Consider the following 58,613-nt stretch of genomic DNA (forward strand, 5'->3'; position numbering starts at 1 on the left):
AGGATCTAGTTCACTAAAGGATTACATACACTCTGCCATTGAACCTTAGTGTCATTGTATGGAACCCTAGGAACACAAAAGTGAGTAATGGCATTGAAGTCTCTGAGTCCAGTGCAAATCTTGTACTTGCTTTCCTAGCCATATGACAGAATCTTTTAGTGGCTGGACCTCACTTAGAATTTCCTGATCAATATGTACTTGAGTTTGCTGGGTTTCAGTAAAATTCAGAGGCGATTATCCCAGCCAAGATAACAATGCCAGCTATTAGCCACCAGATAAAATGTTTAGTATTTTCACAGGGAGCTAGGACAGAGTCCAGGACAAATTGTTATAAAGGCCAGTAGCCCCCTGGCTCCCTGTAAAAATCCTAAACATTTTATCTGGTGGCTAATAGCTGGCATGGTTATCTTGGCTGGGATAATCGCCTCTGAATTTTACTGAACTCTGAATTTTACAGAACTCTGTACAATTCTCATATTTAACATAATTCATGTTTCGTGGGGCATTACATTGTACTTGAATAGGTTCAGACAATAAAACATAGGGATTTAATACACATTCTGTGAAGAAGATTTCCTTAATCCTGGTGGCTATTTCTAGCCTTATTAGTAAGGGAATAAGTTGGGGGCTCTCCTAGTCTAGTGGCTGTTATTGGAATGGGTAGGCTTTGATTATGGGGTTAAGTGTCAGCTTCGGGAGTAAGGAAAACTAAGGTACAGAGGCTAGTTTAATTTTGGTAGGCAGGGATAAATATGAGCCTCACAAAGGAAAAACCTCAGAAGTTTGGGGTTGTGGGACTGACACAAGTGTACATCTTAAGTTTTATTTAAAAGAACTATTGTTTTCCTTCTAAATGCCAAAGTATGGCTGTATTTTGGTTATAACTGTTTTTGCTAGGTGTTTAAGATCAAGTTGGTCAAACTGAACTTGTTCATATCTGCTGTTAAGAGTCAGCTGAGTTCCCATAGGGGTCATTCTTGGGGAACTTAGGAGCAGCTTCTTAGCTCTTTTAGTGCCATCTGCTTGTTAGAATGGGTTAGGGTCTTCTTGATGAGGTTGCTTCCCTTGGAAGCATCAGGGATGTCTCCCTTCTCCAATGACCCTCCTCTTTGCAGCAGGTGCTCTGATTGACTTTTCATTCTCCAGTGGTCTCAATAATCTCCCTGATCGAGAGGTTATGTGGCCCAGAGTTACAAAGTTCCTGAGAAGAGTTCTCTAGTTCCCTGGGTTCAGACTGACTCAGAGAGCAAGAGCCAAATGCTGGTTATCTTGACCCTTTTATTTTAACCTCAGTTTTTAAGCCTTGGTGTTAAACATCTAACACACCAGTCTCACCAGTCTTAAAGTAAGCATCCTGGACTTTAATTTCAATGTCCATAACCTTACAGTCATTTACTCCTTGTATTTAATTGGGGTCTGTATTAGTTTTGGAAGTTAGCCTTATATCCTATCTATCTGTCTTGTAGGTGATGGCTTATTATCTCAAATTAGCCTAGGTTCTTGAAGTAGTACCTCTGCAAAACATTAACAAGCAACAGTTATAGAGTTCACAAGGAAATACAAAAAGAAATTAACAAGAGTAAAAACATGTTCAGTTTGTGTAACAGCTGTCTGGAGTTTGGGCAGTGTTATACATTACATCCGTGTGATCACAGTAATCTTTACAACAAACATCAATCTTCTGAACACAACTTTTAAATGAGTCAAAGTCCAGCCTATTTTGAAGCCATTTTAACATGCAGTAAGGTGGGAGGCAGAGCCTTATCTTAGGTAAGGCAGGACTTTTCATATATTTTAGGTAAAGTGTTCTAGTTCCTGAAGCTGATCTTTGCCTCTTTCTTAAATGTCATTTTACAAAGTTTGGATATATTGTTTTCAGAGTCTATATGAACATTAGTTAATATAATATAACATTACATTTAAAACATGAATCAAAGAAAGGCTGAGAGAACTTTTAACTTTGCTTTCAAGTGGAAAAGTGGCAAAATGCTTTCGTGTTTCATGATATTAACCTTTAAACAGATTAAGCTATTATTATCTTTTAGAAATACTTTTACATTTTTATCCCAGTGTAGAAAGTAACATAAGATTTAGGTGCAGTTACAGAACATTAAATGATATGAATAAATCCCCAATTAAATTTTTTAGTCTTATAAGTTTAAAATCACCATTCCAGACAACTTCAGTTTGGAGAACAGCAGCTTGGTAAAAAATGTTCTTTTAAATTTTCCTGCTTTCAGGACTTGTATTCCTGGAAGATATGAAAACATTCAATATAAAAAGAAGAGTGATAGTACTATGATTACATTGATGTTTTTAAATTAACCAAGTTTAACTTTCAGAGAAAAATTTAGACTCTGAAATGTAGAGTAATACTTGAAACAGTTACTGTTTAATTAGAGTTGTATAAAACCCTAATTTCTTCAAAACTAGTTGCTTTAAAGAATAAAAATTAGTAGACATAATGTTAAGAGGAAATTGTTTTAAGAAATTCTTGTCAGTTTAACATATAGATTAAAGATTGGTTTTATACCAGTACATCAGTAATTGTCCTTAGGGATAAACCTTAAAATGCTTTAACCGATTGTTTCACATACATATAACCAGCTTAGTTACACATAAACTTGTTGAAAGTTGCCCTTTACTTACATAGATTCTCATGTCATTTATTTTCTCACACAAGGACTCTCTTACCCAGAAACATTTTCCCTCCTATTAAACATGTTTATACCTAGAACCTTCAAATTTCTTTATTCCATTTTAATAAGAGAAAATACCTTACACTATTTACTGTATTCTAATTGAAAACGCAGTTGAAACTTTTGGACCCTTTGTATTTAGAATTACATCCATTTGTTTACCAGTTTATGAAAACACAAACAATGTTCGAGTATATCATCCCATGGAATTCAAGAAGTTAGGGGTACTTGATGTTATATTAACCATTAGCATTTTAACTTTGTAAATTAATCAAATGTCTCTAACAAACACATTCATGATTAATCCCATACATATCAAATTCAATATGCTTATTTTACAAGATGTCAGACAAATGTATTGAATAGTACTAGCCATTTGTCCCTTGTTGAAAAAAAGTCCTAGAAAAAATGAATATTAGACATTTTATAATAAACATCCTATTAGTTTGACCACATAGAGAAACTTGTAAATTTGTATTTTAAAGATGTCTTTACTTTTATTTGTTTACCCAATTTAAATTGAGCCTTTTAAATCACGTGTAATAAAGGTATTTGGATACATGTTTTTGAATTTTAATTCATGAGTGCTCATTATCTATATGCCAATTTTGACATCATGTACATGATATGTGGGTGCACACACATATATAGACAGATGACATGATAGACACATAACACAAACAAAGGCCTTGTAGTTTTTTTGTAGGTGAATCTCCATTGCAATGTTATAGATGTTTAAAAAATTCTAGAGTTGAATAAAAATAGGGCTGATCAGAAAAACATTAACATAGGTATGTAGGATCAAAATCATGAGCTCAAAAAATATGGGATTTAAAAAATAAGAGTCCTAGAAAAAAATGACATGGCCCTTAATTATTTCAGTAAAGCAATATGACAGAGAGAGGGGGAGAGAGAAAGAGAGAGATGGAGGGGGAGAGAAAGAAAGAGTGTCTTAAAACCATTTTTCTGGGCTGGGGATATAGCTCAGTTGGTAGAATGCTTGCCTTGCAAGCATAAGGCCCTGGGTTCAATCCCCAGCACCGCAAAAAAAAAAAAAAACAACAAAAAAAAAAACATTTTTCTGTGTTGCAGCCCATGAGAAGTTAAAATGGACACTTTTTTCTTTAGTCTCAGGCTGATCCCCCACAGGGTCTGCTGGCTTTTGCAGTTTACAGGCAGACTTCTGCTAAAAGTTGCTGCCTAGGACTTTTTAACCCTTTTTTCCCCAGTTGGTAATCAGGTCAGGTTAGCATACAGAAAATTATGAAACATTATTATGCTTCTTACTGAGACATGCCATTGGCTGTTGGGTTGATGGGGTTAAGGGAGGACATTTACCAGTTAGTTGTGCCCTTAAAATGTCTTCAGAAGGGGAACATTTGCCTGCTACTTGACTGTTTACCATCCCTGTAACCTAGGGTTCCTCAAATTTAGGGAACTTGGGAAGCTGACTACATTGAAGGGAGGGGTGTTTTTCCCTGGGGATATTTCACCTCCCACTGCCCACATTTGACACACCGCTTAGTGGGAGGGGGGGACTTGGATTTTGACAAGGCTTTGCCCAATGTCCACTTTGTCCACATTGGAAATAGGGCCCCAGAGATGCTTTAGAGAGTCTGGTGGGGCCGTGAGCAGCAGTGGCTTTTTGGGTCTATGGATGGTTGAGGCTGGGAGCTGATGCTTTTCTTTCTCCTGTTTGGCCTTCTCTTCCCTATTACTAAAGGTCTTAAAAGCAGTATTTAGAGATTGCTTCTGGAAAGCTTTGGCACCCTTCTCTAAGTGTCTGAGTTTCTTGCGAATGTCAGGTGCAGATCTGCTAATAAAGTTAAAGTGTATAAAGAGATTGCCCCAGGACTGTTGATGTCCAAATTTGTATATTTGGTGACTGCCTCAGTAAGTCAGGTAAAAAATAGGGCAGGATTTTCATTGGGCCCCTGAGTGATTTCCTTTATCTTTTCCTCGTTTACTTGGGTGCGAGAATTTTTTTGACATTCCCTCAAGGAGTCAAGTGACCATATGATGTAACCTGATAACCCCAGTTGGTATGTCCAATCAGATTCAACTGAGAGAATGGATAGATTGCAGGGTTTCAGCCTTCAAGAGATTTGCAAGATCTCTAGCAGCCTGTCACATGTGGGCATGATCATCATTGGTCAGGGTGGAAACTAATATGTAATATACATCTGCCCAAGTAAGATGATAAGCCTGAGTCAGATGGATAAATTCCTTCCTATATTTGGCAGGGTTTTCAGAAAATAAGCCTAATTTGTCCTTGTAACAGACATATCTGTTATGAGAAGAAGATATGAACTTGGATGGTCCCTTTAGTCCCTACCATTTGCTGGGGAGGAAGTGTTTTTGGCCCTGTATGGAGAGGGGATGGCAAAGGGAAGAGAGAGTGTGGAGTTTGTAAGGGGGAGTCTGATGGGGGAGCTATAGGGACTTTGGGGAGGAGGATCTGATGGTCAGACTCCAGGCCTCATCAGCTGAGGGAAGTAGGGAATATTACTTCACTAGCGATTCCCAATCAAGGAAACAAAATGTTAGCACAAAAAGACTGAACAGACACAAACCTCATGAATCATCTCAACTGTTTATTCAGGAAGGAAGTTTCACACAGGAGCAGGGGATGCAGGGATGAAATGGTATCGGTGGACCCACTTTCCTGGTGGAAAATGAGCCACTGAACACAGAAAGGAACTGGGTTTATATAGGTTATTTTGAGGGGTGGTCTAGTGAGCATATCAATTTGGGTACTCAGGAAACAGGTTTGTGAGAATTTGAAAAGTCGTGTTTACCGGGCAATACTTTTACTTGGAGAAAAATGGAGGGACTGGGTTCAGCATTCAGTGTTTATCTCCTTCCCCTCAGGGTTCTATTGTACTGTCACTGGGGAAGGATGTATTTGAGGAAGGATCAATGCTTTAATTTCCTTTCTAAGGATTGTACTGTCCTTGGGAAAGAATGCACTGAGAAAGCTAACAATGTATTCATACCCTTTTCTCAAGCATCACTGTTTGGGGTTTTTTTTTTTTTCCCCATATCTAATGACTTATACAGTTTGTTTGTTTGTTTGTGGTACAGATTAAACCCAGGGGAGCTTATCTACTGAACAACATCCCTAGCACCCCTCCCCTGGCTTTTTTTTTTTTTTTTTCCTGAAACAGGGCCTTACTAATTTGCTTAGAGCCTTGCTAAATTGCTGAGGCTGGCTTTGAACTTGCAATCTCCTGCATCAACCTCCTGAGCCACTGGGTTTACAAGCATGCACCACTGTGCCCCAGTTGAACATTTTACTTTATATAGTTTTTTGAGAGTTTTTGCCAACAACTGACTTTCTTAGAGACAGATGCAACCACCACTACCCCAGCTGTGCTTCCATTCCCCCACTTTTTTTTTAATGAGGGGAAGCAGCCCCCAACCATAAAAGCAGATCTCTCCATTCTTTAACAGGATTCTGGGGTAAAGACACTTTGTGGAAATTTAAGTTCATATAGAAAAGCATAATGATTATTATGTGAGAAAGAGCTCTCTCTGTGCTATTAACTTTTTTTGCAGCAAGATACTAATTCTTATAAAATGTCTAAACTAGTGAGAAACAGTTCATGTCAATAACTTTAAATCATTGCATCTCTTAAGTTTATAAATGGTTTGTTGACTTTTGACTCCTATGCCCTTTCTGACTGCTCTGGTTTGTATTGAGGTCTTATTACATGGCAGACAGGTCAGCCTTCCCTAAGGAACCCTTTCCTAGAATGTGAAGCCCTGGCACTGTCATAGGACAGCAGGAAGTCGAAGCTCTAAACCTCATTTCCTGTGTTCCCACAAAAGAAAATGGAAAGTCAGACACCAAAAGCTATGTGAGAGAACTTTATTACAAGTGAAAATAAAGTGAGGCTCAAACAGAGAGCACTGGAGAGAGACAGTAGGTTGTCCCTGGGCAGAAAGCCACCAAGGAAACAATGCTGCTTCTAAATTTATTAGTGTTTGTCTTGAGAACTACCTTTTTTTTTTCCAACCAGGTATTCAACTCCTCCTCCACATCCGTTGGTGGAGTCTTTGACCCTAATTGGTCCTCTTCAGAACTGTTATGGTGGCCATCCTGTTGGGGAGGGAGGTTTATCTACAAGTCAAACCCTTGTTAATGTGGGTCTTGGGGTCAGTGGTCGGTCTGAATTTATCTTGGTGCACCTCCCTTCCAAAATATATGGAGACACCAATAGCCATAACTCCTAGTTTGACCCTGACCTCAGTGGACCCTGAGGTCCCTTTAATGAGAATTAGTGCCATGAATCCTTCTTTCTTGATGCATTCCCCCAATTACCCACCACCCACTCTCCATTAGTGCCTTTCCTTTCTGTTTGCTTATTTTCAAGATCTGTGTACCGAGGTTTTTCTACAGATTACCTGCTGCAAGTTACTCAACTGTCATTTAAAAAAAAATTTGCTGTGCACAGTGGTGCACACCTGTAATCCCAATGGCTTAGGAGGCTGAGACAGGAGGATTGTGACTTCAAAGCCAGCCTCAGCAACTTAGGGAGGCCCTAAGCAACTCATCGAGACCTTGTCTCTAAATAAAAATATAAAAAAGGGCTGGGGATATGGCTCAGTGGTTAAGCCCCCTGGATTCAATCCCAAGTACCAAGGGTAAATAAAAAGCAAGAAAGAAAAGAAAACCTTAAGAGTAACTTAAAGTAAACCCATGACCTGGCCAGACATTCACCTGCTCATTACTAACTACTCCCTAAAGTGCCATCAGGGACCCACACACAGAAAGTTTTGAGAACTTACAATTCTCTTTGAGCAGATAGACTCTGGTTGTGACCAAAATCAGCCTCATGTTTTGTAGTAGGTTACTTCACTAACTGCTACAAGTGATCAAATCTTTGTACAATAGAAAAGTATCTAAAATTTATTTTTCTACTGACATTTCTGATTCTAGTGTAAATGTTTATCAAAAAAAGAATCACTTTTTTTTAAAAAAGGCTATACACCAAAATGTTTAAAGATTAAACTATGTGAGGGACTGGAGTTGTGGCTCAGTGGTAGGTAGAGCCCTCGCCTAACACGTGTGAGGCACTGGGTTTGATCCTCAGCACCACGTAAAAATAAAATAAAGATATTGTGTTCATCTACAACTAAAAACATTTTTAAAACAGCTCTGATGTCTGAGATTTACTACAGAATAACTGGGAGGGGCCACATTTTAGAAGGAGTGGAAATGGAAGAAGATTAGCCACGTTTTGATGATTGTTGAAGCTCAGTGGTGGGTACAACAGGTTTGTTGTACTAGTGTCTCTGTTTGCATGTTTGAAAATTTCCATAACCGAAACTTAAAAGGAACCAAAAAAAAACCAGATTTTCTAAAACACCCGGTTAGTGATAAATGAAAGGATGATGATGGAGTTGTTCCTGAAGAAATAAGGGCTGATGTTTATATTAAATTTCAAAGCGCAATCCCTTATCTATTGAAAGTCATTTTATAACTCTAATGGGCAGTGAAGAGCTGAGACTCCAGTGTATTATTTGTGAAGATGTGCTGGCTCACAGGGGAAGGAAGTTATCAAAATGTAAGTGGGATTTATTTATACAAACATCCTTAATGTAGCTTTCCTCTAATGTATTAGCAATGCCTATGGGGTGTTTATTTTTTAAGTCTTCAAAGTCTTCTGGGATCTAAAATTTAAATTTTCGGTTCAAAATTATTTTGATTTAAATAAATAATTTGAATATATAAACTAACTAAATTACTATTTTTAACTTAAAACCTAAAATAATTATTTGAAATAAAATAATTTAAGTAAACTAAATTTGTAACTACAAATTATTTCCATTCAAAATCGAAAATAATTATTTGAAATAAAAAGGGTAAACAGATAAAATGCCAACAGAAGCAGAATTCAATATTTCATATAAAAACATTAGTGCTGGGGCTGGGGTTGTATGTGGCTCAGTGGTAGAGCACTCACCTAGCAGGTGTGAGGCCCTGGGTTCGATCCTCAGTACCACATAAAATAAAGGTATCAGGTTCACCTACAACTAAAAAATACATATTAAAAAATAATGGGATCTTTTCCATTCTTCTTCTGTCTGTCCTCACTTTTCTCTATCCTCCCGACTTTCCACTTTCTCTAGCGTGCACCCTTTTTTTTCCTTTCTCTTTTCCTCTCATTTTCTCTCTTACCCAGCAGGGAGACACTCTGTTCGCTTAATAAACTCCCTTATGTGATTTCCCGTGTCTGGCGTGGTTCCGTGGAAATTCCCTTACAGTGGTGCCGTGACTCAGATCTGACTCCCCAGTGCCCCCGGACAAGCCTCCACCTTCCATTCTGCCTGGTCGCTCTGCTCTGCATTTATCACCGGACTTCAGGTTGGTGAGTAGGCCGGTTCCCCTAGGCTGATTTATACAGCAGGCCCCCTTAGTCAGTCTTATCTGCAGGGTGGATTCCTGATTTTATGATTTTATTCCTGATTTTATGATTCTCTCAGGGTTGAGGCTCATCTTGCGCTCGCGCACTCGCCCTCGAAAACCATGATATCAGGTCCTCAACTCTTCTCGGCTTTTGCCTGGCCCCACATGGATGTTTGTGTGATAACACCATCTATGTGCTGCCCCTCATCTCCAGCCCCGTACTCTGGCCTTGGGATGCCCTGACCACAGACTCAGGTGTATCAGTCCCCACCATGGAATCTGGGTCCTCCAATCTGGCAAATTCCACCCTGGGAACCCCAGGAACTTAAAGCCATCAAAATCCGTTTGTGTAATGGCACACAGCTTCCGTGAGTGAGCGGGCAGATGGAAAGGGATTCCTTATCAAGTCTCTTCTTTCTTGTTTCTTGGCTCTTCCTGCAGGCTCAAGTGCCTCCAGACCCTACTTATATCTCAGTCAAGGCTTACATTGAAATGTAAATGGAGGAAGGCGCAGTGGGAGACCAGTTTCAAACCCAAGGAAGAAAAAAGTGTCCATTTTAAATTTCTCCTGGGCTACATACTTTTCTCCCTTTCACCTTTTCTCTCCTTCTCATTTTGTCATGCTATAATTAATGACCATTATCATTTTTCTTCTAGGACTTTCGTTTTTCTTAAATGCTATATTTTTGAGCTCACAATTTTGATCCTACATACCTAGGTTAATAATTTTTGATCAGTTCTTTTTATCCAACTCTAGAGTTATTTTTGAGCATTTGTTGCATTGCAATGGAGATAAATACTACAAGGCCTTTACTTTTGTGTTAAATATAAGTGCGCATAAAAATTAAAATTTTAAAAATGGATCCAAATATTTTTAATTCACGTGATTTAAAGAGGTTCAATTTAAATTGGGTAAACTAATAGAAGTAAAATGTCTTTAAAATTAACTCACAAGTCTCTAGGTGGTCACACTAATAAAATAATGTCTAACATCAATTTTTCTAGGACTTTTCTTCAACGGGAAAGAGACGGCAAACAGTGTTTACACTTGTCTGACATCTTTTTTTTTTTTTACACTTGTCTGATATCTTGGTTTTTTTACAATAAGATGAATGAATTAAAATCGACATGTATGAGATTACTCAAATGTGTTTGTTAGAGACATCTAATTAATTTACAAAGTTATTCCATGGAGTAACATACTTAAAAACATTATTCTTTGTATATTAAATGTGTTCTTATTTTCCAGGTATACAAGTCTTTAAAGTAGAAAATTTATCAAGCTGCTATTCTCCAAATTAAACTTGTCTGTAATGGTAAACCTATCATTTAATGTTCTATTATAGGACCTGTCATCAATAGGGTGCATATAAAATTTTGTTAAATGTATTTCTAAAAGTTATTGAGAGGACAGTTAAAAGCTCTCTCAGCTTTTCTTTAATGCTTACATACATATATAAACATTGCTGACATAACTCTTTAGATCTGCATTTCCATCAGAGAACAGAGTTCCATCTGATCTCAGCTTAATCTTCAAAATTTGTGTTTATAGACCTTTATTTTCTAATATTCCTTTGCCCCTCACTGAATTTGAGAATTTGGTCATGCTGGTCATGGCAAAAGAGGAAAAAATTAGCTTTAGGAAAAGCCCCGCCTTACCTGAGTAAGGCTCTGCCTCACAACTCTGCTGCACGTCAGAATGGCTCCAAAGTAAACCAGACTTTAACTCATTTAAAGTTGCGTTCAAAAGTCTGACGTTTGTTGTAAAGATTACTGTGATCTCAAATGGGAACTCAGCCAAAATGCAAGATAGCTATTGCACAAACTTTTGTTTGTGATTCCATTTTGTATTTTCCTTGTAAACTCTAATTGTTGCCTGATCAATATTTTGCAGAAGTATTGCTTCAAGAGTGAACACTGTATAATGTAAACCCCAATTAGATAAAAGGGGGTAAATAACTGTAGAGTTATAGACATTGAAGCTAAAGCCCAGTACTCTTACTTTATGACTGGTGAGACTGACTTGCTTGATGGTTAAGATCAAACTTAGAGATTGAGTCAGAGGTCAAGAAAAGTCCATATTTAGGTCTTGCCCTCAAGGTCAGCCTGAACCCAGGGAACAAGAGGACTTCTCCAAGGAGCTTTGCAACTCTGGGTCACACAACCTCCTGAGCAAGGAGATTGATGAGGCCACTAGAGGAAAAGCCACTCAGTGCACCTGCTGCAGAGGAGGGTCATGGAAAAAGGGAGACACCCCTAATGCTTCCAAGGGGAGCCACCTCATTGAGAAGACCCTGCCTAACCAATGGCACTAATGGAGCTAAGAAGCTGCTCTTAAGTTCTCTATGAGTGACCCCTGTGGGAACTCAGCTGACTCTTTAACAGTCAGGAACAGGTCACTTTGACCAGCTTGATCTTAAACACCTAGCAAAACAGTTAAAACCAAAATATAGCCATTCTTGGGCATTTAAAAGCTACAAAAGAGAGATTCTTAGGCAAATGTGCCTAATAACTATCAAGAGAAACTGCCAGAGTCAGAAGTTTTTAGTCAGTTTAAGGCCTACAGACACAGGTAGGCTTAATCTATGTTTGCTAGTATCTCTACTAAATGTGTTTACATTCCTGATAACCTAGACAATGTTAAAGTTCCCAAATAATGGCCTTGTCCTTTCCAGCCTTTGCTAGGCCTTGTTATGGGAACAACTTCTCAGTTCTTCCACCCCCTGATGAGGAATTATTGACTTCCCTCATCTTTATGATATGCATTGGCGTGTTCCAGATTCTGCAACATTTATATTGTATCAATCTCAATTCAGTACTCATGTCTTTTTGTTCTTCTCTCCTAGAAGCACCCATCCCTAGATGCCTTTACAACCTGCTCTTCCCAACCAGACTTCTACCTTGGACCCCTCAATTGACCCGATTTCTAAAAAGGGAACTCCAAACTCCCACGCTGCCCACTTTCAGCTCGAAGAAGCCAGAGCGGTCATCGACCCCCTTTCCCTACAGCAAAGGAGTTCCTAGAATTAGAGGGGTAAATAAAGTCAGAATTGGGGATAGGCAGTTAGTGTAGAAATAGGGGAATCAGTCAAATTGAGGAAATGAAGTCCATGAAAACCATCTGCCTTTGGAAGTCTGGAAGGAGAATGGACTTTTTACATCTCACCTGCAAAACCAGCCCCAGTCACTTAGGCAGGAAGAAGAGAGAAGTCTTCGGAAAGAACTGGAGAGCAAAAGATTTTCTTATAAAAAAAAGAAATGGGGGAATGTAATGTATAAAGCTGCTCGCCCACCCATCAGGTGCAGTCTTTGTCCCCGCCTCCAAACCACTTGTCAATCTGTGAACATCCTAGCTAGCTATTGGTTCATCAGTCAGCTTGCAAGTATCCTTCTCCGATATTGGTCCCCTGTTAACCCGGCGGAATTCAACTGTTTTACTGTAGCTTCCCCGCCATCTTTTCCATTTTTCTTCTGTCTGTCCTTCTCACTTTTCTCTATCCTCCTGTCTTTCCACTCTCTCTAGCACACGCCCTTTCTTTTCCTTTCTCTCTTACTCTGCAGGGAGACACTCTGTTTTCTTAATAAACTCCCTTATGTGAAAAAAAAAAAAGGGGGGGGGAAGTAAATAACACAAAAGTGCTAAAAAAAAAATTAGTGCTTTGTGAGCCTCTCACAGTTTGGACTATGAAGACTGAAAAAAAAAAAAAAAGCAAAACGAACATGAGTAATTGCTGAGACATTAAGGAAAGACTACATTAAAGGTGCTTGCTTAAAAACATCAGTTAAATTTATAATAAATAAGGTTGTCACTTCTTAATGACACTGTGGAGAGCAGGCTGTGACCTGGCCATGATATACAGAACAGCAGTTTTCAGGCTGTGCCTGAACCTGAGTTACTCAGTTTGCCATAACCTACTCCATTTGAGTTAAGTGTCGAGGTGGAATGACTCTTTACCTTGTTTGTACAAGTAAACGGCCTCATCTGTTTGGCACAACCATAAGACATAAACTGATAAATAGATCATGCTAATAAAAATGAACTTCTATAGACTCGTCAAATTAATCAGAAGCATAAGGATGCATGGGCGTATCACACTCATTTCGGGAAAACCAGGTCCCTGATCTTACTGGACAAACCAGATGGCTGAATGAAGCAACCCCCTCACTCAAGGCCCGTAAAAGGAGGAGCACTCTGAGACTGGGACATGGTGGTACCCTGATCCCATCACCTGGTTACTCCTCATAAGCTTTGCCCAAGAAAATCTCCATAGTGACCAACCTCCAAATCTCTGTCCTCAGGCTTTAGAAGAATTTCTCCTGCCTGTGATGATCACACACAGCCCACTCCAATCTGACATCTCAAGCTGACACTCTGAAACTGCCCTTTTGTCCGGACAGTGGCCTAGAATGAGTTCCTACACTGAGACAGCTCTGTGCCCTGAACAAGTTCTTAGGCTGGTTCCTAATCTTTTTGTTTTGTGGGGTACCAGAGATTGAATTCAAGGACACTCAACCACTGAGTCACATCCACAGCCCTGTTCTGTATTTTATTTAGAGACAGGGTCTTACTGTGTTGCTTAGCACTTGCTGTTGTTGAGGCTGGTTTTGAACTGGAGATCCTCCTGTCTCAGCCTCCTGAGCTGCTGGGATTACAGGTGAGTGCCACCAATCTTCTCTGCTCATTTGCATTCATTCTTTGCATTCATATCTACTCTCTGCTGTTCAGCTTCCTGGACCCCCTATCTAAATATGTCTGTATATATAGTTGATAGATAAAAAGATATTCTGATACATATATTTTTCTGTAAAGTGTGAAGTATGACTTGAGTGTTATAGTTGTTAACAATTAAGATCGGAATAAAAGAATTTGTTTTTGCCCAGTTTATGACTACCAGGTGACCCACAAGTATTCAGTAAACTGCCACTGAAGAAAGAGATATAGTCTGTGAATTTGTTTTTCAATCAATTCTGACATCATGGAAAGATACAAACATATTTGGTCTACGTTAATGACATAGCTTGCCCAGGACAGATGCCATAGCTTAACATATTCAAAGTCAGTAACAAGGGCTGGGGTTGGGGTTCAATGGTAGAAGTGCTTGTCTGGCATGTGTGAGGCACTGGGTTCAATCCTCAGCACCACATGAAAATGAATAAATAAAATAAAGGTATTATGTTCATCTACAACAAAAATAATAAATAAGAAAATTTTAAAAAATTAAAAAACAAAGTAAACAACTGCCTCATAGAATACATAAACTTTTCACAAATTTTGGTGCTCTACCACTGAGCTACCTCCCCAGTCCTCAAAGTATTTTTCTTCGCAATTGTATGAACAGAGATATTGTTCACAGGGGAGTTCTTCTGGAATATGTGTCATAGAAGGAAGTTTTGTAGCTCATAAAACAACTAACTCTCACATGTAAAATGCATCAATCTAGGTAGGATTATATTGTCAAAAAGCACAATTTGGAGTTGTCACTTTGTGTAGGATTTGTTTGGACAGGCCACAAGAACAGGAAAATACTCTAGTTTTTATGTTGCTTGATTCTAATAACAAAATTAGGGCACCTATTTTATATGTCCTTTTTTCCCATTTCTTTTTTTCCTCTAAATTTATTTTGATTACATTTTACAAAAAGCATCAGTTCGTGATGCAACCTGGCCTTCAGCTGCAGGGTGTGCGTTTCCCATAGAAATCCTCACACCCTCCCACAAGCAGAGGAGTAAAAAGATGTGAGTCACAGCTTAGCTTCTAAAACTGAAAATCTGGAAACAACCAAAATACTTACAGACAAGAGAAAGGAGAAATAAATTTTGGAACATGCAAATACTGGGAAATGGTTCAGCATGTTAAGTGAATTAAACCAGAACTGCATATATCAACATGAATGAATCTCAAAAACATGTTGGGAAGAAAAGCAAGCTGCCAAAGGAGAGATACAACATGATACCACTTATTCATAGGTTGGATCAGACAATGACAATCTTACATATGTATTTTATGGGTATACTTTAGGGATGGTATAAATTCCTAAGGAAATCAGAAATATAATAGTCACTTGGGAAGGACTGGAGGAAAGCAGCTGAGGAGGTATTTTATTTCTTTGCACACATTTGAGATGTGAGTGGCAAATTGCTATGATTTGGTAGAGTTGGGTAGAGGTGACAGTAAGATTCAATTGTTATTTTTATTTGCTTCTTTGTTTGAAATTTTCACAAATATGACAACTGAATCTTCACTTTAAAAAAAAAAATTTTTTGTAGTTGTAGATGGACAAAATGCCTTTATTTGTTTATTTTTATGTGATGCTAAGAATTGAACCCAGTGCCTCACACATGCTAGGCAAGCACTTTGCCACTGAGCTATAGCCCAGTCCTGGAAAAATCCATTTTGACTCCAACGGATGCCCTTTCCCAACTTTGGGCATTTGTCTTGCTAAAGTCCTTTCATTGTAGAACCAATATATCAATAAAGCAACTACAATAAACATCAAATACATTCTAAGAAAATTTGTAAGCCAACAACAAACTGTAAATTCTCTCACCGTTGGCTTTTATACACAGTGAATTACCACCTATACCTGAGTCTTGTAAAAGCGGCGATTTTTCAGATGTTCAAGCCAGGCTTTGCCCAGAGACTTGGTGAGTGGTCTTTGGTACCCAGGAATGGAACCTGTCGTACAGGAAGCTGTGTGGGTTCCAAAAGTCAGAAGTGAGACTCTAGGATTCTGACAGAAAACCGGGACCTGGCAGTGTGGATTGTGAGAATCCTGGAGAGACACAAGGGCTAGAATAGAGACATAGTATTCCATAGAACATGTAGGTAATGCCAGGTGACAGTGTTTAAGGAAATTGGAAAGCCGCCACAGTACACTCACTCCCTTGTGATGGGAGTGTCTAAGTCTGTGCTTCTTTATGCTCCAACTGAATGCCCAATTCACCTTCACAACTCAAGAGTGTAGGCTGCGCGAATCCATTCATGGAACAATTCAAGGGCTACAGGATTCTGACTGTGGGGTTGCTGTTTCTGGTTTGGGTGAGTACATCCCTCGCTTCTGATGCCTCTCATTGCTGGCTCATTTCCTCCTTCCTTATGCAACCTCTGGTTTGGATTGGTTAAATGCAGGTGAGGGGATGGAGAGAAGAGCTCAAACTTTTTTCCTCAATCCCATGGGATTCTAGAAACAGTAAATGCAGGGTGGAATGTCAGTTTAAGGCAGAGGGTGAGCAGGTTGGATCTTCAGCTCTATCAGGGAATCTAAAACAAATTTGGATTTCAATGTCAAAAAACTGGTTCCAGTGCCACCTGAAGAAACAGAGTGGCGGATAAGAACCTTACTGGCAACGAGTCAGCAAGTTGGAAGAAGGGGACTTTTGTCCTTAAAAGCCATCTTGCTCAGGGACTCAGGCACAAAGCTTACATAGAGATTCAGGGGAGGTATACTTTTAGTCTCAGACAGGTAGGTGGGACACCAGAAGTGGTCATAAATTTCTAGGTAGTCTGCTTTTCAGACATGCATGCCTCTGCTATCTGAAGGTCACTGAATATTCTGGGTCTTTTAGAAACCCAGAAAAAACACTTGTGAGCAAGTACCCTTTCCCAGGAATTAATCCTTGCAATTCATCATTAAGACACAGAACGGGCCAAATACAGAATACAGAGCAAGAGGCAATTATTATTTTTTTTTTGCCAGAGAACAGTTTTAACTTATTAGATGGATTCAATCTGAGGTGGCATCGACAGCAAATAGGAAAGGAATAATAATATATCATCCAGTTGTGTGACCTCCAAAATGAGTCATCTTAAAAGTCAACTGAGGCAGGAGGATCACAATTTCAAAGCCAGTCTCAGCAACTTAGTGAGGTCCTAAGCAACTTAGCCAAACCCTGTCTCAAATTTGAAAAATAAAAAATAAAAAGGGCTGGGGATGTGGCTCAAGGGTTAAGCACCTCTAGGTTCAAACCCTGATACTGGAAAAAAAAAAAAAAAGCCAACTAAAAACAAGTGAAGCCAGAAGGTTTATTTAGATTTTCTCTCATATAAAGAGTTTTTATGGGGAAATCCCAAAGAGGGGGGGAAAAAAAAACAATTCACGGTATTCATAGTTTTCTCGCCTTTGAAAGGTTTTTTATTTTTCAGTGTCAAAGAAAGAGATGGAAGTTCAGTTCTGCTTTTCAGCAGAGAGAAAGAGGCAGGGAGAAAAAAAAAATCCTGATTAGAGAAAGAGTGAGTGAGCAATTGAGTAGGGGCATTTTATTGCTTCACTGAGGAACCTGGGTAAGGCCAGAAGCCAAGAACCCTTTAGGAGAATGCATTTCCCTGTCCATCAGTGAAAACTGTCACTGGATTATCGATAATTGTGTTATGGCGCTTAATAAACAGTAGGATATTTTGCATGGAAATAGATATTTCTGACTTTTCTTAGAAAGTGAATGATGTTCATTATGGGTTCACAAATCATCTTCGTCCTAAGAACAAGGCAAGAGTTTAATAGGAAAATCCTAGTATCTTAATAATCAGGTCCAGAGTAATCTTGTCATTGTGAAAGGGTAAGACTTCTTTGGGTGCCAGCCAGAACTTTCTACCTTCTAAAAGTAGTTAAGCTATAATGTAAATAAAAATACCATAAAATCTTTTTTTAAAAACATGTTTGTTAGTTGTTGATGGACCTTTATTTTATTTACTTATTTATATTTGGTGCTGAGAAGTGAACCCAGTGCCTCATACATGCTAGGCAAGTGCTCTACCACTGAGCCACAACCCCAGCCCATAAAATCTTAAATTCTCAGTAAAAGTCAAAGATACCACACCTATGTGATCATGACCAAAGATGAGCAATGGAAATTTCCACCACCCTCAGACGCCTCTCCTCTTGCTGGCTGTCACCCTACTATCACTTCTTTCCAAGGTAGCCAATACCTCAACTTATGACAATATAGTCAAATTTTGCCTGATTTTGAATTTCTTAGAAAAGTAATCACACCACATACTCATTTATATGCACCTTCTTTTGAGACATCATTTGCTTTTGGGGGGAGTTGGGGTAGTGTACAGGGGATTAAACCAGGGGCACTAAACCACTGAGTCAGATCCCAGCCCTTTTCAATTTTTTTATTTTAAGAAATGATCTTGCTAATTGTCTTAGGACCTCACCAAGTTACTGAGGCTGCCTTTGAACTTGCAATTCTCCTGCCTCAACCTCCTGAGCTGCTGGGATTACAGGCGTGCGCCACCATGCCTAGCAATCTGCTCAATTTTCAATTTGATTTTTTTCTTGCTGTTCTGAATAGCTTCTCTCATTCTCCAGGTGGTCTCTTCCCTCTGTTGATTGTTTCCTTTGCTGTGCAGAGATTTCCTAGTTCAATATAATCCCATGTGTCTATTTTTTTGCTTTGGTTGCCTTATTTGGGGATATTATTAAAAAAAAATTCACAGCCTACATCAATGTCTTAAGGTTTTTCTGCTATGTTTTCTTTTAGTAGTTTTATAGTTTCCAGTCTTACATATAGGTCTTTGATCCATTTTGAGTTTTTTTTTTTTTGTATATGGTGAGAGAGAGGGACTTCAGTTTCCTTCTTCTGCATATGGTTATCCAGTTTTCCCAGTACTGTTTATAGAGATTGTTCTTCCTTCAATGTATGTTTCTGGCACCTTCGTCAAAGATCAGTTGGCTGTAGATGAGTGGATCTGGGTTTTGCACTCTCTTTCTTTGGTCTGTGTGTCAGTTTTTATGCCCATATCATGCTTCATTGGTTACTCCAACATTGTAATATGCTTTGAAGTCAGGTATTGTGATGTCTCCGGCTTTGTTCTCTTTGCTCAAGATTATTTTGTCTATTTGGGGTCTTCTATAATTCCACATGGATTTTAGAACTTTTTTTTTCTATTTCTGTGAAGAATGCTATTGGTATTCTCATGGAGATTGCATTGCCTCTGTCCATCACTTCGAGTAGTACGAACATGTTTACAACATTAATTCTACCAATCCATGAACTTGGGATGTCTTTCCATTTTTATTTATTTATTGTGGTGCCTCTTTAATTTCTTTTATCAGCATCTTGTAATTTTCATTGTGAAGACCACTTACTTTCTTAGTTAAACTTATTCCTAGGTATTTTATTATTTTCTGTAACTATTATAAATGTGATTGCTTTCTTGATTTCTTTCTCTGCAAGTTTATTATTGGTGTTTAAAAGTGGTATTTTTTTTTTGTATGTTGATTTTGTGTGATGTTACTGAATGAGTTTCAATTCTGACAACTTGTTGGTGGAATCTTTAGGTTTTTCTACATATATTATGTCTTTCTTTGCCACATCTGCTGTGAAAATGAAGACCATTCTCAGCAACCAGATTATTCACATTCCAGAAAGTGTTGGTGTGACTCTGAAGGGCTGGGCCCCAGAGGAACTCAATGGGGAGGCTTCACATTGGTGTAGATTAGTCTTTCTGGAATGAAAAAGAAGAGGTGGGGCTGGGGATATAGCTTAGTTGGTAGAGCGCTTGCCTTGCAAGCACAAGGTTCTGGGTTCAATCCCCAGTACCACAAAAAAAAAAAAAAAAGGGACTCTGGTTGACAAATGGTAGGGAGGGAAATGGAAAGGAACTGGCCGTTGCTCACACTCTCTGTAGCCATGTTCAGAACACGATCAAGGGTGTTACACTGGACCTGTGTTACAGGATGAAGTCTGGGCCTGCACGTCCTTATCAAAATCATTATCATTATTTGGGAGAATGGGTCTCTTGTTGAAATCTGAAATTTCTTGGGTGAAAAATACATTTTCCATTATAATTGTATTGATTGTACTTCTCATTACGTTTAAACAGTTTCTTTCTTTTTCTGTTTTACTTAGAGTTTAACTAGGAATGAATGCTGACAAATCAAATGCCATTTCAGCATCTATTAGTAAACTCGCAAGGGCTAATTTTTTTTTCATCTTTAGATTTTGACATAGTACTTTGCATTGATAGATTTCTTGATTTTTTAAAATTAATTTTTTATTTAAATTTTTATTTTTATAGACTGCATTTTGATTCATTGTACACAAATGGAGTACAACTTTTCATTTCTATGGTTGTACACAATGTAGATTCACACCATTCATGTAATCATACATATATATAGGGTAATACTTTCTGTCTCAGTCTACTGTCTTTCCTTCCCCAACCCCCTCCCACCCCATTTTCCTCTACACCACCCAAAGTTCCTTCATTCTTCTCTCCACCACCCCTGCCACACCCCTCATTACATATTGTCATCCATTTATCAGAGAAAACATTCAGCCTTTGGTTTTATGGGTTTGACCTATTTCACTTAGCATGATATTCTCCAACTTCATCCATTTACCAGCAAATACCATAATTTTAATCTTCTTTATGGCTGAGTAATATTTCATTGTGCATATATACCACAGTTTCTTTATCCATTCATCAATTGAAGGGCATCTCGGTTGGTTCCACAATCTAGCTATTGTGAATTGAGCAGTTATGAACATTGATGTGGCTGTGTCACTGTAGTATGCTGATTTTAAGTCCTTTGGGTATAAACCGAGGAGTGGGATAGCTGTGTCAAATTGTGGGTCCATTCCAAGTTTTTTGAGAAATCTCCACACTGCTTTCTAGAGTGGCTGCACCAACTTGCAACTCCACCAGCAATGTATGAGTGTGCCTTTTTCCCCACATCCACATGAAATTAATTTTTATATATGTTTTTAGTTGTTGATGAACCTTTATTTTATTCATTTACTTATATGTAGCACCGAGAATCAAACCCAGTGCCTCAACATACCATTCAGGCATTCCACCAATGAGCCACAACCCCAGCCCAGATTTCTTGATATTTCTTGATAGAACACCTTTATGTCTCTGAAATAGAAGTTACTGGAGTAAACTATATCATCCATTTGTTTTACTACTGTATTTTATTTAGAATTTTCATATCTATAAATAAACATGAGATAAGGTTGCTGTTGGTATCAAGAGCAGGTTGTAACATAAAATGAGTCAGGGAGTTCCTATCTTTTTATGGTCTGCAGTTCAGGTTGTTTGGACTGATTTATACTCTGTAAGCAAACTCTGAGGCTTCCCAGGGATCTCCATCTCCATTAATACCACGTATGGTCACGTCTAGGTTAACTTTATGGATGTGTGAAAGCTTCTCATTGTGGTTTTCATTTGCAGTTACCAAATTATTCAGAATTTCTGGATGTTGTCTTTTTCAAAGGACCATTCAAGTTTTTGCTTGTTTTTCTGTTGAGTTGTCTGTTTTGCCTTTAATTCATAGGATTTCTTTATGTATCCTGGTTCTTGATGCTTTGTGGGTTGTATGTTGCAAATATCTTCTTCCTCTCAGTGATTTGTTTCTTTCGCTCATAACAGTATCTTTAATAAACCATTTAACAAATGGTATCTTTTCTTAACTTTAAGGATGTTGTATTTATCAGTCATCAACATGTTCTGTGGTGGTTAGTGCTCTTTTGTATCATGTTTAATTTTCCTCATAATTCACGGGAACACAGTCTCCTCTTTGTCCTCTAAAAATCCTCATAGGTTTTGTCTTTCATAGTTGTTCTTTCATCTGCTTAGAATTAATATTTGTGAATATTTTATTCTCTTATTCTATTTGTCTATTCATGTACCACTTATTAATTATTAATGCTTTAGGGTAAGACTTTTTTTTTTTTTTTTTGGTACTGGGGAGTGAACTCAGGGGCACTCAACCACTGAGCCACATCCCCAGCCCTATTTTATATTTTATTTAGAGACAGGGTCTCGCTGAGTTGCTTAGGGTCTCGCTAAGTTGCTGAGGCTGGCTTTGAACTCATGATCCTCCTGCCTCAGGCTCCCGAGCCTCTGGGATTACAGGCATGCACCAGCATTCCCAGTAAGACTTTTTATGTGACTTTTTATTTCATTGATAAATAACAAGTCTTTTTAAAAAAATTTTGTAGTTGTAGATGGATAGCATGCCTTTATTTTATATGTTTATTTTTATGCAATGCTAAGGACCTAATCCAGTGCCTCATACAGGCTAGGCAAGCACTCTGCCACTGAGCTACAGCCCCAGCCCCATAACAAATCTTAATATTTGGTAGAATGAGTTTTTTGAGTTCACTGTACTTTAAAAGGTCTTTCTCAGATCTCTCTCTCTCTCTCTCTCTCTCTCTCTCTCTCTCTCTCTCTCTGGATCTCCTCCTTTTGCCTCCATTTTTCACTTATAAGGGCCCTTATATTTATACTAGGCCCACTCAGGTAAACCAAGATAATCTTACAGTCTTAAATCACGTGTTAGCAACGTTAAATCTCCTTTGACACGAAATCTAACATATTCATGATGTATAGATTTTCCAAGGAAATAGCCAAGACTTTTTTTTTTTTTTTTTTAATTTGGTACTGGGGATTGAACCCAGGGTTGCTCTGGCCTTTTTTATTTTTTATTTTGAGATAGGGTCTCACTAAGTTTGCCCACTGGCCTTGAATTTGTGATCCCTCTGTTTCAGTCAGCTGAGTCACTGGGATTATAGGCCTGGGCCACCGTGCCTGCAACTCATTGTGTTAGATGTGGGGACAATGCAGTGCTTCCTCCAAGAGTTTACAATTTAACCGGAGACGTACCTATAAATAAATAACCAAGCTAGGAGACAATGGAAAGGAGAACAGCAGGTTCCTTACCTTGTGCCTCATGGCACTGACATAGCTGCAGTAACAGACTTCAAAATAGAAGATGATTGCTCTGAGCTCCTACTCCTAATTCCAGGATACCTTCACGTTAACAATTTTTCCATAGATTGGAACTGAGAGGGTTTGGTAAAATGCCTTTCTCCTGAGTTCCCCTTGCTGAGATGGAAAGGATATTGATGAGAGTGGGTGAGTCTGATACACAGGTACCTGAATTCCCTTCATCCACCACCAGCCCTGTGGCGTGAAACATGGCCTCTCTCCATGGCTCTTCCCATTTGGAACATGCACTTTTCTGGAATAGATTTGTGATTTTATGATGCCAGTGAGCTCTGGGACCCTGCAGGAGACTCCTTGTCATTGCAAACACTGTGCTTCTCTAGAAGATAATCTGCAGTATCTCACTCCTGTTGCCAGCCCATACCTGACCTGTGCCTTTCTAGAGTTTCCTGCCTTTCCAGTGGTTTCTGTGGGTCAGTCTCTTCTTTTCAGCAGAGCCCAATGAGAGAGAGCTCACTGAGGGGATGATCTCACTTTGTTCTTCCATGGTCCTCAAGAAAATTGAATAAAGGGTTTGCCCACCCTGACTTTCAACTAGAAATGGGGGTTGGAGGTGGCAGTGGGAGAGTTGTGGAAAGAGGGACCAGGAGGAAAAAATGGGTCACTGAGAATATCAGGCTCTGGGGAGGAAGCAGGATTTGTGATGAGTGAGAAAATTAAAGATCTGAGGGTTGGTTCCAGGCTGGCTCATGATTTGGGGAATGGGTGGATATGGGGGGAGGATTGGCACTGGGGGGAATAAGAAAGCTAAGGGAAGGAGACAGTTGAACTCAACAGGAGACGCAACTTCACCTTTGCAACATGGGATGCTTCTTTTGAGTAAAGGTGGTGGTGACTCCGATGCCAAGTTTGTGAGAGACAGACAGCATGATACAGGTAGGCAGAAGCCCTGGGTCCTACCTGGCAGAGGGGACTGAGCTTTGGCAAACAGAAATCTCCTTTCAGTAAGAAAATTAGAGTAGAATCCACTGACAGATTCCTCTTTCTCTCCCCACAGATGTTCTATTTCAAGATGTCCTGGACTGACAACGTCATCTATCAGGTCCCAGGACCCCGACCTGTCTCTAAATATGCCTCCAACTCTGTGGAATCACCCTCTCCCTTGGACTCTCTCCCTCAGGAACTCTCCAATCTGACCCACCTTCTATATTGGCCTCTGACCCCAGGAGATGGGGGCGACCTTTTGGCCTCCACCAGCCCCAAGACCTCCACCTACCACCTGAGGGGTCCTGCTCAGGCCAGCTATGCCCTAGGAGGCTACCTGGAGGTTGTCCTTGTGGCCAGGGACCAACGGGGCAGGCCCAAGACCCATGGCGGGGATTTGTTTCAGGCACGATTGCTGGGTCCAGAATTGAAAGCAGGCGTCCCGGGGGATGTCCAGGATCTGGAGAATGGCACATACCTGTTGTCCTTCCCTCTGCTCTGGGCTGGGAGGGCCCACGTGCAAGTGCGGCTGATCCATTCCAGTGAGGCCGTTGGGGTTCTGCGAAGAATCTGGAGAGAGAAAAGGGCCACAGTTGATTTTAGGGGGTATTTCCAGGGCAGGTCCGGGGCTAAAGAGACTGTGATTTGCAATGTTGACCCACACTCAACTGGAGCCAAAGGGCCTACCTGCCAGTACAGGGATGTGGTTTCTGATGAGCTCTGGTTCTGTGCTCAACCTCCTACCCTGCCCTGCAACTCTTTGGTTGCTCACTCAAGCGGGAGTTACCTGAAGGTGACCACACCACATGATGAGGCCCTGCTGGCAGGGTAAGAAACCCAGAATCTGGGGTATGGATCCCAACCCTAAGCCTCATCTTTCCTTGCAAAACTTGCTCCTGTGATCCAACGGCCCTCCACCACTTCCGCCACTGTCACCATCCAGCAGTTATTCCTCCTCTAAAACAACATGAGCTTGTTGAGCAACTACCAGGTCACAGACACCGCTAGACAGACATATAGTATACAGGCTGTATCTTTAGAGAAGGTTACGATTGATCTTAGTTTTGAAGTTCAATGAGAACTTCCCTTGGTAAGTATTCAAGATAAAGCAAACTTATCTCAGAGCAAAAGTAGCTGAAGTACTTCATTTATTTATCTGGGTTCCTGCTTTCACTTCATTTTAATATGACAGTTCATTACTGCTCTGTTAGATCTTCAGATATTTCATAGATTTTTAAATCTACGAAAATTTTCAGCAAAATTTGTTGTGAATACCTCGGTCTGCCGTTCTGTTTCATGAGTTTCGGTGGTATCTTTAACATTGTTTTCTTCAATTTCTTACAGGGTTTCTTTCCTTTTTTGTAGCTCCATGATTCAGAGCACTTAATGCCATCTATTTCAGGCTTCCTTTTATGGTGTAAAAAATGATCAGGGACACAAATTTCCCTCTGAGTATGACTTTAACTGTATTCTCCAAATTTTTATATATGAAGCCTTCATTTTTATTTTGTTTTACACATTTTATAACTTCTACAGTGACTTCCTCTTTAATTCACAAATTATTTACAAACTACTTTTAAAGTTTTTGTGTAATCTGTAAATGATTTGTGAATTATTTACTTTGAAAGTTTTTGAACTTTGCCAGGTGCTATGGTGCACGCCTGTAATCCTGGGGACTCCAGCTTTTTCTTTGTATGCCACATTTCATTGAAAGTAATCTACATTCTGTATTTTTTTAAAAATGTTTTTAGTAGTTGTAGATGGACAGCATGCTTTTATTTTATTTGTTCATTTTTATGTGGTGCTAAATATCGATCCCAGTGCCCGACACATGCTAAGCAAGTGCTCCGCCATTGAGCTACATCCCGTCTACATTCTGTATTTTTTTCAGAAAGAAATTCTGAACCTATTTATCATGGGTTTTTTTGTTTGTTTGTTTGTTTGTTTTTTTCTTTGTGGCGGAGAGTACTGGAGATTACCCTCAGGTACACTTGACCACTGAGCCAACCCGATTTTGTATTTTTATTTTGTACTTTATTTAGAGACAGGATCTCACTGAGTTACATAGGGTCTCACTATGTTGCTGAGGCTGGCTTTGACCCACCATCCTCCTTGCCTCAGGCTCCCGAGCCAGCGGGATTATAGGCATGTGCCATTGCGCCCACCTTTCATTGTTAAATTTCTAATTCTTGTGTTTTCACTAATGTTTTGTGCCTGCTTAATCTAATAGCTTCAGACATAAACGTATTATATTGTGTTTGTAGGTTATGATCAGCTCTCTCTTTCTTTGTGGTGCTGGGGATTGAACCCAGGACCTCATGCATTGCTAGGCAAGTGCTGTACCACTGAGCTATATCCCAGTCCAAGGATACCTCTTTGTAACCCAGTAGTTTTCACTTCACATATTTCAAGGAGATGCTGTTCTAGACATTCATCTCTGTTTTTTTTTTTAAATGTTATTGGTAAATTATTCATTTTACTTTCTTACTTTTTCCATTAAATTCTTATTTTTGTGATATGAACACTACTATGGCAGCCTCAATTTGCTTGATATTTTCATGGTATACCTTTCTTCATCTCTATATTTCAGACTTTCCGAGTGAAATAGTTTTAGGCAAGTCTTTCAATGTGAACTTTCAGCATTTGCTTAGGCATAAATAGATCATGGAAGAGTCTAGGTCCATGAACAAAACTAACTTTCTCTAAGCACAATAACTTTCAATTCAACAGAGAAGTATTAACTGGTCAATAATAAGAAAATAATATGATTTTATGTGAACTTCATACTACACAGAAATATAAATGGAGAAAAAAAGACCTACCTGCGTTTATTTAGGATTAGGAAAATACCATTATAGTGTCACAAAGAAAAATGTAGGTAAATTGGGCTACATACAAATAAAAAACTTCTCCCTTACCATAACTGAAGTCAAGTTAAAATCTGATATAATAATATTAATACTAGGAGTAAGTAAGGGAATATTACAAAACAAAAAGAAATATTATATAGCCCAATAGAGCAATGAGGAAAAGATATAAATGAGAACTCAAAGAAGAAATATTTGAATAGTGAATAAAAAATGTACTCTCCCTCATGAACAATGAGGGAAATTTAAGAAGAAACCAAGATATAATATCTTTTTTTTTTTTTTTTTTTGGTAACTTTTACTTTTTAAAAGTTTTAAGTCAGGGTCTTGTTAAGTTGCTTAGGGCCTTACTAAGTTGCTGAGGCTGGCTTTGAACTTTTGATCCTCCTGCTTCAGCCTCCCAAGTTGTTGGGATTACAGCCATATGCCACCATGCCTGGCTCCCAAATACAATATCTTTAATTTTTGTATAGACAAAACCTTTTAATATGAAAAAACAAAGAATGACGAGGATGGTAGAAAATCTCATATGCCACTGGTAGGACAGTTAATCCCATTAGTTATACCATTACTAAATCTTGAAAACAAAATGATTAATGATAGACACATATTAAAACTTGCAAACCATTCTAGTTAGTATTTTGGATTCATAAGTGTGTATCAACTGTATAAAATGTAAATGAGGATATTAACACTGAATTCATAATAGTGATTTCATCCTCTCCAGGAACAGAATGGGAAAGGGCAGGAGCATAGGGGTATGCCTGAGGGACCTGTGATGTTCTCTTTATTAATTTTCAGTTTCTTAGTGTGAGTAACTACGGATCAACAAGAAGTTGCAAAAAGATTACATTGAATCATTTGAGCCTCTGGCCCAATTTCCCCAATGGCAACATTTCATATATGAAGTACAGACTTAAAACAGAAAATTAGCATTGGTACAATTCTGTTAACAGACCACAAAACCATTGTTTCCATCAGCTGTGCATGTGTGTGTGTGCATGTGTGTGTGTGTTTCTTCACAGATTTCCCCCACATACAGATTGGTATAACCACCATTACAATCAGGATACAGAAATGTTCTGCCACCAAAAGGAAAATCCTTCTACTGTCCTTTATACATGCTCCCATTCTCCAGTGCCTGTTCTTGTTACCTGGCAACTCTTTCTGTTCTCCATCTCTACAGTTGTGTCATTTCTAGATGGTTCTATAAATGGAATCATACAGTATGCAGTCATTTGAGGTTTTTTTTTTTCACGAGGCACAATGCTTTCTAGATCCATCCGAGCTGTTGCATCTGTTGATAATTCACTCATTTTTCTTGCCACTGATATTCCAATGTGTACATTTGTTTAACCATTCACCCATTGAAGGACATTTGGGGTGTTTCCAGATTTTAAATCTTAGGAATAAAGCCTCTATGAATATTCATCTATAGGTTCTTTTGTAAAAAAGAATGTTTTCATAGCTCTGGAACAAAATGCCTGAGTGCAGTTTCTTGGTTGTGCGATTGGTAGAGATTTAGTTTTACAAGAAACTGCCAAACTATTTGCCAGAGTGGCTGTATCATTTTATATTCCCACCCGACATGTGTAAGAGACACAGTTTCTCTGAATCTTCTCCTGCATTTAGCATTACTGTTTTGACATTTTAGCTATTGATCCATTTCTTTTTAAAGAAAGATTGGATTCATGTCTGGCAAAATATTAATATCTAATAGATCCAGATGCTGAGTACTCAATAAATAAAGTTTTTAAAATGATGCACAGAAGAGAGGAAAGGAGACTGGCAGAGTTATAGCCACAGGAGGAGGTAATAGTGGGCTGAGTGTGGTGGCACACACCTGTAATACCATTAGCTTGGGAGGCTGAGGCAGGAGGATCGCAAGTTCAAAGCCAGCCTAGGCTACTTAGCGTGGCCCTGAGCAACTCAGCGAGATCCTGTCTCAAAATAAAATAAATAAATAAATAAATAAAAGTCTAGGGATGTGGCTCAGTGGTTAAGCACGCCTGGGTTCAACCCTTGGTACCCAAAACAAAATAAAACAACAACAAAAATAAATAATGGAAGACTGGAGTGGTTTTAACTTTTTTTTAAACAATTAAAAAATAAAATATAGTGAGTATAATTACATGCAATGATGTAAACATGTCTCTAATATGCTGGTCGATGTGTTTTGTAATTGCCCAGACAGTCAAGCTAGAGAACATTTTCATCTCCCCTGTGGGTCTCTTGTGCCCCTTCTCTGTCAATTTCCTCTACTAACCTCCAGCCCCAGGCAACCAAATAGCCTTCTGACAGTAAGTATAGGTTTTGCCTTTTTTTTAGAATTGCATAAGAACAGAATCACACAGTAGACAGTCTTGTATCTGCTTTTGGGTTTGTGAAATGTTTCTGAGACTCATCTACACTACTGTATATCAGTATCTCTTCCTTTTTATTGCTGAATGACTTGGGTCCTACAGACATAGCACCATTTGATTATCCATTCACCTCTCCATGAACATCTGAGTCATTTCCAGCTTAGGCCATTATAAATAAGACTGCTGTGAACATTGAGGCATGAGAGTTTTGTAGACAAATATTTTCATATTAGGTAAACAACTATGCATCCAGTTTTTAAATGAATAAACATTATTTTTTAGAACAGTTTTAGATTCACAGAGAAACAGAAGATAGCATGGAGTTCCCGTATTTCATTTCCTGCATAGCCACTCTTCTTACATGAATGTGGTACCTCTGTTTCAATTCATGAGCCTGTGGTGAGGCATTATTAAAATTACAGTCCATCGTTTATTTAGATTTCTCTAGATTTTAACTAATGTCTTTTATTTTGTACCCAAGATCCCATTCAAGTTACATTTAGGTTTTTCTTGGTTTAACAGTCTTTCTGACTTTGTCTTTGATGACCTTGAGAAGTACTGTCAATTCTATTGTGGGATCCCCCTCTCTGGAAATGCATCTGATGTCTTTTTCTTATGGTTAGACTGGGATTGTGTATCTTGGGGAGGAAGTAGATTACATTTCCATCACATTACATCAAGGGTTCTACTATGAACATGATTTGTGCCTATTGGTGTTAACCTCATTTGCCTGGCTAAGGGGGTATTAGGTTTCTGCGCTGTAAAGCTACCATCCCAAACCACTTCTTTATTTCTTACTGTAACTTTGGAAATCAGTAGGCATAACCCGACTCAAAAAGTGGAGAGGTATATCCCCCATTGTCTGAGTGTCCGTGTACCAACAACCAAAAATTCTTCAACTCCCCTTCCTTCCAGAAGTTAGCACCAGGAAGAGATTTTCCTCCCTGGCATTCTGTGTACTTCCATTTATAGGAAAAGAGAACTCTATGATCTGGCTTGGTCCTCACCTCGACTATTATTAGTAAGCCGAGAGTTCAAAAATGCAGAAAATCCCTCCCTCAGCCTCCTGATAAGATTTTTCTCATCCTTCCATCATTTTTCGTCTTTATTGTAACTGTCCAAATTATAAATGTGCTGAATCTAGTGCAATGTTCTCATTCCTTTTTGGAATTAGAGTGGAAACCACAAGTCAATCATCAAATCCCTGTGGTAAAATTCAAATTTTCACCAGGTTGCCCTCCCACAAAGCTCCCCCTCCCTGTTTCTCCAGGAAAGTGACTGACAAGCTGCTCCCTCAGGGTGTTGCTCCAATTCTGATCAGACCAGCAACCACAGAAAACATCAGTCTGGGTGAGTGGGACTGAGTCACGCTGGGAGTGGAGGTTGATGATGGGCTTATGTGGGTTTTATTCCTTGACTGAGAGACTAACCTCTCCCCTCCAGGGTAGTAGAGTTCAGGGGTTAGTACACACCAGACTTCCTGGATTCACATGCTATCCCTGCCAGTCACTGTTTTTCTGATTTGAAACCTCTTCATGGAGATATGATTGACATACCAAAAGCTGTATACAACTTGATTAGTTTGGCCATAAACACACACCCATGAAACCATCACCCCAATCTATGCTGTAAACATACTCATCTTCCAGAGGTTACACTTGAAGGGTGGTGGCAGTGAGGGTTAACACTGAGCACTGAGTTAACAACACAGTGTTGTTAACTGTCGACTCTGGACTGTACAGTCCATCTCCTGGACTTACTCATCCTGTACAACTGAAACTTTGTCTCTTTCCCCCCAGCACCTTCCTGCTTTCTCTGCAACTAAGCCTGTGGCAATTGCCCTTCTGCTGTCTGCCTCTTGAGTCTCGCTAGTTTAGATCCCTCGGGTCCCTGGTGAAAGTGAAGCCACTTAGTGTTTCTCCTTCTTTGGCATCTTTCACCCAGCATGATGTCTCTGAGGATCGACCATGTTTTTCGCAGACGGCAGGGTTTCCTTCTTGTTCTTTTAGATCTTTCATTTTCCTAGCTATATCAAGGAATAATTGACAAATGAAATTGTATGTTTTTAAAGCATCCGACATGATGGTACAATGTAGATACACATAATGAAACAATCAGCCACAACTGAGCTAGTTGGCCCATCCCTTGTCTCACATAGTTTACCTGATTGTTTTATTTTTATTATTATTTTTAGTGGGATAAGGATAACAGAATACTTAATCTCTTAGCAAATTTCAAGTATATAATACAATTATTATTAATTCTGGTCACCATGCTATACATTACACTCCCAGAACTTATTGATCTTATAAATGAAAGTTTACACATTTTGACCAAAATCTTCCATTTTCCCCTCTTCCCAAGTCCCTGGCAACCTTCACTCTACTGCTTCTTTCTTTCTTTCTTTTTTTTTTTTTTTTTTAGCATACAAATATTTTATGACATAAATATAAAATGTATATAAAGTGAATGTTATAATATCAGTTATCTAGAGTCAACATTTGCTTATTACATGCCATTTTTATTTCTTCCATGCTTCTACCCATTCCCCAACATAGACCAGGCCCTCTCCTTATATATTTATTTTTTTGGTGAGCTCATATGTACATGTATTTTCTACTCTGTTTCTAAGATTGATTTTTAGATTCCACATATGTGAGATCGTATGGTATTTGTCTTTCTCTATCTGGCTTGCTTCTTTCTTTCTTTCTTTTGGCAGGTGGTAGGGGTACTGCGAATTAAACCCACGGGCATTTTCACGGAGCTACATTCCCAACCCTTTTATTTATTTTTTAAAATTTTGAAATAGGGCCTTGCTAAATCATTGAGGCTGGCCTCGAACTTGCAACCCTCCTATCTCAGCCTCCCAAGTTGCTGGGTTTTTCAGATATGTGCACCAGGCCCAATTGTCTGGCTTATTTCCCTTAGTATAATGCCCTTCAAGTTCATCCATGTTGTTCTAAATGTCAGGATGTCCTTTCTTAAGAGTGGATAATATTCCTCTGTGGGTATGCGTGTCCCATTTTCGTTATCCACTGATCCATTGATAGAACTCAGTTATTTCTATGTCTTGGTCATTGGGAACAATACCCAAATGAACATGGGAGTGTGGATGATCTCTTGAGATCCTGATTTCACTTCCTCTGAGTATATACCCAGAAGTGGTCCTGTTGTATCATATAGGAGTTCTATTCATAATTTTTGAACTGCCAATCATTATTCTTGATCACAAATTGCTTAACATTTCATCTCCCAGTGTCCCTACTTGTAACTGGAGATAAGAATAGTACTTCATAGGTTTTGTCAAAGAGTAAACAAAAAAATACAGGTAAGTCACATCAGAAGAGTACCTGACATCTTCTAAGATGTTCATATTAGTTCTTTTTGTGCTTTATCCTGTTCTGCTTTTCTCCTTCCTACAGTCCTATCCCCACAGACCAAGTGCCGCCCTGGCCTTCTGGCCCCAAAGCCCTCTGGCTTCTACCACCAAGATGTGTGGCACTCACTCTCCTGTTCTGGCCAGTCCTTCCCCACTGGCGACAGCATCCTGGGCTGCCTGGCTGGCCACATCGTGCATATGATGGGGGACTCCACGCTTCGGCAGTGGTGGGAATATCTACGTGACACAGTGCCCTGTGAGTGACCATGAGGGAGGGGTAAGACATGTGGGGATTCATGAAGAAAAGGTGACCAGAGAGGGCTTTGAAAGAAGCTGCTGTGCTTGGCAGAGAGGTGGGCAGGATGTTGGGTCCTCCTGAAAGTCCAGTGGGCCAAGAGGGCAGGGTTATCATCGGGCTGCTTTCCTGGTTTAGTTACCATGGAGCTCAAACGAGAGCACCAAACCTTTCAAACAACAACGTGTGGTGATTCCAAGAGGCCTCATTTACTTTCTAAATAAGTGAATCTCTCAAGGAAAATTAAAAAGAGAAAAACACAAAGTTCAAGAAATTTTGGGGGGTGTACCAGGGATTGAGCTCAGGGGCACTCAATCCCTGAGCCACATCCCCAGTCCTATTCTCACTGAGTTGCTTAGCACCTTGTTTTTGCTGAGGCTGGCTTTGAACTCTCAATCCTCCTGCCTCAGTCTCCCGAGCCTCTGGGATTACAGGCAAGCGCCACCACACCTGGCCACAAAGTACAAAATTTTATCTCACCCACCACCCTGCACCTCAAAGTTTGTTGTTGTTGGATTTGTTGCTGGTCTTGACCAGTCACTTGGTAGAGACGGTGTTTCCCTGAGCAGCTAAGGATGATGGACTCAGTTCTGCTGAATGCATGTAGTTTTCCCCATCCTCCCCCAAATTAGATCAACCCAATCCTAAACCTTCCATTTTTTTAAATAGTTAAGACTAATGGAAAACCAAAAAATCACAGTACTTGTAAGTGCCTTCCTCCCATTTCCAAAAACAAAAGCAAATACTCAGCATCTTCAGCAGTGATTTTAAGTGAAATTATTTTCCAAGCAACCAGTACCTGGTTCAAAGATATTATAAATCTGGGGGGCCTGATATTTAAACTGAGTGGCAGAGCACTTTACTAGCATGTGCAGGGCCCAAGGTTCTATTCCCAGCATCACACACACACACACGCACACAGACTTTGATTTACAGTCCTTCAGATGTCTGAGAAATAGGAAGGTATAATAGAAAAGCTAGCCTAATGCCTGTCATACTGGGACCACTGTTCAGTACCCATAATCTTTATAAATGCGATCATAAAATTATCAACAGGCTGATTGTCACACTTGTTTACCATGGTTTTAAGGGAAGTCCACCTATATATTATATCCAGAAGCTCAGGGACTTTCTTGGTATCCTCCAAAGTTCAGAAATTAGCCATGTTGTCACTGTAGTCACTGAGTCTAATTTGAGGTTCCCCTTTATTTTAAACAGTCAGTTGAGCTGGGTACAGTGGCATACACTTGTAATTCCAGGTACGAGGGAGACTGAGGCAAGAGTATCACAAGATGAGCCTGTCTTAAAATAAAATTGAGAAAGGGCAGGGGATATAACTCAGTGATAGAGCACTTGCCTAGCATGCAGGAGGCCCCAAACACAACAAAACAGCTAGTTGAGATCTGACTGACCCATGAGTGGCAGCTATTTAAAATTATGACACATGTGTATACTCATGAAACAACCTTCAACCTTCATAAAATGAGATAATTAGCATATACATCACCCAGGAAAATTTCCTCATACCCTTTGGTAATTCCCCACTGTTCTTCTGCTTTCTGTCTCTGCAACATAGTTTGCATTTGATAGAATTTTATAGTATGAAGAACCAAGAGACTTGGTGAACTATTTCCCTTTTAAATTAGGAGACAGAGAGGTATTTGATTTGAGGAAGGCCTTCCCCACACAGAGCTAAGAGAATAGATAAAACCTTGGAACAGGGCCCTGGGTGCCCACCTGTAATCCTAGGGACTAGGGAGGCTGTGGCAGGAGGATCACAAGTTCAAAGCCAGCCTCAGAAATTTACCGAGGTCTTAAACAAATTAGTGAGACCCTGTCTCAAAATATAAAATATAAAGGGCTGGAGGTGTGGTTCAGTGGTTAAGCACCCCTGGGTTCAATCTCTGGTACCAAAAACAACAAAACATTGAAAGGTGACTCAAGATGATACTGACTGACAAGGGGTGGCAGGAAAGTTCAGTAAACAGAAAACGAGATTTGTGCGGAGATTATATTGCATTCGAGGCAACGATGAAAATTTTTAAAAGTTGATTGGGCACGTTAAATTGAAGCTCAGGAAGCATCAGATCTTAGACAAAAACTGAAGCGGTGGAAATGAACGAATTCCCAGAAGGAAGGGCGATGGTAAAGAAAGTGGATGCTCACGAGTTCCAGCAGAGAGCGCGGCGCGCTTCCCCGGCCCGTAGGGTCCCTGGCCCCAGGCCGGAGGGTGCGCCGGGGACCCGGGGATAGGCCGTGCCTCTGCCCTGCAGACACCCGGAGCTCTGGATGCGACTGCACTGGCCGGGTCCAGGCTGGGAAGGACCGTGAGCCTCTCCCCACGCCCGGATGACCCGATGGCGGTGGCGACCAGTCGGAGCCTGGATCCGCGGGCTGCCGGGGCTTCTGACCCTGTACTGTCCCGCCCAAGCCAGTCCGCCGCTGAGGACCCGGCGCCTGTGGGTGGCGCGACGACAGCGGAGGCCGGCGAGGTCTTCGAGGACCCGGGAAGGCGAGTGCGCGCCGGAGAGCGCGCCCCGGCGATGCACAGCGGAGCCGGCCATCAGGGCCCTGCGCACCGGTTCAAGCGCGGTTCCAAGAGACCTCTCTCGGTCCCGACGAGGCCCACGAAGGCCTTACGGTCCGGGAAGGTGAGCGAAGCCCAGAGGACCGCGGCTCTTTGTTCTACCAAAGAGAGAAACATGTGACCAATTGGAGGTGCCCACCGCCCTTTGGAAAGGGTGTTCATAGAAGACCTGTGTCCATAATATGAAAAAGCTGCTCTCAACTTTACCCCCAAATTTTTACAACTTTTGCTACATCTGGACATTCTAGATGTAAAGAGGTTGGCCCTAGACTATGACATGTCTTGTAAATGTCCGTTTGTTAAAAAAAAAAAAAAAAAAAAAAAAAAAAAAAAAAAAACAGACAAGAAGTGTCACCTGGAAGTGACTTTGAAATGGAGTTGCTCAACCACCTCCAGGAGCGACGCCTGTCCACATTTGTTCAGTGTAGAGGATGGAGATGACCTGGAGAAGAAGAAGGTCCTGTGCCAGACTGGTGATGTGAAAAAGACGTTTTTCATCTTATAATCACTGTTTTGTGTGTGTGTGTTTTATTCGTCAGTGCTGTATATATAGTTGATAAAGCTGTGTACTTTTTTTGAAATATAGTCCTAGACGTTCTGAAGTGCCTGATATACGTTAAAAGTAGAAGTGGTAAAGTATAACGTGTTTTGTAAATTTCTTTTTTTTTTTTAATTTATTTTTATTGTAAACAAATGGGATACATATTGTTTCTGTTTGTACATGGAGTAACAGCATACCATTTGCATAATCATACATTTACATAGGTAATGATGTTTGATTCATTCCGTTATTTTTCCCTTCCCCCCCACCCCTCCCACCCCTCTTTTCCCTCTACACAGTCCCTCCTTCCTCCATTCTTGCCCCCTTCCCACCCCCCATTATGTGTCATCATCCGCTTATCGGTGAGATCATTCGTCCTTTGGATTTTTGAGATTGGCTTATCTCACTTAACATATTCTCCAATTTCATCCATTTGCCTGCAAATGCCATAATTTTATTATTCTTTATAGCTGAGTAATATTCCATTTTGTGTATATATATATGTGTGTGTGTGTATATATATATATATATATATATATATATATATATATATATATCACAGTTTCTTTATCCATTCATCAATTGAAGGGCATCTAGGTTGGTTCCACAATCTGGCTATTGTGAATTGAGCAGCTATGAACATTGATGTGGCTGTATCTCTGTAGTATGCTGATTTTAAGTCCTTTGCGTATAGGCCAAGGAGTGGGATAGCTGGGTCAAATGGTAGGTCCATTCCAAGTTTTCTAAGGAATCTCCACACTGCTTTCCAGAGTGGCTGCACTAATTTGCAGCCCACCAGCAATGTATGAGTGTACCTTTTTCCCCACATCCTCTCCAACACCTATTGTTGCTTGTATTCTTGATAATCGCCATTCTAATTGGGGTGAGATGGAATCTTAGTGTAGTTTTGATTTGCATTTCTCTTATTACTAAAGATGGTGAACATTTTTTCATATGTTTGTTGATTGCTTGTAGATCTTCTTCTGTGAAGTGTCTATTCATATCCTTAGCCCATTTGTTGATTGAGTTATTTGTATTCTTCGTGTAGAGTTTTTTGAGTTCTTTATATATTCTGGAAATTAGTGCTCTATTTGAAGTATGAGTGGCAAAGATTTTCTCCCACTCTGTAGGCTCTCTCTTCACATTGCTGATAGTTTCCTTTGCTGAGAGAAAGCTGTTTAGTTTGAATCTATCCCAGTTATTGATTCTTGCTTTTATTTCTTGTGCTATGGGAGTCCTGTTAAGGAAGTCTGATCCTAAGCCAACAAGTTGAAGATTTGGACCTACTTTTTCTTCTATAAGATGCAGGGTCTCGGGCTGGGGAGATAGCTCAGTTGGTAGAGCACTTTCCCTGCAAGCATGAGGCCCTGGGTTTGATCCCCAGCACCGCCAGAAAAAAATAAATAAATAAATAAAGATGCAGGGTCTCTGGTCTGATTTCAAGGTCCTTGATCCATTGTGAGTTGATTTTTGTGCAGGGTGAGAGATAGGGGTTTAGTTTCATTCTGTTGCATATGGATTTCCAGTTTTCCCAGCACCATTTGTTGAAGAGGCTATCTTTTCTCCATTGCATATTTTTGGCACCTTTGTCTAGTATTAGAAAATTGTATTTATTTGGGTTTGTGTCCATGTCCTCTATTCTGTACCATTGATCTACCTGTCTATTTTGGTGCCAATACCATGCTGTTTTTGTACTATTGCTTTGTAGTATAGTTGAAGTTCTGGTTGTGATACCCCCTGTTTCATTCTTTCTGCTAAGGATTGCTTTAGCTATTCTGGGTTTCTTATTCTTCCAGATGAATTTCATGATTGCTTGCTTTATTTCTGTAAGGTACGTCATTGGGATTTTAATTGGAATTGCATTGAATCTGTATAGCACTTTTGGTAGTATGGCCATTTTGACAATATTAATTCTGCCTACCCAAGAACATGGGAGATCTTTCCATCTTCTAAGGTCTTCCTCAATTTCTTTCTTCAATGTTTTGTAGTTTTCATCGTAGATATCTTTTACCTCTTTGGTTAGATTGATTCCCAAGTATTTTATTTTTTTTGAGGCTAGTGCAAATGGAGTTGTTTTCCTCATTTCCCTTTCAGCTGTTTCGTCACTTGCGTATAAAAATGCTTTAGATTTGTGTGTGTTGATTTTATAGCCTGCTATTTTGCTGAATTCATTGATGAGGTCTAGAAGTTTTCTGGAGGAGGTTTTTGGATCCTCTAAATATAGAATCATGTCATCCGCAAATAGTGACAGCTTAAGTTTCTCTTTTCCTATTTGTATCCCTTTAATTTCTTTGGTCTGCCTAATTGCTCTGGCTAGAATTTCGAGGACAATGTTGAATAGAAGTGGTGAAAGAGGACATCCCTGTCTTGTTCCCGTTTTTAAAGGGAACAGTTTCAGTTTTTCTCCATTAAGAATGATGTTGGCCATGGGCTTAGCATAAATAGCCTTTACAATGTTCAGGTATGTTCCTACTATCCCTATTTTTTCTAGTGTTTTGAGCATGAAGGGGTGTTGTATTTTGTCGAACGCTTTTTCTGCATCAATTGAAATAACCATATGATTCTTATCCTTAAGTCTATTGACATGATGGATTACGTTTATTGATTTACGAATGTTGAACCATCCTTGCATTCCAGGGATGAACCCCACTTGATCGTGGTGCACAATTTTCTTAATATGTTTTTGGATACGGTTTGCCAATATTTTGTTAAGGATCTTTGCATCTATATTCATCAAGGATATTGGTCTAAAATTTTCTTTCCTTGATGTGTCTTTTCCTGGCTTGGGTATGAGGGTGATATTAGCTTCATAGAATGAGTTCGGTAGGGTACCCTCCTTTTCTATTTCCTGGAATACTTTGAGAAGTATTGGAATGAGTTCTTCTTTGAAGGTCTTGTAGAACTCAGCTGAGAATCCATCTGGTCCTGGGCTTTTCTTGGATGGTAGATTTTTAATGGCTTCTTCTATTTCATTGCTTGATATTGATCTGTTTAAATTGTGTATGTCCTCCTGGTTTAGTTTGAGAGAAGCATATGTCTCTAGAAATTTGTCAATGTCTTCAGTAGTTTCTATTTTGTTGGAATACAGATTTTCAAAGTAGCTTCTCATTATGTTCTGTATCTCAGTGGTGTCTGTCATGATATTTCCTTTTGTATCATGTATTTTAATAATTTGAGTCTTCTCTCTCCTTCTCTTTGTTAGTGTGGCTAAGGGTTTGTCTATTTTGTTTACTTTCTCAAAGAACCAACTTTTTGTTTTGTCAATTTTTTTAATTGTTTCTTTTGTTTCAATTTCATTGATTTCAGCTCTGATTTTAGTTATTTCCTGTCTTCTACTACTTTTGCTGTTATTCTGTTTTTCTTTTTCTAGGGCTTTGAGCTGTAATGTTAAGTTATTTCATTGTTGACTTTTCATTCTTTTCTGGAATGCGCTCCATGCAATGAATTTTCCTCTTAGTACCACTTTTATAGTGTCCCAGAGATTTTGATATGTTGTATCATCATTCTCATTGATCTCTATGAATTTTTTTATCTCCTCCCTGGTGTTTGTTGTTATCCATGTTTCATTCAATAGCATAATATTTAGTCTCCAGGTGTTGGAGTAATTTCTCTTTTTTATTTTGTCATTGATTTCTACTCTCAGTCCATTATGATCTGATAGAACACAAGGCAGTATCTCTATTTTTTTGCATTTCCTAAGGGCTGCTTTGTGGCATAACATATGATCTATTTTTGAGAAGGTTCCATGTGCTGCTGAGAAGAAAGTGAAACTGCTCGTTGATGGATGGAATATTCTATATATGTCTATTAAGTCTAGGTTATTGATTGTGTTATTGAGTTCTATGGTTTCTTTGGTTGGAATTTGTTTGGAAGATCTATCTAGTGGTGACAGCAGTGCATTAAAGTCACCCAGAATTATTGTGTTGTGGTCTATGTGATTCCTGAAATTGAGAAGGATTTGTTTGATGTACAGGGATTCACCATTGTTTGGGGCATAAATATTTACTATCGCTATGTCTTCCTGATTTATGGTTCCCTTAAGCAGTATGAAATGTCCCTCTTTATCCCTTCTGACTAACTTTGGCTTGAAGTCCACTTTATCTGATATAAGGATGGAAACACCCGCTTTTTTACTGAGTCCATGTGCGTGGTAGGTTTTATCCCATCCTTTCACCTTTAGTCTGTGGATGTCTTTTTCTATGAGATGAATCTCTTGCAGGCAGCATATTGTTGGGTCTTTCTTTTTAATCCATTCTGCCAGTCTATGTCTTTTGATTGATAAGTTTAGGCCATTAACGTTCAGGGTTATTATTGAGATATGATTTGTATTCCCAGTCATTTGGCTTATTTTTGGTTTTTAAGTTGACTTGGTTTCTCCTTTGAATGGTTTTTCTCTAAGGTTTTTCTCCCTTTGCTGTCCTCCATTGTTGTTTTTCATTTCCTCCTCATGGAATATTTTGTTGAGAACATTCTGTAGTGCAGGCTTCCTATTTGTAAATTCTTTTAACTTTTGTTTATCATGGAAGGATTTTATTTCATCTTCAAATCTGAAGGTTAGTTTTGCTGGTTATAGGATTCTTGGTTGGCAATCATGTTCTTTCAGAACTTGAAATATGTCATTCCAGGTCCTTCTAGCTTTTAGAGTCTGGGTTGAGAAGTCTGCTGCTATTGGTATTGGTCTCCCCCTATATGTAATCTGATGCTTTTCTCTCGTGGCCTTCAAAATCCTATCTTTAGGGCTGGGAAGATAGCTCAGTTGGTAGAGTGCTTGCCTTGCAAACACAAAGCCCTGGGTTCGATCCCCAGCACCGCAAAAAAAAAAAAAACAAAAAACAAACAAAAAAAAACCCACAAAATCCTATCTTTATTTTGAATGTTAGGTATTTTCATTATAATGTGCCTTGGTGTGGATCTGTTGTGATTTTGTGCATTTGGTGTTCTGTAAGCCTCTTGTACTTGATTTTCCATTTCATTCTTTAGGCTTGGGAAATTTTCTGATATTATTTCATTGAATAGGTTGTTCATTCCTTTGGTTTGTATCTCTGTGCTGTGCCTTCCTCAATCCCAATAATTCTTAAATTTGGTCTTTTCATGATGTCCCATAGTTCTTGGAGATTCTGTTCATGATTTCTTACCATCTTCTCTGTTTGGGCAGCTTTATTTTCAAGATTAAATATTTTGTCTTCATTGTCTGAGGTTCTGTCTTCCAAGTGGTCTAGTCTTTTGGTGATGTTTTCCATTGAGTTTTTATTTGGTTTATTGTTTCCTTCATTTCAAGGATTTCCGTTTGGGTTTTTTTTTTTTTTTTTTTTTTTTTGAGAATCTCTATCTCTTTGTTGAAATGATGTTTTGCTTCCTGCAGGTGCTCTTTCAGCTTATTGGTATTATCATTCATTGCCTACATTTGTTCTCTAATCTCATCCTTTGCTTTGCGAATCATCTTAATCATGTATAATCTGAAGTCCTTTTCTGACATTTCTTCTAACATACTGTCATTGCATTCTATTACTATAGAATCTAGATTTGTTTGGATCATTTTCTTCCCTTGTTTTTTCATGTTGTTCATGTATCTTCCCCTCTAGCAGTGCAGATCTCGGGTATTACAGATTTCCCCCTATAGGCTTATAGTGGCCCTTTAGGTTTCCAAAACCCTTTCTTTAAGGGGAGATCAATATTAGCAGTGCCCAAATCAGACATTATGCAATCCTAGACCAAATAGCCCCTATGGGGACAATAACAAAATTGTCATAGTAAACAGAATGAGTTCAAATATTATCTTCGGTAAAACAAACAGGTTTGCAATAAGGTCTGCAGTTTCTAACGGAGGACAAAGAGGATGCAAAGGGATGTAGAATGTGGCTGTTAATGGGATAAGAAAAGAATATACAGAAGTTCTAGAAAATAGAAAGGGTGAGAGTGTAATCAAAAGAAATTGGATATTAGCATGCAAAAAAGGGAGAAAGAGACTCTGAGGGAACAGGTAAACAAAAGGAAAAGACAGCAAGAAAAGTAAAGAATTAAAAACTTAAATTTTTTAAAAAGGAGAAAAAAGAAAATCTACAGTATAACAGTCATATACTAATGAAACTTCCCAGTGTTCAGTAGCCTGATGCATGAGAGGTACCTGACAGTGAGCTTCAAACCTCCAGCAGGCATCTCAGGATGGGATTTGCCCCACCTAAAGATCGGAGCTACAGCTTCCAGGATTATCCAAGATGGCCGCTCTGGCTTTGAAATGTGTTGGCAAATGGGGAGTTGCAGCTCAGGGTGTGGACATGGTTGGCTGGAGGTCCTGGAGGCGGGATGTGGTTGGTCCGGCAGGAGTCCTGGAGGTCCCGTGTGTTTGGTGTGGGATCCTGGATGCCGGGTGCAATCAGTCGGTCTGGGGTCCCAGTGATAGGGCGCAGTCAGTTGGTCTGGGGGTCCTGGCGGCAGGGAGCAGTCAGTTGAGTGAGGGTCCCAGAGGCAGGGAGTGATCGGTCGGGCTGAGGTATCCTGGAGACGGGACTTACTCAGTCCAGCCAGGGGTCCTATAGGGCCTGGCTATTGTCTCAAAATGGCAGCAGCCACGTGTAATCAAACCTGCAGGTACTGTGGCAGAGAACCTCCAGGCAACAGCAGGCAGCTGGTGCTCCACTGGCGGTTGGCGATCAGTTTGCTGACTGTTGTAGGATGATAGGGAGGTGAACCTCGTGTGTTGGGTGATGGATAGGTGTAAGGCAGGCGATGGACAGGCGAGAGGCAGGCAAATGGTGGATGATAGATGCCTGACAGTGAGCAATCTGCACTCAAAAAAGGCGTTGATATGCTGGCAGACTGTAGGTCATCACAGCAGACAAATGGGGTAAACATCAGGGGATCAATAAGCAGCAAAAACTGCCTCACCGAGGAACAGATATCCTCTGCTTGAAACCGGAGTTACGAAGCGACAAGGAACGCAGCCTCCCTCTAGTCCGCCATCTTGGATCTCCTTGTAAATTTCTTTTTGCTAAAATTCTTAATAATTTTTAAAATTTTTAAAAATTAATTAATTATTTATTTATTTTTGCAAGGAGAGTTAGTAATAGCCAAACCCTGTTCAGGAGTACACATACCGTGCTGGTTCTCCAGAGCACCATAACAGTGCTTATGAGGCAAGAGTAACCAGTGTTCTTTATGTCTGTGCAGTTGTTTTACTTTGCTGTATACATAGTGTATGTAAAGGACAAACAAATCCTAATCAGAATCCAGTCTTTCTAGACGTTCAAGAGGTTGCCAGTGTGTGACAGAAGTAGAATCACTAAACAAATTTTGTATGTTCTTTGTTAAGATTCCTAGGAAACATTGTCTTCTGAAAATTTGAGCATTATGTCTTGCTGGATTGGTGAAGGGGGCTCATATTTTGAAGACATTTTCAAGTTAGATTGTTACATATGTACATCTTATACAAGATTGTCGTGTACAGAGTGGACACAGTGAGCCCTTACCTGAAATATTTACTCTGTCTAGGTGTTTAGAAGTGTCTAAACATACATACGTTAAACATACAGGCAGTAAAATGTCACTTTGTAAACATCTTTTCTCTAAAATTCATATGAAATATTGTCTTTTGGGAATGGAGCTGTTAAACCACCGGTGGGCAGTGTGGTACCGTCTGTCCTTATTCAGCGATGTGAAGGAGGTGGGAGGGAAGCGATGGCAAAAGATAATGTTAGTGTCTTTATACCTGAACTTTTCAGACACCGGTTTTCTGCATTTTGTGTATTTTGTTTTGCTGTGTATGTAGTGTATACAATAGACAAATGAGTCCCAATTTTGCAACATCTAGTTCTAGATGTTCCAAAGGTCACCAGTGCGTGACCAAGTAGTAAAATTAGCACATTTGGTACATTTTGTGTTGAAATTCATAGGAAAGCTTGTCCTCTATAAATGACTTCTGGAAGTGAATTTGTTCAACCATTTCTAATCATTGCATATACCTGTACTTTTACACCAGACTGAAAGTAGAGAGAAGTGAGGAGGGAAAGGTTCAAGGACAATATGGTCCTACTAGAAGATGCCTCCGATTATAACCATTGCTAAGTTTGTAATTTTATTTACCCATGCTGTGTGCATAGTGGACATGTTTTTATGTGGAATATCTGTATTTTCTATATATTTATAAGTGTTTGATATATTTAAAAGTAGAAGTAGTAGAATAAAACTTTTTGTAAATAGCTTTGAGATATTAATGGAATATACTGTTTGGAATTGTTAAACCACGTCTGAATAGTATATTGTCAGTGATTGTTCACGGGGTTGAGGGAGATGGGAGGGAAGAAGTTGCAAAAGGTATTTTGTTAGAGTGTGCTAGAAAATTCCCACTTACCCATTGCCTTGTAAGGGGTATTTCATTTAACTTTGCTGTACTGAATATATTGTGTGTGTACTGGATAAGGGAGTCTTAATTCTATATCTAGTCTCTAGATATACAGAGATTGACAATGTATGACAAAAGTGGAGTTAGTAAACTAACACATTTTGTACACTTTGTGTTAAAAGTCACAGAAAGGCAGTGTTCTGAAAAGAACTTTGGGAAGTGAAATTGTAACATCACATCTGAGTGATACTTGTGCCTCTGTCACGTGTGACAAAGGAGAGAAGGAAATGGAAGAAATGAAGGATTCTAGGCCCTGAAGATCCTACTTAGAAGATGCTTTTAGATCCAAACATTGTTATGTGTGTGTAGTTTATTCAACAATAGTGCTGTGTACATTGTGGACACACTTAAGTCCTGATTTGAAACATCTAGTCTTTCTAGATGTGTAGGGGTGCACAGAGCAGGTTAAAAGAAGAAGTAGTAAATAAAATACATTGTAGATTAAAAGAAAAAGGAAAGTGGATTCTAGGGGCAGAATTGGGGGGATTCTTTCTTTTACAGAGTGCAAAAAAAAAAGAAGCAAATAAATGGGCAAGGATTAACCGGAAAGGTAGAAACAATGGGATAGTGTAGTGTTACAGAAGGAAAAAGGGAAGAAAGTTTCCGGTAGAGGTTGGCCAGCAGAGGGAAGTCAAATGCCATAGAAAGTTAAAAGCCAGCGCTGTGGATGGAGCTCCACGGTCCAGTCCTTGCTTCCCTTGTGCAAAGTCATGGGTTTGATCCCACAGAAAAGAAAAGAAGGAAAGAGGAAAGTACACTGTAAAGGAGTTTGGATGGATAGCATTGGTATTGATAGGAAGAGGTTTTAGAGTTTAGGAACCAAATGCTTCAATCTTGTAAAGCAAGCAGGAGCAGAAAGTTTTATTTGTAACTTCAGATGGTGCATGGTCATTTGGTAACTTATGGAAACTTCTCTCTTGTCCTCCCAACAGCCCTGAAACCAGTGGACCTACATGCCACATATCAGGTGGGGCCCCTGATGGCCGTGGAGACCTCTCGGGGCATAGTGCTGCACTGGCGAGCCCACAGCTGGCCCCTGCGCTCCCAACGCACTCCAGTGGCCTCCCTGCACTCCGTGGCCAGGGAGCTGTGGGGCCTGGCTGGGGGCCCCCACACCGTAGTGGTGCTGGGTTTGGGAGCCCACTTCACCACCTTCCCTCCATTCATCTTTGCAAGACGACTGGCAGGGATTCGGACAGCTGTGATGGCCCTGCTGGACCGGGAACCCAGCACTCTTGTGGTCATCAAACTGGCCAACACTGGCTATAAGTCTGTGTATGGCAGCGACTGGTTCACCCTGCAGGTGAACCGGCTCCTCCGGGCTGCCTTTGCTGGCCTCCATGTGGCCTTTGTGGATGCATGGGAAATGACCTCCAGCCTGGCCCTGCCTGACAACATCCACCCAAATCAGCTCATTGTGCGCAATGAAGTGAACTTACTGCTCTCCTTCATCTGTCCCACCTGAGAGCGTCTGAGGGTCTGGTGGTGTGCTGATGGAGCCTGCAGCTTGGCCACAGGAATTGTGACAAGTCGTGATGGGACCCAGAACGAGCAATGATTCAGGGGAGAGAAACTGCTCCAAGATTTGCCACATGTGTTAACCACTGGCAACATTTTGGTGAATGCCCTCTCATACAGCTCTTTATGCAATGCACAAATAAATACACATTACATGAATGAGGTCATATTTTACAGGCTCTCTTTTTTTGAAATTATTATTGATTTAATTGTACATTATGCAGTTTCATAAGGAATAATACAGAGGTCCCTTATATTCTGTGATTTCTCCCCATGTAACCATTTTGTCAAACTATGGTACAATATCAGAATTGGGATATTAACATTGATACAATCCACCATTCTTACTTAGATTTTCTCAGTATTATTGTCCTCAGTTTGTGTGTGTGTGTGTGTGTGTGTGTTGATTTGTTTTTTGCAGTGCTGGGGATTGAACCCAGGGCCTGTACGCGCTGGGCAAGGGCTCTACCACTGAGCTATATCCCTAGCTCCTATTGTATTCATTTGTATATATTTAGTTTTATGCAACTTTATCACATATACTGGTTTCTGGTTAATTTTTTTTTAACAAATGACTTCAAGAATTTCTATTGAATTCATCAACTTTTCCCCAGTGATTTGAAAATCTGTTGTACACAACACCTTATGTGCTTAATCCATTAGTACTTAGGTTTCACAGACAAAAGGACCATCACTTTGTCTCCCTGATGGTTCACCAGCACCCTGAGCAAGAGTGTTTGGCTCACAGCAATGAATGACTGAAAATGGCCTTCTTATAGCTCTCTTAATGTGATTACTAGATTTTCTAGTGATGAAGAGGAAGGCCATTTTAGCAAGACAAATCTTAACTGATCATGTTTGAGATACTTTCAATATGATGCCTGATTTTATTTGCTAATATTTGATTAAGATTTCCTGTAAGTGGGACTGGGGTTGTGGCTCAGTGGTAGAGTGCCCACCTAGCACACATGAGGTCCTGGGTTCAATCCTCAGTACCACATAAGAGAACAAAATAAAGGTATTAAAAAAAAAAAAATTTCCTGTAAGTAGTTTTAAGAGAACAATGTATTTTTGACTTTAAAGAAAGTGAAAAAAAATGCAGAATTTCCTTGTAATATAGTAATGTGACTATTGCTAACAATTCTGTATTAAATACTTGAAATCTGGTATACTTTTGCCTAAAATTCTACAGTAATAGTAGCACTTCAACTTTTCCCATTTACTGTTGTCTGAGATATATTTTCTTTTTTGTTTTGTTTGTGGTCCCAGGGACTGAAGCACTGAGTCACATCCCCAACCCTTTTTATTTTTTTATTTTGAGACAGGGTCTCACCAAGTTGCTTAGGGACTTGCTAAGTTGCTGAGGCTGGCCTTGAATTTGTGATCCTCCTGCCTCAGCCTTGCAGCCTCTGGGATTACAGGTGTGTGCCACAACACCCAGCTGAGATATATTTTCAATCTTTCCATTATAATTTATTTTAAAACATGTGCCTATAGGTCATATTATGGTCATAATAAAAAGAAATTTGAATTCTATCTTTTAACAGCACATTTTTTAACAGAACATGATAGACACTGTGTGGTGATACATTTGCTTGGTTTTAATTTTAAATTATATTCTGGAGTTTACACTTCCAAATGATTTCTCTTTCCCTACCCCTTGGCAATATTGATCGAAAGTTTTCTCCTCCCTCTCTTAGACACACTGAATTAGTAGTCCCCCAACATATTGAAAAGTGTTTTCCCTCCTCTCTTCAGCCAACAAAGGTGAGTACCTTGAGAAGTTCATCCTATTTTTACTCTGCTACTGTTGAACTTTAAACTTCCTTTATCCTAAGTTTATTGATGCCAATAACCAGAAAGTATTTTGGGAGTCTCCTTGCACTCTTGTCTTCATCTTGCCTGCCCAATGGTTGAGAAACACACTGGTTAATTCTTTAACATTTGTTTTGTAACTTTACAAAGGAGAGATGACAAAACCCAAGAGTTCATCCATAGTGGCAAGTTAGAGAAGAGAGTCTCGGATAAACTGGGGTCTCAAAGGACCCTACCCACAAGCTAAAGATGATCCAAGAAGAAACCCCCAGGCCCAAAGAGCACAAAGCAAAGAACCATGACAAACTGTGGTAAGTAGAAGGGTAGGAGAAATGTCCGCTTGGAATTTGTATCCATAAACCTGTCTTTGTGCTGTTTCCTAGCCTGACTTGATGCTATGTGGGTGGCTCAAAAATTCTCTAGCTCCAAGTTGATTTAAGTGGGCCTAGCTTCATGTCATCTCCATGTCACCTGAAAACACCAACTGTAATTTCTGGAGAAGCCTATATTTTTCTCAGATCACAAATAATTTTCCACAGAGAGCGTAACAAGGAAAAGGAGTTGCTGACATTTAGAAGTGATGAAACACACCAAGAGCAACAGAGCAAGAGTGAGAAACGGCAGGAAAAAGTCAGAAGAACCCCACCTACAAAAACTCCAAATGTTCGATCAACTGGAAAAGAATATGAAATTAGCATCTTTAAACACACTGACTTAATCAAAAGGAGGTGTTTACAAATATGAATAAAGAGGAAAAATATTTTTATAGAACAAAGCAGAACTCCTGAAATGAAGATTAGAAAAATTATAATTAAAACACAAAGTGCATATTTAAAACCAGGGTGGACAGAGGCAGAGAAAGAATTATCAAACTGGGAGCAAGAATGGAAGAAATATTTCAGTTTCATCCCAGAAAGGAAAAAAAATGGATGGAAATTTTGTGGAATAGGTGTTAGATGTGATTAAATTCCAAAGGGGTGCATGGGGTTTAGGGGAGACAGAGAGAGGCAGGGAGAGAGAAAGAGAGGAGAGGGAGAGACTGATTTACTCTTCCCAGTTCCTCAATGTGGTTCATGCAGATATCTGCCTTCAACAATCACCTCACGGTGACACCTTACCTATGCAAACCCCTTGATGCAAACTACTTCATCACCACACTGACTCCATACCTCCCATTTCCTACAGTGACTACCTCCCAGTTACTGTGTCACCCCCCAAAACTTGTGCCTTCTTGCTCCTAAGTCACCAATTAAAACTCTCCATGAGAAACTCCCCTGAGTAAAACCCTGGACCTCACAGAAGGCTTCTGTCCACAGGTGCCTTGCTTTCTGTCTCTTACCTGCTGGGTGAGCCTGCTCATCCCTGATGGCTCCCTCTTCTTCCCAGTGGCCCCGTGAGGTGTGCTTCCCTGTTGTCTCCAGGATCTGTGAGTACCGCACTGCTTCTGTTCATCACGGCTTTTGTTGAGTTGCCTCCTGTGTCTCACCCAACTGACATGCCTAAATCTAACCTCTTCCCTAGTCTGTGTTCTCTTGGAGAGTGGCAGGAATAGATTGGACTCAGGTCAGACAAGAACTTCTTCATCTGCAGGATGAAGAAGTTGCCCATGAGAGACACCTGCTCACATGTCAGACACTTGGACATTAGGCCTTCCGTTAGGATGAAGTATCCGTGATGGGAACACCATAATCGCTCACAACCAAATGCCCTGGAGCTCCATCAGGACAGGGTTAGATTCTATAGCAACTGTCCAGGGGGGGACCTCAAGACCCAACACAAAGGACCGAAGTACAGCACCTCGCTTAACCTTCATTACTGTAAAGACCCTATCTCCAGACAGTCACATTGGGGGCAACATCGGAATGTGGGGGACACCAATCTGTCCGTAATAAAAGATAAAGTGAAAACATTTCAGACAAAGATGAGCCAATAGAGGCCTTACCAGTGGGTACTTCAGTCAAAACTGCGGTAACTCCACCAGGAAGAACTGAGGGACAGGAATCTTAAATTTGATGGTTGAAATTCATAGTAATACTTTTAAAGCACCACATAAAATAATCATAAAAATTTTAAGACTAGGGAAAATAGGTTAATTGTGAGACCAGTCTACTCTGAAACCACCCCAAATCCTTGTTCTCACACCCACGACATTCAGTATTCTTTTTAGCATTTCATTTTTTTTTTTTGAGTCATTTGAGAGGAAGTTACGTACATCATTCCTCTTCTCCCCTAAACAGGTTACTGCGACTCTCCTGAAAACAAGCATATTTTCTTCTATAGTCAGAGTACAATGATCAAATTCAGGAAATTTAATATTGATAGTCTTTTGTGGGGAGTGGGTACCGGGGAATGAACTGAGGGGCACTCAACCTCTGAGCCACATCCCCAGCCCGATTTTGTATTTGTTTTAGAGACAGGGTCTCACTGAGTTGCTTAGCGCCTTACCCTTGCTGAGGCTGGCTCCTGTCTCAGCCTCCCAAGCTGCTGGAATGGTGCCCGGCCTCATATTGATAGTCTTATATCTAGTCTACATTACATATAATAAGTTATCCTAATAATGTTGCCCATAGGTATTATTTTTCCTGGATCAGGATGCAAACCCAGCATTTAATTTTCATGTCCCGGTCATCTCCTCTGATCTGCTGCTCAGTCTTTTCTTAGTCTTTGAGGATTCTGTCTTGAAGCTTACATGGCATTATTTCATAGAAAGCCCCTACTGTGAGTTTTTCTGACATCTCTAGTAATTCAGGTTACGCGCCCTTGGAACACCACAGGAGTGACGTCGCATTCTCAATTCATCTAATCAGGAAGTACGTGGTGCTCTAATATTGATAATGTTACTTTGATCACATGGCTAAAGTGGTTCCACTCGTTCTCCCTTTGCAATAAGCAAGTAATTTATGAGAATACGTTTGAGAATAGGTAGACATCGTGTTCCTTCAGAGGACTTTTATCTACCAGTTTAAGCAAACTTTTCTCTGTGTGTGCCTAAAATCATTATTACTTTGATGGTTTGCAAATGGTGAGTCTTCTCAATCCATTACTTCTACATGTATTTGCTAGTTGTTATTCTACTGCAATGAAGCATTCCCAATTTATTTATTTGTTCATTCATCTATGTCAATACGGACTCATTATTCAATGGTCTACAATAAATTATTATCATTTTTTGGTCAAGTTCCTTTGGATATGACCAACAAGAAACCCTTTGAGTTAAGATTATGGAAAGAATTGTCTCCTCGACATTATCCTCTGCCTTTTATTTCTCAATTTACTACCTTCCCTTCAATCAAACCCATTCTCACCAAGGAAACTAAAAGCCTCTTCCAGAGTAAATCACTGGACAATTTCCAATCCTTCACCTTTTGATTTATTTCTGCATCCTTGAACAGCATGGGTCCTTCTTTCCTTCTTTTGAATTCTTCTCTTCTTTTGGCTTCCATAATATCACATTCTTCAATTCACAAGAGACTAACTGGAAAAAGGAGGTCCACGCAGAATCCATTCTGCTGGGGAGGTTGACCTCAGAGGTATCTGGTCTCTCTATGGTGGTGGTCACAGAGTCAGACTCTTGGAATAGAAATCCAGTTTTGATGCATCATCAGTGACAGCAGGAATCTCTTCTGCTGTTAAGGAGGACGGCAGCAGAGGTGTTGGGTACCTCATCAGGCATGTTCCGTGTGTGGTTTCAGAGTTTACTTCCTGACAACTTAGCATTTTTCCAATCTCTCACCACTTACATGGGCTGCCAAGGATTCTTTAATTAATATTCCATTGTTGTAATCAGCCAGAATTGACCTCTGTTTCTTGAGCACCAGAATTCTGGTTAATCAGGGTATGTGATTATGCTGTCAGGGGCTGGGGATATGGCTCAGTTGGTAGGGTGCTTGCTTTGCATGCACAGGGCCCTGGGTTCAATCCTCAGCACCACCCAAAAAAAAAAAAAAAGAGTGATTAGCCTGTCAGGGTTAGCAGAGATTACAGTTCCATAGGGAAGTGCGATAATAGAGGTGAGATATGGGGAATACACAGGAAAATCATCCTTCTGGGTCCAGGGAAGAATTCCACAAAGGGGAGATACCTGAGCTGAATTCTGACAGAGGATTGTAGATCAGCCAGGCATAGAGCAACAGGAAGACATTCTAGGTTGGGGAACAGAGATGCCCAGGGATGATAGAAATTCATGTCTTTATGTTTTAGTTGAAGATTAAGAGGGACAAAAGGAGACAACAGAATTAAGCAAGATTTCCTAGAATTTTATCTACCATGCTCAGGTTTGCAACTCGTACTTGCTAAAAATGACTCGGGCTACAGCTGAACAATTCATTTCTTCCAAAGAGTTTCCACCTGAAGCTCAGGTTTTATTTTCTCAAAAGATTTGTACATTTGGAAAGTAGATTTCCTGAAAGATGGCTTAAGGAAGGGGTAGATTTTTCTAGTCTGTTCAAATTAGTTTCCTGATCTAGGAACAGGGCTAGAGCAGTATATGCCCCAGGGAAAGGCAGGTGCCTGTCACCACTTGGAGATGGCTTCAAGTGAGGGCTTTTTTGTGTTCGTTTCCCAGACTTGCTTGACTACTCAGAGGAACAGCTAACTAACCAGAGCCCATGATGGAATCTACTGACCAGGAAGGATAAGAGCAGGCTGAACTCCCACCTCGTAGACCACCTCGTAGACTGAGCACGACTCCCTCCCTCAGTCCTTGTACCCATAACCTTATTCAACCAAACTCCATTGCCCTCAGAGACCCTGTTATCTTGAGTGCTCTTTAAGCAACTGCACTAGCTGAACGTGGAGGCGCATGCCTGTAATCCCAGCGGCTCGGGAGGCTGAAGCAGGAAGATCACGAGTTCAAGGCCAGCCTCGGCAACTTAGTGAGACCCCCCAAGGAAAATATATAAAGAGGGCTGGGATGTGGTTAAGTGCCCTTGGGTTCAATTCCTGGTACTCCCCAAAGAAAAAATAGCACTCCCTTCCCTGTGTCTTCCTCAGTTCAGTGAACAGGGAGTTCTTCTTCAGACAAATTCATATCTCACTTTACAGGGGAATAAAACATCCTCTATCCTCCAGTGTTAGCCTTGCCACTGGAAAGCTTAAGACTAAAAAGTACGTGTGTGTGTGTGTGTGTGTGTGTGTGTGAGAGAGAGAGAGAGAGAGAGAGAGAGAGAGAGACTGGGAATTGAACCCTAGTCCTCAACATGTGCTAGGTAAGCACTCTACCACTGAGCTACATTCCCAGCCGAACATGGAGCAACCTTTAAACTATTAGTTTAATTACTGGCAAATTGACCTGTGTCAATAATTAAGCTATCATCTCTCACTTCCCATCCTATTTTTTTTTTTTTTTTTTAATGGTACTGGGAATTGAACCCAGGGTCTTGCACTTGCTAGGCAAGTGCTCTAACACCAAGCCACATCCTTGACTCTTTTTTATTTTTTTATTGTGAGACAGGGTCTCACTAAATGGCTTAGACTGGCCTTGAACTTGGAAACTTACTGCCTCACCTGCCCTAGTAGCTGGGATTATATGTGTCCCACTACTACTATTCCTGGTCTAACCTATCTTTCTGTTCTCTGCTTTGGGAGTCTGTGACTGGGATTCTGCAAATGTTTCTGCCCCACCTGCTGGCGGCTGTTGGGATCTTCCAGTAGTCGGGTGCCTGGAGAGAGGCTACAGGGTTGGAGGAAGGGAGGACTTCCTCTGGACTGCTTCCTATGGGCTTCCTGTCTGCATCCCATTCCCATTAGTGTCAGCAGTCTTCTTTGTTGTGTGTGAGGCATCAAAACCAGGACCCTGTGCCTGCTAATCTACTAACCTCTCTCCTCAAACTTCCATCATTTAACAATTCTTCATATTAAAATTATGCTGTTAAAATCTTGTGATTTCTGTTCCCTTATTGAATCCTAATACACTTTGTCTATCTGTCTGTCTGTCTCTCCACTTCCTGAGATTTCCTTTTTGTCAATTAATCTTTCTTATCCTGTCTAGTCCAATCATTTGTATGTTCTGGAAATAGGATAGCAATATTTCCCTAGGGCTGGGGTTGTGACTCAGTGGTAAAGCACTTGCCTAGCATGTGTGAGGTTCTGGGTTCGATTCTCAGCACCAGGTGGAAAATAAAATAAAGGTTCATCAACAACAAAAATACAAATTAACAAAAAAAGAAATATTGTCCTAAGTAAACTCTAGATTTCAAAGTTTCTCTTTTCCCCCAAAAGACTCTTCCTACCTCCCAAGCTGAGGTTTTTTTCTCTTTTTCCTGCTGGATGATACTTAGAAGACAATGAAGTTCAGACTCTGAGAAAAGACACTCAATCTTCAAACAGGAACACATTGAACCATTCCCAGCACAGTTCCCTCACATGCTTCTGTCCAGGACCACTCTGGAAAGGAGGCAGATGCGACCCTCTCCCCAGGTCATTGCTTGGTTCTGCAGCCATTCGGGAGCGAAGGTTTCCTGGTGAGTGGGAGGAGAAGGCTATTATTCTTTGTCTAAAGGTCTGGGCCAGAGTGTTCTACAGCGATTGTAAACTCCTCTTGCCTGCGGCCTCTTCCTTCTTTGCCGTTGCTTCCACCTGTCAGTTGAGTCTGCCGCGGAGGAGCGAGGAGTGTGGTTCTGTCTTTGCTCCTGTGGCTGTGGCTGCCCTTTCTCCACATTGGACTTCATTCTGAGTACCCGACTGGCCGCATCATCCGCAGGTTAGCAGATGCCATGCTTTGACAGTAGTGGAGGCATCAGCAGGACATGGCCCTCTGAGTTCCTAGGAAGAGAGCAAACGAGAAGTTGGGGACCTAAGGGAGGAAGGAGAGAAGGATCCAGAGTGGAGAGGTATCCCTGCAGTAGGATAAGGTGGTTTAGGCTTCAAAAAGGAAATGGGAGTAGGGGAAGTTGACTTGTGGGCAGAGTCAGGTTTCGGGAATAGAGTATCAAGTCCTTGTCAAGCAGCCGGTATGAATTTGAATTGCGATCAGGGCAAATTGCTGTCCTTAATGTTCTGTGGGTGAAAGGGAAACAAGCGGTGGAGCCTGATTTGAAGGAAGTGCCATGTATTGGGCTTAACAAATGAGACCAAGGCAGGTGTGAGACGGAGTCTCGAGGGATCAGGTAGATGGGACACTCAAGCAATCAGAGATACTGGAATTGCAGAGGGCATCAAGAGGACAAAGTAGAAATAATGTTAAAATACTATTGAGAACTTGAGAAAGGACTGTGGAAAAGATTAATGACTGGAAGGAGGTGAATGGATCCTTTGTTCCTCTAGAGAAGCTGAATATCTCTAGGATAGGATACTAGATGGCCACCACCAGAAGCTAGTAACCACTGTCCAACTAATCAGAGCCAGGGATGGTAGCTAATGTATCTAGGAATGTAATGCTCTACCAATAGGCCCACGGCTGATGTCATGGATCTGTGACTTCCAATGGCTTCCCTGTATTTTGTTTTCCAAGGGTACTGGGGAGTACTCCACCAACCTTTTTAATTTTGAGGCAGGGCCTTGTTAAGTTGCTGAGGCTGCCCTCAAACTTGGGATCCTCCTGCCTCAGCCTCTGGAGTAGCTGGGATTACAGGTGTGCACCTAAATGCCCAGCTCAGCTTCTCTGCATTATGCGGCCTAAGTATTGGGCCAGAAGGGAGAGGGCAGTGGCATCAGGAGGTGGCCGTGAGTCCATTCACTCTGGTTCCCGTTTTACCTTTTGCCACCATTGATGCCTGGCAATCAACCTGGTGGTTTTGAATACAGTGCTGACTGAGAAACCACGCCCATTGATTTCCACCCTCAAACCAGTAAGAAGTGAAAATCTATGTATGACAGTGACTTGTTGCTCCACTAGCTGAGCACATTTCTTGGAGATGACTTTGTTGTCACCCCTTTAGGGTGACTTGAATTATGATGTCAAGTTGGCTCTGCCCTGGACATCGTTTACCTTTAGGTACATTAGTTCTTCTCTGTCCGCTCTAGTCGATTGTCTCTGCCTAGGTCCTAGGGCGTGTTGGGGAAAATATGGGGCCTGCAATCTAGTCCAGGAGTGAAAAGGATCAACTGGGTGGATCGGAAGTCTGGAATGCCTAAGGGATGCTGGTCTGGATTCCTGGACCTTCCATTAGCCCCCTGCAGCAAGTGGTGATAAGGGCACCATTTCCTATTAAAGGAGGGGATAGAGGGCTAATGAAACTAGAGAGTAGGTGGCAGCACTATTCTGCAGCCAGAGATCAGTCTGTCCCCTTTTCTGGCACTGTCCCAAGCTAAGTTTATTTGACTCTGGTTCGATAAGGTATTGAATAAACATGATGTGGTAACAATGCTGGAAGCAGATGCCTAACTGCACAGGCTGATAATATGCAAGAGCCAAGTTGGGAGCTTTTCAGTTTGGGGGACATCTGTCCAACATTGCCAGTACAGGGAAGCAGGGGTGGAATTTCAAGTCCTTGAATGAGGTAAAGGAGGCTTGTGGGTGGGTGGAATTAGGGGGGTAAGATTGATGTCTTTTAAGAAAAGAGATGAAATGGGAGCATATCTAGAGTTTGGCAATAGCAGTTTATTAATCTCTTTCATAAACGTTCCTCCGGCCGATGCACCACCCTCCCAGGGATGGCAGTGAAAGTCTGCCTGGGTGGCTGCTATTTCTGCTACTACTGTATTATGGCTGTTGTTATCGATTTAGATTTTTATGGGGCCACATGGTTTTGTTTTTGCTCTTGGTGGTCTCATCATTTTAATTGCATTTGCATATCCTATGTTTGCTCAATGCCCCTGTACAGACTCTGTTGGAGACAACACCATGGAAAATTGTCATGAGATGGGTGACATCACTCATTTGCTGTACTGATCCAGTGTTCTTTTGCTCTAGAATCAAGAACATGCATAATGCAGGAGGTCAAGAGGTGTCTTGGGTTAGCCTCAGATGGATGGTCCTCCGTCCTCACCAACAGTGCAATTGTCACTGGGTCAGGTGGCATTAACTCTTAGCCTCTAAGAGGATTTGTGGTAGTCAGTGGAAGGCCTGGTTCTAGTGCTCCAGGCCAGATTTCCAGTGGATTCATCTCTCTTGGTTCCCGACAACCTGGCTTGGCTCCAGCCCCTGTCTCAAGTTCCTGGTCTCCTGCTTAATCATGTCACCAGCCGCCATAGCAATATTGTCACATAGCAATATTGTGCTCGTCTTTGCCTCCCTTGATCCTGACCCCAGCCCTTGAAAACTGCCGTTCTACTTTCTGTTTCTGTGGTTTTTGCTATTTTAGGTATCTCATATATAGACTTACTGATGTTTGTCCTTATATAATTTTCTTATTTCACTTAGCATAATCTCAAGGTTCAGAGGCTGTTACATATGGCAGGATCTCTATTGTTTTATGGCCAATATTCATTATATATTTTTTCTGAGGCGGGGGAGTACCAGGGATTGAACTCAGGGGCACTCAACCACTGAGCCACATCCCCAGCCCTATTTTATATTTTATTAAGAGTCAGGGTCTCACTGAGTTGCTGAGGCTGGCTTTGAATTCTCGATCCTCCTGCCTTGGCCTCCTGAGCCACTGGGGTTATAGGCATGCGCCACCGCCCCTGACTTGGGCCACCTTGACCGGCTCCATTGTATGCTTATATCACATTTTCTTTATATATATCTCTTGCTAGATATTTAGCTTATTTCCATATTTTGGCTATTCTGAATCATGCTACAGTGAACACTTATCTCTTCAAGATCCTGATTTTAATTCTTTCAGATAAATATCCTGAAGTAGGATTTTGCATCATATGGTAATGATATTTTCATTGTTTTCAGGAACCTCCCTACTATGTTCTGCACTGTTCATAGCATTGTACATTCCTGTAATAAAGATTCCAGTTTTTTCCATACCCTCAGCAACTTTTTTCTTAGAATAATGGCCATCACAACAGATGTTAAAACAATAGCTCGTTACGATTTTGCTTTGTATTCCCCTGATAATTATTGAGGTTGGGCATCTTTTCACATACCAGTTAATCATTTATATGTTTTCTTTGGAGAAATGTGTATTTATATCTTTTGCCCATTTTTTAATTGACTCATTTTTGTGTGTGTGTTTTCCTTCTCTCGAGTTGTAGGAGTTCCTCATGGATTTTGGATCTCATTCGATGTATGGTTTGCAAATATTTTCTCCCAACTCATAGGTTGTCTTTTTGTTCTGTTGATAGTTTCCTTTGCTGTGAGGATGCTTTTAAGGTTGATGGAGTTTCGCTTGTCTACTTTAGGTTTTGTTGCTTCTGCTTTTGGTTTCATATCCAAGAAACCATTGCCTAGGTCAATGTCATGAATTTAGGTGCTCAACAGTTTCAGGTCTTATATTTAAATCTTTAATCCATTTTGAGGGGTGTGTGTATGATATAAAGTGAGAATCTAATTTCATTTGTTTTATATGGATATCCAGTTTTACTAATAGCATTTGTAGAGACTGGGGTACTGATTTTTATATGTTGACTTTGTATCCTTCAGGTTTACTGAATTTATTTCTTAATTCTAAGGGGGTTTTGGTGTAGTCTTTAGGGATTTTCTACATAGAAGATCATGCCACCTGAAAAAGAGACAATTTTCCTTTTTCCTTTCCTATCTGGTTGTCTTTTATTTAGTGGTTTTCTTGACTAACTGCTCTGACTAGCACTTCCAGTACCATGTGGAACAGAAGTGGTTGAGAATGAGCATCTGTACTGGTTTCTGATTTTACAGAAATAACCTTCAGTTGCTTCCCACCCCCTCCCTTTCCATGGTACGAATTGAAACAGCCTTGTACACGCTAGGCAAGCTCTACCACAGAGCTTTATTTCCATCCAGATTTCAGGTTTTTACTGTGGGCTTTCCATAGATGGCTTTTATTATGCTGAAGTTGTATCTATTCCTGGTTGGTATTTTTGTTTGGGTTGGTTTGGTACCAGGAATTGAACTGAGGGGTGCTTAACCTTTGAGCCACATCCCCCGCCCTTTTTATGTTTTATTTTGAGACAGAGGCTTGCTAAATTGCTGAGGGTCTTGCTTGTGATCCTCCTGCCTCAGGCTGCAGAGTCGCTGGGATTACAGGTATGCACCAAGACACCCAGCAGG

General features: G+C 40.3%; 1 protein-coding gene across 1 annotated transcript; it reads left to right on the forward strand.

Annotated features, from left to right (window-relative positions):
• Positions 1-16,093: 16,093 nt before the first annotated feature.
• Positions 16,094-45,668, forward strand: LOC124969884 (NXPE family member 3-like). The gene is made up of 5 exons (XM_047532882.1): positions 16,094-16,150; positions 23,847-24,601; positions 30,274-30,353; positions 32,426-32,638; positions 45,136-45,668. The coding sequence occupies exons 1-5, from the start codon at positions 16,094-16,096 to the stop codon at positions 45,666-45,668; spliced, it is 1,638 nt and encodes a 545-aa protein (XP_047388838.1).
• Positions 45,669-58,613: the final 12,945 nt, after the last annotated feature.

The sequence above is a fragment of the Sciurus carolinensis genome, chromosome 18, assembly GCF_902686445.1.
Source record: "Sciurus carolinensis chromosome 18, mSciCar1.2, whole genome shotgun sequence".
In the NCBI taxonomy this organism is placed as follows: domain Eukaryota; kingdom Metazoa; phylum Chordata; class Mammalia; order Rodentia; family Sciuridae; genus Sciurus; species Sciurus carolinensis.

Coding starts and splice junctions, on each gene's coding strand:
- LOC124969884 (XM_047532882.1), top strand. CDS start 16,094: ATGGAACAATTCAAGGGCTACAGGATTCTGACTGTGGGGTTGCTGTTT. Junction 24,602..30,273: donor GATGAGGCCCTGCTGGCAGG/GTAAGAAACCCA, acceptor CTGTTTCTCCAG/GAAAGTGACTGACAAGCTGC. Junction 32,639..45,135: donor TCTACGTGACACAGTGCCCT/GTGAGTGACCAT, acceptor TCCTCCCAACAG/CCCTGAAACCAGTGGACCTA.